The sequence below is a fragment of the Alexandromys fortis genome, unplaced genomic scaffold, assembly GCF_014885135.2.
Source record: "Alexandromys fortis isolate MF-2015 unplaced genomic scaffold, M_Fortis_MF-2015_v1.1 scaffold_83, whole genome shotgun sequence".
Classification (NCBI taxonomy): domain Eukaryota; kingdom Metazoa; phylum Chordata; class Mammalia; order Rodentia; family Cricetidae; genus Alexandromys; species Alexandromys fortis.
This window is the reverse complement of record NW_026068001.1, coordinates 1758485-1828570: the sequence shown is the minus strand read 5'-3', so window position 1 is coordinate 1828570 and position 70086 is coordinate 1758485. Positions and strand designations below refer to the sequence as shown.

Sequence of the window (70086 nt, the reverse complement as noted above, 5' to 3'; positions counted from 1 at the left end):
GGACCATAAAATTTTCTACTATATTGACAGCCTGTCCTACTCTGTGGATGCCTTTGACTATGACCTGCATACAGGACAAATCTGTAAGAACATCTTTATTATTTTTTGTAATACCACTCATATCATTTTTATATCTTAATGATCAGTAAGGGATCTCTCCCACAGTCCATGTGAAAAAGTATTTATTTGTCAACGACAGAACTTTGCAATGAAAGAAGACTCAGACTTGACTGAGCTGCCAGTCAAATTGTGGTCCCCAGCACAGCTGAACTCTGCTATTTGGGACTAGGACTATAGCTGGCCTACTGAAACTAGGCCTGAACTTTTGCTTTCCATCTCCTCCATGGAGAATGAATCTTAACCTATCAGATAGCACCTAGAGGCACATAATATACAACAGAGTGCGAGAAAAGAGGGAGGGAAAACTCTGAACATTTGGGTGCCCGATTCTTAGTTGATCTTTAGTTAACCATAGGCAAATGAACAATCTTTGAAACAGAAAAATAACAGAAAAGTGCTTCCAGGTTGGTTCAGTTCCATCAATGTTCTGTAAAAAGAGCCATCACTGGGAACTTCTAGGGAAAAATTATTTAGAAGAATTTAAAACGGAGACCTTGAAACTGTTTGATGAAAAGTGCCAGACAGGAAGAGCAAAACCAATCATAAAAATGACTTGAAAAAAGTCACAAGGCTTTATGTAGATTTAATCAAGGGCAAACTCTTCCAGTGCTTTTCTTTGAAGTGTGTAGTGTTCTTTTTTATGACTATTCTTATCCAATTTCCTTACACATGGTTTTAACATTTTTCCCCATTATACCTCAATGTGATTGCTGGAATGACCTGAATTTTGTAGCTGGCTATTCTTCTGCATTGTTTTTTTGAGGTGATGGAGACCAAACTCATTTCTTTGTGTGTGTGCTAAGGTACAATTCCAGCCCTCCTCTACCTTTCACTGTCCATTGTTTATTTACTCTGGATCTCCTTTAAGCAGCCTGAGGATTTTAGAATGCCCTTTTTAATAAGTAAGCTCTTTAAATATTGTTTCTTGATTTTGTAGCAAGTAAGAAAAATAATGAGTGGCTCCCCAGGTTTTGTACATGCATTGTTCATACGGTACCATTAAGCTGCCATATAGATCTTCAGCTTAGTAAAAGCAGGAGTGTTGGTAACTAAGATAGTGATCTAAGCACAGACTGAAGAATAGACTTGCAAAGCTTAGTTTTGGTCAGCCTCAGAGAGCTACCTATTGATACTGTACTAAGAATTCTTAGCAGACACGATGACTGCTCCTTCAAGACTAATCCTAGTGCTCACAAGTCTGAGGCAGGAAGATTATTTTAAGACTCTAAAGACAGATTGGGCTACACAATGAATTCTGGGTCAGCCTTGGATATAAAATGAGAACTTGTATCTAAATAAATAGATAATGCAGCTTTATTGAGCTTAGTGGTAGAGCATTTGTCTACCATACACGAGGCTCTGAGTTCTATCTCCAGAAGTGAAAAAAAAAGAAAACAAACTTTTCTTTTCCTCTGAAGTCTTAGAAATCTTAGGCATATATATCTATAAAGACAAAAAGGAGTGAATCTATCCCAATCATGTAGTAAAAATCCTCTGTTCACATGCCAGCCACTAGACAAGCGTAAGTGACCAATGTTTATAAGCAGCTTGAGAGGGCACTGTCTACTCGTCAGCATTGGGTGACCCATTGTTTTGTCGTGTTTTGGTTTTGGTTTTCAACTGCAGCCAACCGCAGAATTGTTTACAAGATGGAGAAAGATGAACAAATCCCAGATGGAATGTGCATTGATGCTGAGGGAAAGCTTTGGGTAGCCTGTTACAATGGAGGAAGAGTAATTCGTCTAGATCCTGAGACAGGTAGGCTGGAGACAAAATGGAACACCCTACCCAGTCCAGAAAACTAGAGATCATTACTAAATGAAGGCAAAATACACAGCGCCAAATTTATAGTCAAGAATTTCTATGGAAGTAAGTCTCTCTGCCAAAAGTTAATTGTCAGTGAAGGTAAGTTAAATACATGGATGGGAGCCAGGTAATATGGTAGCTTATATATAAACCTAGAGATCAGGAGATTAAACCAAGGGGATGGTGAGTTTGAGTCAGTCAAGCCATGTGGGAGTTTGTAGTCAGAGATGGCTCGTTCATTCCCAGCTGCCCAGACCCGAAGTAATCACACATAAACTATATTATTTGCAATACTGTTTAGCCAATAGCTTAAGCATATTATTAACTAGCTCTTATGTTTTAAATTAGCCCATTTCTATTAATCTGTGTATTGCCAATTAGTAAGGTTCCATCCAGCATCTGTCTTCTGCGGCGGCACCATAGCTTCTCACTGTCTCTGCCTTCTTTCTCCCAGCATTCGCTTTAGTTTCCCACCTAGCTAACTCTACCCTATCATAGGCCAAAGCAGCTTCTTTATTCATTAACTAATAAAAGCAATACATATACAGAAGGACTTCCCACATCATTTCCTCTTTTCTGTCTAAATAAAAAGGAAGGTTTAGTTAAAAATTACATGTAACAAAACAGGTGTCAAGCAAGAATTACAGTTACAACATTTATATCTACTTTATATTTTATCATAACTAAGGGAAACTATAATTATAATTATCTGTTGTTTAACTCCATCAAAGACTTCAGAAGTATATAATATTGCCTAAGTAAACAGGAAGTGCATTTTAAGGAACTTCCAAAACTCTAAAATTGACAGAGACATCTCACTGCCTAGAGAGTCACCCAAAGTTGTTCTGTAATATTGGGATACCAATCTTCACCCTACAGGCCCATAGTATCCAGCAGACTTTTCCAAGAAATGTTCTACTTTGTCTCTTTTGATTGATTTTAGTTTGAAGTCTATTTTGTTGGATATTAGGATAGAAGCTGCCATTTCTTATGCTGAGTCAGTAAGCCTTCTCTTAAAGGAGTTGCCGAGCTCCTGCTCACTGCCAGAATGCACAGCCCATTGTGGGGGAGGGATGCTGGCTACCAAGAAGCCATGCTTTCTTTTGTGTCTAGAATTCCTTTCCAAGCTTCCTCAGGTTTTAAGTTGATGTAGTCAGCACATGTTGGTACGCCATTCTGTTGTGCATTAGCCCCTTCCAAGGGATGAATTCTGAGCCCCACAGTCTCTTAGACCATCCCTATCCCTCATAAAAGCTCCAGAAGCATTGTGTATGTTGCAAAATTTTAAACCTAAATTTCAAATAAAGTATTTGTTGACCTAGGAAAAAGACTCCAAACTGTAAAGTTGCCTGTTGATAAAACAACATCATGCTGCTTTGGAGGAAAGGATTACTCTGAAATGTATGTGACCTGTGCCAGGGATGGGATGGATGCTGAAGGCCTTCTGAGGCAGCCTGATGCTGGTGGCATTTTCAAGGTGATGTGGCCTTTTGGAGGGTGTGGAGGGTATTCTGTTAAATAATTGATCAGTGCTTCTGCATACTTCCCAAAAAACATGTGATTGGCATGTTAATCTAGACTATAAGTTATGTAAAGTTCAGTATTTTGAAATATTTGCATGCTTCAATAGTGTTTGTAAGATCATCTGATTGTTCTGATGTCATAAAAAGATGTGCAGATTTTTAATAATTTTTTGTGACAGAGCAAACACTGATTTAAAAAAATCTTACATGAGTCAGGCAGTGGTGGCGCACGCCTTTAATCCCAGCACTCGGGAGGCAGAAGCAGGCAGATCTCTGTGAGTTTGAGGCCAGTCTGGTCTACAGAGAGAGAGTTCCAGGACAGCCTGGGCTACACAGAGAAACCCTGTCTTGAAAAACCGAAACAAACAAACAAATAAAAACCTACCTTTCTTGACGGGTGAGAAAATGATAGAACTAAATTGCTCTATATCAGTGTGCATGCTCGCTCATTGAACTAGAATGTATGTGAATGACTGGTTGAACCATGTAATACCTAACTTTTTCATGATAAAAAATAAAATGGGGTTATTAAAAGTAGCTACACATGTTATTATTTTTATTTATTTATTATATATAGTGTTCTGCCTACATGTATGCCTGCGGGCCAGAAGAGGGCACCAGACATATATATGTACATATGTATGTATGTATGTATGTATGTATGTATGTATGTATGTATATATCAACCATGTGGTTGCTGGAAATTGAACTCAGGTCTTCTAGAAGAGCAGTCAGTGCTCTTAACCACTGAGCCATCTCTCCAGCCTCTAGACATATTATCTCAATTTGCTTGGTGTTTGTTTGTTTGTGACAAGATCTCACTCCATAGCCCAGGCTGGCTATGTAGACTTCCTGCCTCAACCGCCCAAGTACTGAGGTTCCAAGTATGAGCCACCATGCCTGGATCTGTAACAATGGTTTGAAGACTATAATTTACCAGTTTCATTCTTTTTTTCCCAACAGATAACTGGTCTTGGGGTCAAAGGAATCGCCCCATATTCCTATGCAGGGTAAACTGCAGCTCTTCCTTGCTGACAGAAGAAAATGCTTTGAAGACAACTGGAGAACTAAGGGACTTAAATCAATGAAATTTCAATCTATTTTTTTAATGAGACAATGATATAGCAGGGCTAGGCTTTAATTTATAGTTTTGACTGGGTGCTGGGGAATAAACCCACTGTGTGACAAATTAATTAAGAACATAAACTAACAGTGAACTACATTCCTAGTTTTTCTAAAAGTAGAGCATTTTCACAGAGAATAAATGGCCTTCTATTAAAAACAATCCTATAGAAATGCAAAAAGTTGTTCAACTATCAATCAGCCTGAAGACTGCAAATTGCTCTTGGGTTGAAATGGGACTATGTCCATTTTTTTCCTGCATTCCATACTTGCTGGATCCAAAGCTTCAAAAAATTAATGCATAGAAACTTGGTGATTTATAATGATTTTGGGATACTTCCTGTGTGTTATTTTTACAAACTAAGATACTGTCACAGGATATGATACAAACACCGTGTCACAATCTGTGGTTCTAACTGCCGCCTACTGGATATAAAAAAATACATCACATGGCAAAGAATTTACGTTACTTTTTTATATTTATTCATCCGTGTGTGTGTGTGTGTATGTGTGTGTGTGTGTGCGCGCGCGCGTGCATGTACAAATCCTATTTCAAGGACTGGATCTCAGATGGTACCTTTATTGACTGAGTGTCGCTGCTGCTTCCTCTTCCTCCTCTTCCTTTGTAAATATTTATTTATGTATTTTATGGATGTGACTGCGCTATTTGCATGTATGCCTGCATAACAGAAAAGGGCATCAGACAGAAGAGACCATTAGATATCATTTGAGAGCTAATGTCATTGCTGGGAATTGAACCTGGGTCCTCTGAAAGAACATCCAGTGCTCTTAACTGCTGAGTAATTTCTCCAGCCCTCTTCCACTTTCTTTTTTGAAATGTGGTCTCTTTCATGTAGTTCATGATGATTTTGAGCTTTCTGTGTAGGTGAGGATGGCCTTGAACTCCTCAGCCTCCTGCCTCCATTTCCCAGATGCTAGGATTAGAGATGTGTGTGCCACCATGCCGAGTTTGGAAAGAATTTTTTGTGGCAGGTGGGGGGTGGGGGTGAAGAAAGACGCTTAAAAGAAATCCCACACTAGCTCAGAATTGAGAAATAGATGGTTATTTATTTAGGGGTAGACTCACAAATCAGAATCCTCTGCTGGAGCGGAGATCAGAAACCAGATCCCGCAGCTGGAAAAGAGGCCGGATACATGCTCTACATCGGCATATATAGTATAAGAGGCCACGCCCAAGTGGGCGGGTAACTAGTGGCTATAGGACTTCCTACGGAGGTTGGGGGGTTCGAGACAGGGTGTCTCTGTAGCTTCGGAGCCTGTCCTGGAACTTGCTCTTGTAGACCAGGCTGGCATCAAACTCAGAGATCTGCCTGTCTCTGCCTTCCGAGTGCTGGGTTTAAAGGAGTGAGCCACCTGGAAGAAAGAATTTTTTAAAAGTAATATTGTTGAGCTATAATTAGCTTGATCATATTTAAAGTGTATAAAATTATCATATATTCATATATATGTCATATATATTCATATCAACCACATAAAAAGCAATGAATCTGTTCACTACCCCCAAAAGTTTACTTGTGTCCCACTGTCATCTTTTCTTTCTGCCCTTCAGCATGCTTTTACCCCATCCTCAGATCACTGATCTTCTTTCTGTTCCTTTAAATTGACCTTAAAATTTGGTAGTGCCAGCCTGGGGTTATAGCTCAGCAGTTAAAGGCTTGTTCACCATGTATAAGGCTCTGGGTTCAGTCCCTAGTAACACACACACATACCACACATACACACACACTTAGATATACATGCACACATATACACACACTACTAGATAGTGTGATCTCTCCAAATTTATTCTATTTTGTTTAAGTTTGCTTTGTTTTGTTTCTGTGTTTAGACAAAAATATCGCTGTCACTCAAACAGGCCTTGAACTCATGACAGTCCTTCTGTCTCAGCCTCAAAAGCAATGGGATTACAGATATGAGCCACCACTACCAGCTCTCAACTTCAAAATTGTGTTATTTTTATTTTTTTAAAGATTTATCTGTTTATAATTATGTATACAGTGTTTTACCTACATGTATGCTGCAGGCCAGAAGAGGGCACCAGATCTCATTGCAGATAATTATGAGCCACCGTGGGGTTGCTGGGAATTGAACTCAGGACCTCCGGAAGAGCGATCAGTGCTCTTAACCTCTGAGCCATCTCTCCAGCCCCTCAAAATTGTTTTAGTTGTGTTAGTTTGACCTTCAATAATATTTAATTGTACTCATATACTGGGTCCTGGGGATTAAATTTAGACACATGTTAAACACCAGCCCATTTACAAATTCTTAAATCACCTTGAATAAATGTGCTCCAATGTGAACTGGAATTTCTTTAAAAGTTGTTGAATAAGTTGAGAGAATTGGCTCCTGCGCTAGGAACTTTTTGTTGCTGTGACAAAATACCTTACAAGAAACAACTTAGCATGGGCTGGAGAGATGGCTCAGTGGTTAAGAGCATTGCCTGCTCTTCCAGAGGTCCTGAGTTCAATTCCCAGCAACCACATGGTGGTTCACAACCATCTGTAATGAGGTCTGGTGCCCTCTTCTGGCCTGCAGACATACACACAGACAGAATATTGTATGCATAATAAATAAATAAATATTTAAAAAAGAAAAAGAAACAACTTAGCATTTCCTTCAGCTCAGAGTTTGCAAGTACAGTTCCTCATGGAGGGGAAAGCATGGTGGGAGGGAAACTCACTGGGGAAGCATCTTTCTAGAACCTGAAGATGAAGAATTCTGGTGCTTTCCTCTATTTCTCCTTTGTGTTCAGTCCAGGACCCCAGACCATGGAATGGTTTCCCCTACATTCATGGTGGGTTTTCTGCCCTTAATGAAAAACGCCTTCATACCCACTCCCAGAGGCATATTTCTTCGGTTATTTTAAGTTCTGTCAAGTTGACAATAAAGACTTAACATCCCAGCATCTTTATGCTTTTCAGTGCTCAGAGTTTTGGTTTTTATCATTGATTTCAGAATATAGCATGGCTCACTATTCAATGTCTTTCACTAGATCTTGCATATATCTTGAAAAGTTTGCATACAATTTTTGTTGCTTAATTTTAAATTAAATATTTGACAAAGTTAACCAGTGAAACCATTTGAACCCAGAGTTGTCTTGAGATAGGGTCTAGCCACTTCCTAAATATAACTGCAGCAGCACAGACCCTGAGAGAAACAATTAATAAATGGGACCTCCTGAAACTGAAAAGCTTCTGTAAAGCAAAGGACACAGTCAGTAACCCTAGAACTTGGTAGGCTGAGGTGGAAGATCATGAATTTGAGGCCAACCTGGGCTACACTGTGTCAAAAGAAAAAATAGTATATTTGAAAATGAGATAATAATATACACATTCTCCTATAAAATCAATGTTAAGGCTAGGCTAGGGAATAATATTAGGGTTATAGTTATATTTAGGATCAAGATCAGAGAAAAAGTTAATTCCTCATCAGTATGAGACCAGAGTCAGGTTCTTGGTCAGTAGAAGTGAATTACAATTTCAGAGTGAAGGTAAGAATGAGTGGTTTATTGTCAAAGATAAAATTCGGGCTATCCTTAGTGTAGCATCAGGGTCTAGGTTAGAGTTAAGTATCAGGTCTAGTTCAGAGTCTGTGCCAGTGTTCTTACTTGCGTTAGAGCAGGGTCATGGTTAAAGATCAAATTTGGCATCATTTAGGTCAGGGGTTAGAGTCAGCCAGTGTCATGATGAGGTGGTGTTTGGAATGCAGTACATTGTTAGGTTCAGGCTGAGAGTTTAGAGTCAGATTTAGAGTAGGTTTCAAGGCTATGGTTAGTGAGCAGGGCAGGTCAGGCTCATGGTCAAGACCAGGATCATGTATTGATTGAGGTCAGCATTCAAATATTGATTTTAGAGTCCGGGTCAGAGTTAGGTATGGATAAGACAACAGTTGGAAAGATCTACTTGACATTAATTTATTAGCTGGCAGTTGCGGTTGATATTAGGGAAGTGTGTCTTAGGGACTTCAGACATCTTATTTATATGAAAGACCTCTTACAAAAGACTTGTGAGCACTCTGCATTGGGCCCTGTGAACTTCTCAGAGGTGTTCTCTCTTCCTGCCCCTGCAGTGAGCTGGGGCAAAGCCAGTCAGTACTGTTAGCTACTTGCAGATGGGAGGCATAGGCTAGGCTTTGGACGGCCTTGTGGACTCTAATCCTTCCTGAAAGGTTTTTGTCTAGCCTCTTGGATATATCTAGTCGTTTTTCTTATTGATTTGTTACTCTTTGACAATTTTATACATGTATATAATAGATTTTGGCCATTTGTCAGTCCCATTGCCACCTCTCATCTCTCTCCTCCTCCCAATGTAGCCTTTTCCCAACAGGTCTCCCTCCCATTTTCTTTACTTTAAAAATTATTTCCTTTACTTTTGTGATTATAATATAATTACATCATTTCTCCCTTCCAAACCTCCTTCTAAATGCTCCCATGCACTCCTCCTTGCTCTCTTTCAAATTCATGGCCTCTTTTTTCATTAATTATTGTTATATGCATATATATTCCTAAATATAACCTGTTCAGTCTGTATAATGCAATTTTGTATGTGTTTTGGGGCTGACCTTTTGGTATTGAACAACCAATTGACACTCCTTAGTTGCCTATAGTTCTTTGCATAGGGTTGAGGCCTCCTGAGCCTTCCCCTGTCCATTTTGGCACACCTATTGTGGTTCTTGTTCAACTCCTGCTTAGGTGGTCATGGTGATGAAACATTATGACTGTAGTTTCTGACATTCTAGGAAGCTACATTGTCACAGCAAACTCCTTGTTTCTCTGGTTCTTACAGTCTTCTGAAATGTTCCCTGTGCCTCAGATGCAGGAGTTGTTATGTAGATGTATCAGTTAGGATGCCTCCACAACTCTCCATTTGGGGAGGAGGGGTTTTGAGAAGTTGGTTCTAACACCAGTGAGTAAATGCCTCAGCAGCAGAGTAGATGATAATAAGTGAAACTATTCCCTTTTTCACCCCTTGATTCCTGGACCTGTGCTTCCTGGCCATGGGAGAACACGGTCCCACTCCTCCAGGCTGCTGCCACCTAATTGGTACTTTAAACTATGTCTTCAAAAAGCCATTCCATCTTTCTATCAGGCTATTTCTTTCAGGATGGTGGAGAACATAGTGAAAACCAGTGGATTCCATGATCATGGGCCCACTGTCACACTTCTCTGGCTGTAAAGTGAGTTCCTTGGTCAGAAACAGTACTATGTGGAATACCGTGCTGGTGGATAAGGCATTCTGTAAGTGCACGGATGGTGGTTTTGGCAGAAGCATATTGCAGGAAATGCAAATGCATATCTGAATCAGTATCTACTCCAGTAAGAACAAAATGTTGTCTTTTCTACTGAGGAAGCAGTCCAGTGTAGTCAACCTGCCACAAGGTCACTGAATGGTCACCCCAGGGAATGGTGTCATATCAGGTTGGTCCCTGCTATTGGCAGATCTGTCACTCAGCAGTAGCTGTAGTCAGGCCAGCCTTGGTGACTGGAAGCCCATAATGTTGAGCCCATGCATAATCCCCGTCTCTGTTTGAAATGAATGGCAGGAATGGCTGGGGACAGAGGCTGACTGTCCACAGAATGGGTCATCCTGTCTACTTGATTATTGAACTCCTCCTCAGCTGAAGTCACCTTTGGATGAACATTTACATGGGACACAAGTTTCTTTGCCCATTTGAGATCTATCCACACACTTTTTCCCTGGATATCTTTCTCACCAATTTTCCAACCATGCTCTTTCTAAGTCCCTGACCATGCAGCCAATCCATTGGCTACAGCCCATGAATCAGTGAACAATTATACATCTGGCCATCTTCCCTTCCAAACAAACTGTATGACTCTGTATACTGCCTGAAGTTAGGCCCCCTGTGAAGATTTCCCTTTGCCAGTTTCTTTCAGGGTTGTCCAAGAAGGGGGTGGAAATGTTGCAGCCGTTCACTTCTGGAGAGTGACTGCATATCATGTAGGGTCATCAGTAAAACTAGGCCCTACTTTTTTCCTCAGTCAACGAATCAAAGGGCACACCCTATGAGGCACACCCCTATAGGTGCATGTTTGGCAGCAGATGGCATTGAACAGGAGTAGGGATCATAGGCACTTGGGCAACTTTTCCATGTAGCTTGCTAGTGCCTTCAGGACCTGCTCAGGCCTGATCTCGTATCCACCACTTCCATTTGATAATGGATGGCTGCTGTGTACATCCAACTTTGTGACTTGGTGAGTCTGACCACACCCAACTCATGATGGGCAGTTCAGGTTGCATGGTAACTTGGTGGCCCATTATTGAACATTCAGTTTCCAGTAAGGCCCAATAGAAGGCCAAGATCTGTCTCTCAAAGGGAGAATAGTTGTCTGCAGATGATGGCGGGGCCTTGGTCCAAAATTCCAAAGGACTCTTCTGTGATTTCACTTATAGGGGCCCTGCTAAAGGCTCCAAACAGCGTCGTTATCTGCCACTGACACCTTAAGTCCCATCAGGTCTGCTGATCATATGGTTCAAATGGTAGAGCAGCCTGCACAGCAGCCTGGACCTGTTGAAGATCCTTCTCCCATCCCAGGCCCCACACAAAGCTAACTTTCTGTGTCTCTTCACAGCAATAAAACCTTAACTAAAATACTCTCTTTTGGCTACCATTATTCACATGCCCAATCAAAACAAACCAGCTCATCCTAACATGGGGTTTCTCCTTTTCCCTTTATAAACTGCAATTTATCTATGGGTCACATCTGTCTCCTCTCTATCCCGCTGGGAAAATATCCCTTGCGCCCCCCCACCCCACCCCGTCTCTCCCTTGCTCCTTTTCCCTTCTTCCACAACTGCTTCCTTTCCTGTCTTTGTCTCTTATTCCTTGTCCTTTGTCCCTCTGGGGCAAATAAATATCCTTTGTGCTGAGAACTTCGTCTTTGGAAGTCTTGTTGAGTCTCCATCCTTTTGATATGAACTCCCAGAGACTGCAGCAGCACACACTAGACCTACACAGGCTGGAACCAAACAAAATTCTAGCCCTGGAGAAAGGATTGACCACAAAGACCATCAGTTAACCAAGAGTCTGTTTGTAACTGATACCTGCGAGGAGGAGAAGAGTTGGGTTTTTGCCCATTGGAATGTCACTGGGTATAACCAAAGCACTCCAGAGCAGGACCCGGGCCCAAGAAGAGTTAGCCAAAACAGATTCCATGTGGGTTGTGTGTGCGTGTGCGTGCACTTTTCATTTTGTTTTGATATTTTTGTCTTATTGGTTCTCTTGTTTTAGTTTGTGTTTTGGTTTTCATTTTTTACTTTGTTTACTTTTTTTAGAGAGAGAAAGAATGCAAAGTTGGGTAGGTAGGGAAATGGAGAGGATCTGAAAGGAGTTGGGGAGGTGAAAGAATATTATCAAAATACATTATATGAAAAAATTAGTAATTTTAAAAGAGGATAAATATGACCATGCAGAGTTTCCTGGTTATCCCTATTGTATATGTGACAAAGCCAGTGTGTTTCTCCTTTATTAGCTTAAGATAGCAATATCAGATCTCAGAGGTAGGTTCTTCTGTTTTTGACTAAAGAAATAGTTTCACCCAAGCCTAGTTTCATGAACAAGTGAGTTTACTGGAGATACTTTCAAGAGTACGAATAAGCCAGGTGAGGAGACGCATGCCTTTAATCCCAGCACTCAGGAGGCTGAGGCAGATGGATCTCTGTGAGCTGGAGACCAGCCTGGTCTATAGAGCTAGTTCCAGGACAGGCTCCAAAGCTACACAGAAACCCTGTCTTGGAAAAAAAAAAACAACAAGAGTATGAATGAAGCATACAGGAGCATGGGTGATTCAAAGACAGTTGCAGCACCAAAATACCTGAAAGATGTATTACTGGAGCTCTCTGTAGGACTCAGACAGCTGGGCCAGTTAGACTCTCCTCATCTCAACAATTGTTACTGCTTCTGTAACCCTGTGGGAGGAAGAGTGAACTTTGTAAATTCCAGGAACTCCTTGAGATTTGCGAGATTTTTACTTCCTGCCCCTTTCAAGTTTCACTAGCTTCTTCAGTTTTAAGGAGCTACCCCCACCAGGAGGGGATGCTTCAATTTGGAAGGAATAGCCACACAACAGGCACCTATTTCATCTACAGTACCTATCATGAGTGTCCCATGTCAAACATAGGCAAATATGATTTCATCTTTCCACAATGTCACAATTCATTGAATAAGAAAGATTTCACAGGGTGTGGTGTTCCAATTAGCCAAATATTTATTGTGATTTTATTGTTTTAGGTTTATTTTATTTTATATGTATAACTATTTTACCTTCATCTACGTATGTGCATCGTTTGTGTGCCTGACGCCCTAAGAGATCAGAAGAGGGCATCAGACCGCATGGAAGTGGAGTTAGGAATGTTTGTAAACTGTCGTATAGGTCTCAGAGCTTCTGCAACAGCAACAAGTTCTCTTTTTTATTTTATTACTTACAATAATTTTTAAATTTAAATATATTTTGATCATATTCTTTGTAAATGTTACAGCTCTGAATAGAAAGGCTTCCCCAATGGAAGACTTGTAGTTCTGGGGGAAAGGTATCCTGGCAGTCAGGAGCCAAGGAATACCACAATATCACACCGTACAACAAAACTCACACAAGAGATTTATTGGGAGGTACACAAGAGGGTGGCTGCCTCTGCTAGGGCGAGAAGTAGTGAGAAGCAGAACTGAACAGTAGACAGGCTTAAATAGGGCTTCTTGGGGGAGGAGTTTTCCAGGGTAAGGATTGGTAGAATTTCAAGTTCTGAGTTTGGGGCGATCCCAGGGATTTTGAGTTCAAGGAGATGGGCTGCTTTCTTTCTCTTTTGGTTTTCAGAGACAGGGTTTCTCTGTGTACTCCTGGCTGTCCTGAACTCACTCTGTAGACCAGGCTGGCCTCAAATTCGGAGATCCTCCTGCCTCTGCTTCCCAAGTGCTGGGATTAAAGGTGTGCATGACCACTGCCCTGCAGGGAGACGGGTTTTTTCAAATCTGGAATCAAGCTCAGCCTTTTACTCTACTTTCTTTTCCTCTCCCAAGTCCTCCCAGATCCTTTCCCCATCCCAACAAACCCATTTTTTTTCCTCAAAATAACAAAAATTCAATACAACAACAAAGCTCCCATTAAGAAAACAAAATAAAATAACACCTAAACAGAACAAAATCAAAGCAAAGAAAACCACCAAACTATAACAGATAAAAGCACACACACACACAAAAAAAAAAACAAACCTGTAGAATTATAGGTTGGACTCCTCCTGAATGTGAGGCTGATGATATACCCAGCGTCATGCCATTGAAGAAACTGACTTTCCCTCTCCCAGCAGGTGTAAGGAACAGTTCAGTTGTCAACCTTTACCCTAGTGGCTAGGTTTACATTCATTCATATTTTAAAAGACTACAACAAAACAAACAGAAAGAAAAGAGCCCTCCCCCCCCCAAAAAAAAAACACAAAATCTGAGAACCACTCTAGCACATTCAGGAATCCCATAAAACACTAAACTGGAAGGTATAATATATATGCCTAGGACCTGGTGCAGACCCATGCAGGCCCTGTACATACTGCTTCAGTCTCTGAGTTCATGTGAGCTTTGCTCATGAGAATTCAGAGGCCTTGTTTTCCTGGTGTCCTCCATCCCCTCTGACTCTTCGATTCTTTCTGCTCCTCCTCCACGAGGTTCCCTGAGCTCCCATTTAGGTCTGAGCAGTCTAAGGTTGTCGCTCTCAGTGTAATATCTGGTTGTGAGTACCTCTATATGTTGCCATCTTCTGCTGGAGGAAGTTTTCCTGATGATGGCTGAACAAGGTTCTGGTCTATGAGAAGAGTAGAATGTCGTATCATTAGGAGTCATTTTATTACTACATTTTTTTTTGGTTTTGTTTATTTTGTGGGGGTTTTGCTTTGTTTTGTTTTTGAGCAGTATTATTTGGTTTTAACCTAGGTCCCTGGGCTATCTAGTCTCAGGTTTTTGAACATCCAAGCAGTGTTATGCCGTGCCAGCACAGCTTGGATGCTGAGACGGGCGGGGAGTACCAGGATTGAGACACAGAGGCTTCTTTTCAGGTGGAAGAACAGCAGCTTGGGAAACGAGCTCCACCGGGAGCAGAAGCCAGGAGCTAATCCAGTCCTAGGAGCCAACCCAGTCCTGGGACACTGGCAGACCACGATTGAGCCAACAACCTGACTCTGAGTCTGTGATCTCCACCAGAGTGGGACTGAACCAGTTACCTAGGACACAGAGAGAACAGGCTCCACTAGGAGCAGAAGCCAGGAGCAAATCCAGTCCTGGGACATGGGCGGATCAGGATTCAGCCAGCGACCAGATCCAGAGTCAGCGATCTCCACCTGAACAGGTACAGGGGAGTGACCACTGAGCGAGTGAGCCAGAGCCAGAGACTGCTGAGGGTCCAGACGTGAATCCGGGACCTTCAAGGGAGTAGACCTAAGCCAACACCCTGGTGGGTCTGGGTGAGAGTCTAGGACCTCCCAGGAACTAGGCCAGAGCCAGGACCCAGAAAATTTATTTAACAAAATCATAGAAGAAAACTTTCCCTACCTAGAGAAAGATATGCCTATGAAGATACAAGAAGCTTCCAGAACAGCAAATAGGATGTAGGAGTAGAGGCACCAGCTCAACATCTCAACATCTCCATGTTCAAGGAATTGTGTAGGTGTTGTCTTCAGTCATGGGACCTTGCTGTCAGTTTGTGGGGAGCAGCCTATAGTCTTGGCAACAGCCTAGGTTGTTTGGGGATCCAATCCCTGTGGTACCCGTTTGGCCAGTAATTCAACTAGATGTAACCCAAACCAAAGCTTCATTGATGACAAGAGATGGTCAGCTGGGACTCTGTCTCCCTCATTATTTGGCAACTTCATTTAGATCACCTTAATATATGTGTATATATGGAGGTTTCTACTGTATTTGGTTTCCATACTACCCTCAATTTTAGTTATCTCTCCCCGTATTCTCTCCCATAACTCCCTCTTGCTCCCACCTGACCCTCCCATTCAGCCCCTCCTCCCAGTTAATCAATAATTTTTTTTTTTGGTTTTTGGGACAGGATTTCTCTATAGCTTTGAAGTCTGTCCTGGAACTCACTCTGCAGCCTAGGCTGGCTTCAAACTCACAGAGATCTTCCTGTCTCTGTCTCCCAAGTGCTGAGATTAACTACCTGGCCAGTTAATCGATAATTTATCTATTTCCCTTCCCTAACAAGGTCTGTCTGTTCCCTCTATACTCCATACCTGCCCTCTGTGGTTCTGTAGATTGTAGCTTTGTCCTCATTGACTTAACAGCTAATATCCACATATTCAAGCAAATATATGTTGTTTGTTTTTCTGGGTCTGGGATACATTACTCAGATAGTATTTTTCCTAGTTCTATCCTTTTGCCTGCAAATGATGTCTTTTTTTAAGTGCTCAGTAATACTCTATTGTGTAAATGTACCACATTTTCTTTATCCTTTCTTTTTTGAGAGAGTTTATCTGTGTAGGACTTACTGTCCTGGAACTTGCTCTGTAGACAAAGTTGGCCTCAATCTCACAGAGATCTGCCTGCGTCTGCTTCCCAAATGCTGGGTTTAAGGTGTGTACCACCACTGCCAGGTTTATCCTTTCTTATTTTAAGATTTATTTATTTATTATGTATACAGCGTTCTGCCTGCACACCAGAAGAGGGCACCAGATCTCATTACAGATGGTTGTGAGCCACCATGTGGTTGCTGGGAATTGAACTCAGGACCTCTGGAAAAGCAGTCAGTGCTCTTAACCTCTGAGCCATCTCTCCAGCCCCTTATCCTTTAGAATCACAATTAATAAAAACTCAGAGACAGAAATTGGGGTTCAACCTGAAGGCCAGAAAAGAAAACAGCCAGCCACTGGTTCTTATATTTACCTCAGTCTGAAATGGCAATTCTGCCTCCAGGAATCTCAGAATGAGACTGTATGCTTTTGTTGCTACTGGGATTAAAGTTGTGTGTCATTCTGGCTACTGGAATTAAAGGGGTGTGTCATTGCTGCTTGGCCTGTAAGGCTGGCCAGTGTGGCTGTTTTACCTTTTTGAACTTCAGGCAAGATTTATTAAAATACAAATGAAATGCCACTACATCCTTTATTTTAAATTTTTTTTAATTTTATTTTTTATGTCTGTTGGTGTTTTGTCTGCATGGATGTTTTGTGATAATGTAGGATCCTTTGGAACTGGAGTTACAGACAGTTGTGAGCTACCATCTGAGTACTGGAAATTGAACCAGGTCCTTTGGAAGAGCAGCCAGTGAGTACTCTTCACCACTGAGTACTCTCCAGCCCCTTCTTTATCCATTCTTCTGTTATTTCCAATTTCTGGCTGAGTTTCTGCAGAGTTCTGGAGAAGGCATCAGATACCCTGTAACTGGAGTTACAGGCAACTGTATGTTAGGAATCAAACTTAAGTCTTTTACAAGGGGAGACCTCAATCACAACTGCTGAGTCATCTCTCCAACCATAATATTCTTTAATTCCAATATTATTACTAATATTAACTCTCAGATATATATTACACATCATACAGTAAATATATATGCATATACATATATGTGTGCATATGGATACACATATGTATATAAAGTTTATAGAATAGTTGTAAAGAGTTCAGAGGCTATAGGTGAGTTCAAGAGTTTTTGAGAAATGAAAAGCACAGAAGCTGATGAAAGTTCAAATGGAGTCTGTATTGATAAGGGATCAATTGAACAAAGCTGAGAACTGGCTGCTAGATAGCGGCCTTAGGTTTGAACCACAGGATCAAAGATGAGTTGTAGAGCTGAGTCTAGCAACAGACATGAAAGGGTAGAACAAGCTCCAGAAGAATGAACAGGCAGATGGATGAACAGATAGCAGGTCTGGATAGGTAAGCAGGAGGATGAGCAAGCAGTAATTCAAGTAAGCCACATCAACCGTAGGGAGCAAGAGGAGCTTAAGTTCCTTGAACAGTGAAAAGTTCTCTGCTCAGCAGTCATTGGTGCACACACCAAATAGCCAAATAACAAGTCACTATCTCAGTGCCAGGCGTCTGTTTTAGTCAGTGTCCTATTGTTGTAAAGAGACAGCCTTCCGTTCCCTGACCCCCATAGGCTTGTAGCCATACCACACTGCAAAAATGCATTCAGTCCGACTTCAAAGTCCCCATAGCCTACCACAGTCTTAAAACTGCTTCAAAGTCCAAAGTTGCTTCTGGGACTCTTAACTGTAATCCCCCATAAAATCAAAATAAAAAAGCAGATCACATACTTGTAACACACAATGGTGTAGCATATACATTACCATTCCAAAAGGGAGAAAAAGGAACATAGTGAGGAAACACTGGACCAAAGAAAGACTGAAAAGCAGCTGGGCAAACTGCAAACTCTGCATCTCTGTATCTGATGTCCAAGCCCTCTTCAGATCTCCAGCTCCTTCAGCTTTGTTGACTGCAACACACTTGTCATGACTCTGGCATCTCCAACATCCTGGGGTCTCCAATGAGACTTCTCTTTCACAGCATCACACAATGGCCTTTCTGAGCCTCCACTCAGGGACATCCCTGACACATGCCTGGCCTCAGTAGCTTCCCTTAGTCAAGGATGAAGATTTTACAACCCCCTTCTTCTATCCTTGACTGTAAAAGCCAGAACCACATGGCCAAAGCTGCCAATTTCTGCTGTTTTCTGGGGCTGGAACATGGCCCCCTCTTTCAATTGCATCTGCATCAGTTTTCTGTTGTTGATTGTTCCTTCACTGCCAAACTGAGTTGGGTCTTTCCTGAAGTCACCAGTACCAATTATTCTATTTAGCACCAGATTCTTCTTTAAACTTCTTCTCTCCTTGAACCTGAGCTTAGCTCCACTATACTTCTGGTGCTTCTTCTCTCCAAAACTATACATTTTGTATTTTCCTTTCTCGGCTTGCTTCTTTTCATTATAGATCTGCATAAGAGTGAGTACTAATATCCACAGGACACAGTCAATACTAGGCTGCCTTGGAATCTCCTCTGCCAATGACATGAGTACAAAATCTTCAGTTTAGTCTCAGACCCGGTTTTGAGACAAGAGCAGAAAGCAGCCATATTCATTGCCAAACCGTCATAAGAACAGCCACTAGGTGCAGCGTGAACATGGGGAAGCAAAAGAAAACAAGAAGATATGCGACCATGAAGCGAATGCTTAGTCTCAGAGATGAGAGACTTAAAGAAAAGGATAGATTAAAGCCTAAAAAGAAAGAGAAGAAAGATCCCAGTGCGCTGAAGGAAAGAGAAATCCCCCAACATCCTTCCTGCCTATTCTTCCAGTACAATACACAGCTGGCTCCACCGTACCACATCCTTGTTGATACCAACTTCATCAACTTTTCCATCAAAGCCAAACTCGACTTAGTGCAGTCGATGATGGACTGTCTGTACGCCAAGTGTATCCCTTGTATAACTGATTGTGTGATGGCTGAAATTGAGAAATTGGGCCAGAAGTACCAAGTGGCACTGAGAATCGCCAAGGATCCACGATTTGACACACAAAGGAACCTATGCTGATGACTGCTTGGTACAGAGAGTCACTCAGCACACGTGCTATATTGTGGCTACAGTTGATCGGGACCTCAGACGAAGAATCCGGAAGATCCCTGGAGTTCCTATCATGTACATTTCTAACCATAGGTACAACATTGAACGGATGCCAGACGATTATGGAGCTCCTCTGTTCTAATTCTTCCCTGACCACATTCACCTGCGTTTCTTTACCAGATTTCTCTGTCAGTTAATTAAACACACTTTTTGTTGTTTTTTTTTATCAAAAAAAAAAAAAAAGAACATCCACTAGGCTACTTGCTAATGTTCTTTCTCTCTGGTTTTTTTTTTTTTTTTTTTTTTTTTTTTTGGTTTTTCGAGACAGGGTTTCTCTGTAGCTATGGAGCCTGTCCTGGAACTAACTCTTGTAGACCAGGCTGGCCTTGAACTCACAGAGATACATTAGCCTCTGCCTCCTGAGTGCTGAGATTAAAGGCCTGTGCCACCACTGCTTGTCTAAGGAAAGGATTTAATTAGGGCTTGCTTACAGTTTCAGAGGTTTAGTCCATTGTCATCATGACAGGAAGCATGGCAGTGTGCAGGCAGACATGGTGCTGGAAAAGTAACTGAGAATTCTACATCCAAATCTCTAGGCAGCAGATGAGAGCCACTGGGCCTGGCTTGAGCTTCTGAAACCTCAAAGCCCAGCCCCAGTGCCACGCTTCCTCCAACAAGATCACACTTAGCCCAACAAGGCCACACTTCCTAATCCTTCTAATTAGTGTCACTCCCTGGTGACCAAACATTCAAATATATGAGCCTATGGAGGCCATTCTTATTCAAACCACCACAATGTCCATCTCTTCATGGGATCTGGGTGAAGTAGTTACACTTTTTCCTTGGTCTGATATGTCCACTAAGTTCTTGGGGCCTGGCTCTCTGATATAATTTTAACATGCTCATGTGCCCCTACAGTCCCAGTTCACTCAAAAAGTTCATGGAGTTGCATCTTGTCCACGCCAAGAATAAGCTGTTTATGGTTGTGCTATGTGGGTAGTACCAGAGATATGGCACCATTCATCTTTCCACTTGGGTGCAGAGTTATCCTGCCTCTCAAAATGGACTCCAAAAGCAGCTTAGACTCTCTCTGGCTAGTAAGGTAGCCTACCAGGTAAAAGTGTTTGACATACAAGCTTGATAACATGGATTCTACCCCAGGATCCCGTGGTAGAAGGAAAGAACCAGATCTTCACACTGTGGCATGTATGCTCCTACACTCACACACACACACACACACCATACATACAATTAAAATTTGTAGTGAGGTTTTTCAGAGCAATTTACAGTCTGAAAAGACTTTCACACAATATGGAGTAACTTGGAGCAGGGAACAGCCTGCTCCAAGTTACTCCATATTGTGATATACTTCCTCCAACAAGGCCACACCGACTCCAACAAGGCTACACTTCCAAATGGTGCCATTCCCTTTGAGGGCAATTTTCTTCCAAACCACCACAGTAAGTAAGATTGGTCACATCCAATTAGGGCAGGGGTTCTCAACCTTCCTAATGCTGTGACTCTTTAATACAGTTCCTCATGTTGTAGTGACCCCGGCCACAAAATTATTTTCATTGCTAATTCATAACTGTAATTTTGCTACTGTTATGAATCATAATGTAAATATCTGTGTTTTCCAAAGGTGTTAGGTGACCCCTGTGAAAGGGCCATTCAGACATTACTGTCATTACAGTTTGAGAAAACTGCTTTAAGGTGTCCTGGTTAATCAGGAGAAATAAAACCTTTCATAACATTGCCACCTACTGGACAAACAAGTTCAGTGCACCCATATCCAGTAATCTAAGCTGTAACTCCATCTGCTTTGGATGTGCCAAGAATTTGTGGGGGAATGTGACCCTCATTATCGCAACAATCTATCTCTATATAAGATACTAAACAAAGAAGACACTAAACAAGCTGGGTGGTGGTGGCACACACCTTTGATCCCAGCACTCGGGAGGCAGAGGCAAGTTCTGTGTTCAAGGCCAGCCTGGTCTCCAGACCAAGTTCCAGGACAGTCAGAGTTGTTAGACAGAAATATCTTATTTCGAAAATAAAAAAAACCTTTACAACAGGATCTTATGGAGGCATTTTCTCAATTGAGTTTCCCTCCTTTCAGATAGCTCTAGTCTGTGTCAAGTTGACATAAGACCAGCCAGCACAGAGCTCTTGTCCCTTTGAAGTAGCAAGGGCTCTTGGAGCTGAGTCTGTTGCAGTAATTTAAAAATTTTACACTTCATTTATTTATGAGGTCATAAAGCAACCTGTGGGACTCAGTTCTCTCCTTTCACTGCAAGCCCCATGGCTCAAACTCAACCTGTCAGGCTTAGAGGCAGCTCCCTTTACCTGCTGAGTGATCTTGCCCTCCCCGTTGCAGTATTTGATGAGGGTTTTGTGCCAGGGACTCAGTGTTATTGATATTCTTCACTTCTCTACTGGAGTCAAGTATCTAACATGTCTGAATATTGCCATCTTAATATGTGCTGGGTAGTTTTTGGTCACTTTGACACAAGCTGCAATTGTCTGGAAAAAGAAAGTTCAGTTGAGAAAATGACTACATCAGGTTGCCTATAGCCAAGTCTGTGGAGGTGGTGGCGGGGAAGAGACAGAAATCTTTAATAAATAAATAAATAATAATTTTTTTTAAAAAAAAAGAAAGAAGCAAACAGCACTGAGATCTAGACAGGAGGACCAGTCTCAGTGCTTGCAAATTCTGTTTAGCTTTTAACACCCTCTGGAAGGGAGGAGGCTGAAAACTTGAAGAAACTTTCACCCTGTCTCAGAGTTTTTAGTCCCTCTAGTAGTGAACTGCATGGCAAAAAAGGTGGCTCTAAAGGCTAGGCAGTCTGCTGAGCTTACTCTCAGGATTTTAAATCTTTGCAGTTGTCCCCAGGTAATGGAATCTGATCCCTGACACTGAAAGTGGGGCTACATTCATGCCCTTAACTTCCTTGAGCCTCCTACCACCTGATCTGAGAACCTCCTGCCTTCTCACTAAAGGCTGGCCAAAGCTGAAACTTTTTTTTTTAATTATTTTACTATGTGTATGGGTGTTTTGCCTGCATGTATGTACCACAGACATACCTGGTGGCCACAGAGTCCAAAAGAGAGCATGAAATCTTCTATAACTGGAGTTATAGATGGTTGTGAGCAACCACATAGGTGCTAAGACTAGAATCCAGGACCTTTGGAAGGGCAGCTATTGCTCTTAACCACTGCCCCAGAAGCCAAATCTTTCAGTTCTTCACTCTCAAACCATTCTGATAGCTTTTTTTTTTTTTTTTAACAACAGTCTCCTTGAGATCCTCAAACCCAGTCTCAGAGTCCTGAATGACCTAGAGATATAGGTGCAGGAGGTGTACCCTGCCCTAGGCTGTGGACAACAGCACTTTGTGGCTTCAGGAAGCAGCCCCAAGCCCTTCAGCAGCTATCCTTGACCTGCTGGAACACTTTTCCCGTAGTTTCAGGCTCCAGGGCACAAGCAACGTGACCTTGTGAAGTAGCCAGACCACACTAGCTTCCTGCTCCTCTCTCAGTTAAGCCCTTGGTGGAATCAAACCATACTGGCCAAGGAGCACTCGGAGAACCAGGGGGAAATCTCAGGCCAGGCCACCTTCTCCACCATACACACATGGCAGCCTCAAGCTGAGCAGGCCCACGAATGGAGCCCCCTTCTCTGGTCATTTCCTCTCAACACCCCAGGCTGCCTTAGGGAAAAGCTTAGGTCCAAACCCTGGCTAGGGGCTTTGAGGGAAGGAAGACAGCTGCAGCCAGGAACCTCAGCGCTTCTGTTAGGAAGAGCAGGGGGAGGGGCTAGCTCGTCTCCATAGGAGATCCCTGTAAGTGAGCAGTCTCAGGCTTTAAACTTCATAGAGGAAGAAGCTGCAGTTGCTAGTCTTTGCACACTGATCAATCATCCCTAAACACTCAGATTTCCGGGAAAGCTTTGCTAACTCTCTTGAGTAAAGCCCATATGGGTAATGGCTTTGCCAATTTACCATGGGGCCAGTTGGTCTCAGAGTACTGGACGGGTGGACATGCCTATGTCAAAATACACATTTGCCCAGAGCTTCCTCCTCTCCCTCCACCTGATCTTTGTAAAATTCTTTTGAAGTTTCAGAACTCTGTACAGCTTCCCTGGAGCTTTGTGAAGGCCATAATATCATAAAAGAGCCCAAGTCTCAATTCTTTTTTCCTGTCACCTACACTGAAAATGAAGCAATTTGATATCAATTACAAAGCAAAACCAAGGACCTTCTTTTGGATCACGAAAAAAAAGAATGCCCATAGAAGCCCAGGGAGGTCATTTAGTGGTAGAGCACTTGCCTAGCATATAAGAGACCGAGACCGTGAGTTCCATTTCCAACACAGAATTACGTTTTCTTTTTCTTTTCTTTTCTTCTTTTTTTCGTGGTATTTTTAGACAAGGTTTCTCTGTGTAGCTTTGGAGCCTGTCCTGGAACTAACTCTGTAGACCAGGCTGGCCTCAAACTCAGAGAGATCTGCCTGCCCCTGCCTCCTGAGTGCTGGGATTAAAGGCGTGCGCCACCACTGCCTGGCTACAGAATTATTCTTAACAGACACACATAAAAACTAACCCAAGGGCTGGAGAGATGGCTCAGAGGTTAAGAGCACTGATTGCTCTTTCAGAGGTCCTAAATTCAAGTCCCAGGCACCACAAGGTGGCTTACAACCATCTATGAGATCTGGTGCCCTCTTCTGGCCTGCAGGTGTACATGCAGGCAGAACACTATAGGAACTTCAAAATTGATGTAGTTCTAGTGCTCGCTTCGGCAGCACATATACTGAAATTGGAACGATACAGAGAAGATTAGCATGGCCCCTGCGCAAGGATAACACACAAATTCATGAAGTGTTCCATAATTTTGTTCTTTCGGGCCCTGGATCATATCAAACTCCCAGAACTTCAGCTTCAACATTAGCTGACAGTCATTGATGCTTTTGTGTTAACTTCATTCTGTAATCATGTCTTTTCTATGTGTCCCTGTATGGTTTATTTCCATGATGTCTCAAAGTAAAAGCTTTAAGAAAAAAATCGACAGAGTCTATAGTTTAGAAGTTAGGAGAGTGTGCCTGCAAGGTGTCTTAGCAAGCAAAAGTGCTTGTCATACAAGCCTGATGATCTGAGTTCAATCCCTGGAACCTATAATAAAAAGAGAGAACAAATTCCACAAAGTTGTCCTCTTGAAAATTCTAGCTGTCCTCAAATTTGCTCTGTAGTCCAAGCTGGCCTCGAACTCAGAGATTCGCCTGCCTCTGTCTCCCAAGTGCTCAGGATTAAAGGTGTGCGCTGCCACAACCTGACCTCATATTGTTTCTTGAGCTAATCACATCGCTGTGGTTAATTTGTAGGCATTTTCCTCTCTGTGCATTCAATTTTATAAATAATTCTACTGAGCCAGAAGACCATGGATAGATAGTGTCATCTACACAAGAGGTAACATACCAATTTTTTAAATCCCCCAAAGGAATTAATTCCTAGGGGTTTCATAATACCAGATTCATGCATGGAATGGACAGAACCAGCTATTCCATCTCCTTGTTTAAAAAAATTCATTTAGAGGGCTGGAGAAATGGCTCAGCGGTTAAAAGCACTGACTGCTTTTCCAGAGGACCCGGGTTCAGTTCCCAGCACCCACATGGCAGCTCACAATTGTCTGAAAATCCAGTTCCAGGTGATCTGACACCTTCATACCAATGCACATAAAATAAAGATAAATAAATCATAAAAAATTTAAAAAATTCATTTAGAGATGTCCCCAGCTTGTTTCTTGGGCAGCTGAGGAGGGGGAGGCTGAACTGGCCCTATCCTATAGCCATACTGATGAATATCTTGCATATCACCATAGAACCTTCATCTGGCGATGGATGGAGATACAGAGACCCACACTGGAGCACTGGACTGAGCTCCCAAGGTCCATATGAAGAGCAGAAGGAGAGCGAACATGAGCAAGGAAGTCAGGACCGCGAGGGGTGCGTCCACCCACTGAGATGGCGGGACTGATCTAATGGGAGATCACCAAGGGCAGCTGGATTGGATCTGATGGAGCATGTGATCAAACCGGACTATCTGGATGTGGCTGATGGTGGAGGCTGACTGAGAAGCCAAGGACAATGGTGCTGGGTTTTGATTCTACTGCATGGACTGGCTTTGTGGGAGCCTAGTCTGTTTGGATGCTCACCTTCCTGGACCTGAGGGGAGCAGGGAGGACCTTGGACTTCCCATAGGGTAGGGAACCCTGACTGCTCCTTGGACTGGAGAGGGAGGGGAAGGGGGAGTGGGGTGAGGGGAGTGAAGTGGAGGAGGTGGAAATTTTCAATAAAAATTAAATAAATTAAAAAAATAGAAAAATTCATTTAGTACATTTTCCTTAGATAAAAGACATGTCAGATAGTAAACTGGTTAAGAATAGATACAAAACTTCATATTAGCTAAAAGGCTGAGACATGATAATGGACCAAATGCTCATCGAGCACACACTATGGTGAGCACTGCTTTGAGCAGAATACACCTGACACCAGTCCCTGTGGAATGCTCCTCTCCAGGCTTGGAATTGCCATTGCTGTCTTAAAATGAAAACAGTTGAACCCCTCACCTACAATCCTGTAAGTAAGCCCCAATTAAACCTATACGTTTACCAAGCTAGATTTGGGTGAAAATGTTTCTCCAGTACGTCACATGGCTCCAAGGATGGACCTGACTGGGGCAGCAATGGAGTGAAGAAAACACAAACACAGACACACAGAAAAGCTGGAATCTGGTAGATTGGGCTCTCTGATGGAGGAACCATACATGGTATTCTAAGAAGCATGGCTTGCTTATTATATGAGAGAAGGTATTATTGCATCCAGATAAATAAGGAGCCAGGATTTATGGAATATAGCTGAATGAAGAAGACAGAATTAGCTAATATCAGTAGGAGCAGTCTCTGTAGGGGTAGGAGTCTTCCGAATGTAAATATGGAACTGTGGAGAAAGCTTCCTCAGCTCCCCACAGTTTGTCCTTGGCGAATAGATAATATACTTGTTTTTGTCTCCCCAGGAAAAGTTAATGCAACACTTGGCACCCAGAGACATGACAATGATGAATTTGGGGAGGAACAGTTACATTACCTCTGCTGTAGGTGAAGAGACATACAACTAACTGAAGCTAAGCCACCCCAGGGTGCAGGCAGCATCCATGGGAGCAATCCTAACATGGCTTGTTCCAGGAGTAGGCAATTACACTTACCTAGAGTTAACTGCACGTTTCTCTCCTGTCTGTAAGAAAGTATACTGGGAGAGGCAGGCAGATCTTTGTGAGTTTGAGGCCAGCCTGGTCTACAGAGCTAGTTCCAGGACAGCCGGGGCTACATAGTGAGACCATCTAAACAACAAGAAAATAAACAAAAAATGAGGCTAGGAGGGTGGTGTATGTATTTAACTCGAGCATTCAGAAGGCAGAGGCAGAGGCAGGTGGATTTCTGTGAGTTCAAGGCCAGCCTGTTTTACAGAGTGAGTTCTAGGCCACCCACATAGTGAGACCTTGTCTCAAGAAACAAAAACTGGCTGCTCTTTCAGAGGACCTGGCTTCAATTTCCAGCAGCCACGTGATGACTCATAACTAACTGTTTAACTCCAGTTCCAGGAAAGACCCTCTTCTGGCCTGCATGGGCACTGCACACATTGTGCATAGACATACATATAGACAAAACCCTCACACACATAAAATAAATATATAATTTTTAAAAGTATGCTGGATACTGGAGAAATGGCTCAGTGGCTAAGAGATCAAATCACTCTTGAAGAGAGTCCCCAAGTACAATTTCCAGCACCCAATTGGATGACTCACCTCTAACACTAGCTCCAAGGAGATCTGATACCTCTGGCGTCCATGAGTACCGACTGGCACACACATACACATAATTAAGAACAATAAAATAAGTTAAAGTATGCCAAGTAGAGATTATTTATCTAGCTTGGGGCCCTTTCAGCAGCCAAATATGGTCAATGGCGAGGCAGAAGCCTGCTGTAGCATTGGCCTAAAGGCTGTCAAGTATGTGGAGCCTTATAGACAGAAGATGAGAGTGTAGCCCTAACATCCCCCTGGCTTCAAGCTGTTCAAAGCAGTAAGAGTCAGCTCCACTTAGTTCTTCAGAGGTGGGAGACATATGGAGTCCCATGGCATATTCTAGAATGAGGCGAAAACGCTCATGGAGAATGACTGTACATAGTGCCTCCCATCAAGCCATTAACTTACCTCTGATCTTTTGAGAAAATGATACAAGCAATGGAATCTTTTCATTCTGTATTGGACCTTCATAAAATTTTTCTTAACTATCCCCTTAGCAGCTGATTCCTGAGATCATTGGCACTTGCGTAGAATGGTAAGTATTGGGCCTTTAATAATCCTGACTACCCTTTGTAAAATGGTGTAGGGAAAGTGATATATAACTCAGTGGATAAAGGCTCTACATGGCAGAAAGAGGAAATCAATTTTTGCAAGTTGTCTTCTGAAGCATGCACACACATACACAAAAATGTAATTTCATTACATAGATTATATATAATACTAACCTCTGAGTGTTTTACAGATTTAGAAACACATATGAAAAGCATGGGAGCAACAGCCAAAGAAGCAAGTATGGGAAATCATATGGAGTTATAAGGGCCAGAACACCTATAAAAATTTTAGAAGCTTTACAATGCAGATGATACCTACCATGATGAATGATAAAAATCCTACAAAAGCCTATGCCTGCAAATTTTAGTCAAAATAATGCTTAGAGTTTGAGTGAGCCAGACATGTTACAGACTTATAATCCTAGTGTTTAGGGGGTCGAAGGATTGGGAGATCAAGGTCATTCTTGGCTATTATATGAGTTTGATCTCAGCCTGGGCTATATGAGATCCTATCTCAAAAAAAGCAAACAAGAGTTTGAATGAAGGTACAATGTATGGGTGAAAAAGATGTTTCCATAATCTGTAAGTTGCTAAACAAAAATCTCGGTGCCAGGGATGGTTATTTCCTTACATGCTATTAGCCAGAGAGAGGGAGGAAGAGGACAGGGGCGAGAGGGAGAAGAAGAGAAGCAAAGTAGAAACATGCAATTTTTTTTGAGTATTTGGTGCTGGGATGGAACCTACAGCATACTCAGCAAGTATTTTAACCTTGACCTACAACCCTAGTCTACATGTCTGTCAAGTTGAAGACCATCCATAATTAGATTAGAAGGGAAAAGAGAAGCATTCAGCCAACACACAAGATGAAAGCAGAGAAGCCACAAACCCCAGAGAGAAGCAGAGAAAGCAGGGGGAGCCAAATACCCACACTCAGCAATGGAAAACCTCTGCTGTGGCCCACCAGTTATTTCAGCACATATTCAAATGTAGAAAGATTATAGTGTGCTAGTTTTTTTGTATAAATAGTTACTGCCAATTTTTTCCTAAGTGCTGGATCTCCATCTAGAACCTTCAACTACCCTCTAAGATAGTTCTAAACCTGTGGATCACAACCCCCTTGACAAACATCTATCTCCAAAAATATTTACATTACGATTTGTAACAGTAGCAAAATTACAGTTATGAAGTAGCAACAAAAGTAATCTTATGGTTGGGGGGGTCACCACAATGAGGAACTGTATTAAAAGGTTGGCAGAATATGGAAGATTGAGAACCACTGCTATAGGCAGCCCAGGTTACTACGCTGAAGACTGAAGTGCCAGACATGTTTGTTTTTTCAGAAACATTGGCTGTACAGACCAGATGTGCTTCAGATGACTCTAGCCCTAGCTACTACCTAACAGCAGCCACCTGGGATCCAAGAGGAGCCAAATCCCCTAACTGTGCAACCCACAGAGCCATGGAATAGAGTGCTAAGCCACCAAACTTTAGTGTTGCATAGCTCTAGACAAACAAGAGAGGCAGCAGTGGCCCTAGTAAGGCTTGTCACACACTTTCATAAATTTCCTCCATAACAAAAGCAACAATAACCAATCATTCTTTCAATCCCTTTAATAAGGTCCTCTGAGGAACCAGAAGAATAACAGGCAGGGAAGACAAAGTAGCGCTTTTTAAGCCCACTCGGTAATTCATCAGTCTTCTTCTGGTAACTGGATCTTGCTGGGATCAAAACAGTTGGATTCCATAATGGGGAGGCCGTTGGCTTCTCGGTATTTTACAAGTCTCTCAGCTTCCCGGCGGGCCCACTCTTGCATCCTAGAAGCAGCAACAGGCGTGGTCTATGTGAGAGAGCCTCACTAGACACCAGTTCCCCTCCTCAGCACCTCATACCCCACCAATCAACGCAGGGCAAGCATTCTGGCCAGAGACTCCTTCAACCTTTACCCTTGCTCCGGCTTCTACTCACTCTGCTCTCTTGGAAAACCCCATACCTGTTGTCAGGCAGATATGCCACAAAAGTGGTGCCAAAGACCAGGACAATGGAAAAACCAATGAAGAAGACAGCTCGCATGTTCCAGACGTCCACCACAGGGTCCTCGTCATAGCCGTGATAGTCTGGGTTCTGAGGAGAGGGAAAGATCAATAAGAGCTTCCTCCCGCATAATAAAAATATATGCTGGCCCTGCATGGTCTGGTCTCTAATCTGCCCTCAAACCAACCTCTTATTCCTCACTAAAATCTTTCCTATTCTTAGCTTGAGAAGTTCCTTCCCAACAAAGGGCTTTGGTATTTGCCCCCCCCCCCCACCTAGAAAGTGCTTCCTCTAAATCTAATCAGAGCTGAATCCATGCCCCCTCCCCTCATCCAAGGTTTTAACTTTATTTCCAAAGGAGTAATTGGCCTCACCTACTTGTTTGGGAAACATTACCTAATCACCCTGTCTGTTAAGTTGTACCCTTGGGAAGTGCTATTTATAAAGGTTTAAAAATGGCTGAATGTTGGTAATTTCCTATGGATCCACTTACCCTATAGCACTCAACCAGAGGTTAGTGTTGATGAAATACTTACACACCAGGCCTTTTCAAATACACAAACCTCACATATCCTAGTCAGGTGCAAATGGCAATAATAAACATCTTCTAATTCTGAGTACTTCTGAAGTGGCCGGAGCTGTTGAACCGTTCTGACTCATTTAATCAGATGAAGCTGTCCTATTACTTTTTTCCCTCTACAAAGAAACTAAGGCAGCAAGAGACTATAAACTACCTGCCCAAGGTCATACAAGTGAATAAATTTCAACCCAGGGTGTCTGACTCCAGGGTCTCTGTTATTCATAAAGCACGGGAATTCAAATAGTCCTAAATTCAAATATCAGCTCCACTTCCTACTTAAGTTATGTGATCTTGAGCAAGCAACTTAACTGTTTCAGTATCCTCATCTGCATAATGGTAACCGTAGTAGCGTCTACCTCAAAATCACGCTGTTTTTGAACATAGATACAAAGTGTTTACACAGGAACCGAGCACACGCCATCCCAGAATTTAGGATTATCCTGATTTCTAACGCGCTTTGGGCACTGCCCACTTTAAGTGTGATTTCTGTCTACAAGCAAAGCAAATCCTCCTTTGAGTCCTAGACCGAAGATAATAAAACAAAAAAGGGGAAAAACAAGTCAAAACTATGAATCTTTAAAGATCTTGTCTCCAGCGCAAGCATCGAGCCGGAGAACGATCTCTCCGACACCTTCTGCTTGGTCCAGGATTGGCCCCTGCGGCAACCCGTTCCCCCGCCCCCCACTCCCTCTCACCTTCGCGTAGAGATTTTCGTCCTCGGGTTCTGGGTCCTCCTGCCACTGTGTGGTCGGTTCTTGTGGCCGTTTTCTCTCCACAGCAGACGGGGAGATTACAGCCCTGGAGGATTCCCAGCGAACACGGGCAGCCGGCAGCTCTCGTATAGCCGCTGCTGCCAAAAGGCGGCGAGCGTATAAACTTAACAGCCTGGCCGCCATGACAGCTTGTGAGGCTGAGTCGGGGATGGGGGCGGGGGCACGGAAATGCGAAGTGCGCAGCTGCGCGGTTGATCCCAGCGCGATTTTTGTCGCTCCGCCCTCAGCTCGCTAAATAGATCCTTGTTCTAAGTTTGTTTTCGAGAGTGGCGAGGTGAGGACTCTGTTTTACTTCCCACGTCGTGTCGTCATCAAATCAACTTTATCCTTTCTGTCAGGCTGGGAGAAATTTGGTCTTGAGAGGTCTGTTTATTTTCTTCATAAGAAGAAAGTAGTGACATTTAGACGGCCTTGTGGGGAAAGAGGTGGGGCTTTTGCTTGTCTTTCAACTTCACTGCAAAGCAAGCCCTAAAAAGCGGGCCTCATAGTGGTAGCCAATAGCTACTCTTTTTCTGGACTCCTGGGGCGTTCTCACGGAATGGGGAGGTAGCATATGCTTGCCAATCAGAGAAGGCCAGGACCAGCCCATGGCGGACAGCAACCAATCGTCAAGGCCAGCCAGAGCGCGCTCCCTCAGTAGGTGGATGGTGGTCGGAGCGCCGGCTCCCGTCTCCTCGTCGCCATTTTGTGTCGGTGACTGCAGCCGGCTGGAAGAAGGCGGCACTGAGTTTCCTTGGGAGGGCAGCGCGTCGGGCGCGTCTCCCCTCCCCCCTTCCCCTCTTTTGCCACTAGCCTTGGACTTAGTTGTTGCACGCAATCGGCTCCCGTTGAACTAGCAGTTCTGGAGGAGGTGGCGGCTGGAGGAGGTGATGCCTGGGAGCCCTCCCTTGACAGCCCGGACCGAGAAGGTGAGCGCTGTTTCGGGTGGTGGGGGCCGAGGTAAGGGAGTGGGGCGTGCGCCAGGGGGTGGTGGTGCGGTATACATAGAAGAGGCGCAGGGACGGACTGCACACTTCGGGGTTCACAGAGCTGAGGGATGCACCTGAGAGAGGGTGTCCCCCCACTTTTTCTTATGAAAGCAAAAGCGCGTGCGCGATTGGAACACGGGATGGGTGCACGAGGGTGGGGGAAGGGACAGATGGGAGTGGGGTACTGTGACTTACTGTGTTTGCTCCATCGAAGTTTTATCTTTTGGAAGTGCGTGTCTGCGACTTTGCGGGGGTATTCTAAGAGCAGGGGTGTGCTGGCTGTGTCCTGTGTTACTTATTATCCACGCGGAAATACTTTTGTTGCAGCCTCTATTCATTTATGTGACGGGGATGGGGGGTGGCAAGCGCGGAGAGAGAAAGTGACTACGGTTTTTATCCTTGGAGTGTGTATCTGACCTCCAGTCCTTATCGGTCAGGAAACTGTCGTGTTACTGGCCGACCCCAACCTATTTATTGAATGCTGGGAAGGGTGAGGTGGATAGAGAAATATAGATGCGACTTTTATTCTTCTGACAGTTGTATCTGACACTGACATTCAAATATTAAAAGGGGAATTGTTTAATTATGTCTCTTGTGGGTTACCTTCTGTGATCGTGGCCCTTGGTTATTTGGGGGCTCGCCTGTAACTTTGATTCTTATCTGTGCTGTGTATATGACAATGTTTGACTCACCCTTTTGCCATTGAGGGGTTTGCATCAGGTTCTCAGCCATTAGGGTTCTTGGTTAACTGTTTTCCCCCATCTGGGAGCAGTTAGCTGGTTTCCTGTGGTTTGAGGTGGAAGAGAAAATAGGAACTTGAAGGAAAGGTGTGGTGGCAGCCTAGTGTTAGGCCGGTACTCTAACGGCCTTGCTTTCCTTGGTTCCTGTACAGTGGGTGGCAGCTGAAGATTCAGGGATAATTCCCATCCCTGGTTGGGTCACATCACTCTCAGGACTTGTACTTCTTGGGGCAGCCCCAAAAGTAGGATGAAGTGACTGCTCCTTTCAACTCTGTAGAACAAGATGTTTTGGAACCGCTTCAGAAAGAGGCCTCTTTTGCCTCTTGAAAACTTAGCCTATGATCCCTGGGGAGAGGGATCCACCTGGGGACCTGGCTGCACATCACATCATGGCTGAGCCACTTGCCTTATGAGGACCAGAGCTCTGTTGGCCAGGAGCCCAGGGAGGTGGCAGCTGTCTTGTTGCCAAGTTAGCCCCTACACACATTCCCTCCCTCCCTCCAAAAGCCTTTCAAAGTTTCTAACTGCCTTGTTAGGGTATAGCTAACATCTTGTTGGGAGGATGCAATGATACCTTGACCCATGGGGAGGTGCTTGGGATTCCATTGGTGAAGTCTTTTATTACTCTTTTGTCTTTTGGTGTTTTGCTGTTTGTTTTTGTGATGCTGGGGATGTGACCCAAGGGCCTTGAACATGGCTGTGCTGGTCATGTGTTCTGTCTCACAACTATATCCCCATCCAATTATTGTGGTCTTATTTCTGTGACTTATGCCTAATCCTAGGCAGATCGTTCAGCAGTTGATCTAAGAATAAGAATGCAAAGCCTTGCTCACATAGCCGGTGGTACCACCAAATCTCTGTAAGATGCTCCTTGTTTGATAAGGGCTTTACTGTTTTCTGGGGCAGTAGAATCTTGCCTTATGCTTGTGGGGAAAGGAAGGAGAGAGCCAAATGGGGGCTGTCTTCCTGCACTGATTGACAGGAGCAAAAGGAAGTAGAAAACAATGTCCCTGGGCTACAGGACTGTAGAGAGTCTTGACAATGACATTCTCTCAAGGAGGTCTTCTCTGCACCAACTGCCTTGACCCTTTTCTTCCTTCCATTCTTTGCAGAGTCTCTGCAGGAGGTATCACCCAGGCTGGCAGATCATGGTGGCAGCAGTGGGGGTGGCTGGGAAGTGAAAAGGAGCCAGCAACTGAGGAGGGGCCCCAACAGCTCCCGAAGATCCTATCAGGACATGGAGTATGAAAGGCGGTGAGTTCTCCATTCCCTCTGCGCCCAGGCACTATAAGCGTGCCCCCATGTGAACACCAATCCAGGAATGATGCTGTGGAACACATAACTTCTAGGCAGAAGAAACAACACAGCAAAGGAGTGGTTTCTATGCTCCGAGAATGCAGAGATGAACAAGACAAAATGATTGTAGGTCTCCTTGTGAGAGACTGTCTTGCTGTGTATGGTCTTACAAGGCAGACCACATAGTTTACAGGTGATTGCCAAACAGCCTGATGAGTACCATGGCTGGATGTGAGGATAGGTTTCTTGTTAGTATGGGTGAGGAGGCCAGAGAGTGATGCCAGGTATCTCTACCTCAATTGCTCTCCCTGTTATTTTTTGAGGCTGAATTTTTCATTAAACCCAGAGCTCCCAGATTTAGCTATACTGGTTGGCCAACAAGCCTGGGGGAGTCCTCTTTACCTCCTCAGCATTGGGATTACAGGCATGTGTCACACCTGGTGTATTTATATGGGTGATGGGGAATTGAGCTCAGGCCCTCATACTTAAACCACAAGCAGTTTACTAACAGAGCCACCTTCCAGGCCTGTGAAGGGTAGGTTTTGTTTTGTCTTGAGACACAGTTTCCCTTCATAGTCCATACTGACTAACTTCAGCTTCTTAAGAGAACTGGAGTGACAGCTTATCCAGTTCATACAGGGTGCTTTGTTTTGGGTTTAAGATGGGTCTTGCTCTGTTGGATAAGCTTGTCTCAAAATCCTAGGTGCAAGTGATACTCAAATTCATCTTCCCGAGTAACTAGAAATGTGACATCTCACTGGACTTATATGCTTTTATTTTGCTTTTCAACTCTGATACCAAACAAACATTTAGGATACTTGGTAAAATTTAAAGATTTGGGGGTATAAGTACAAGATCCTGGTAGATTATTTCCCCAGGTGATTCTGAAGCAAATGACCTATCCACCATATTTTAAAAGAGCCCAGAATGCAAACCGAATTTAAGATTGAGAAATTCTGTTCTTAATAAATTTGCTGAGTATGTGATGTGTACCTGTAATTCTAGCACTTGGGAGGTGGAGGCAGGGGGATCAGGAATTTAAAACCAACTTGTGCTACATGAGACATTGTCTTGAAAAACTAGTTAACAAATTTATGAAACACTGGAGAGAAAGCAGTTTTTGAAATGTCTTTTTGTGGGATGGATTACTGGGGAGTGGGGATTGAACCTAGGTTGCACAGCTCAGCATGTTTTGTACCATTGAGCTATTTTATATTCTCAGCCCTTTACATTTTATTCTGAGATAGACTGTAAATTGCCCAGTTTGGGCTTGTTTGTACTCAATCTGTAGCCCAGACCTTGCAACTGTCCTACCTCAGTCTCTGAGTTTACAGGCCTATACTACCAGACCCAGCTTATAAATACCATTTTATTTAGTTAGTTTATGTGCATGAATGTTTTGCTTGCATGTGTCTTTGCACCACGTGTGTTCCTGGTGCCGCCAGAAGAGGGCACTGGGCCCTCTGGAACTGGAATTACAGACAGTTGTGAGTGAGCCACCATGTAAGTGCTAGAAATCAAGCCTGGGTCCTCTGGAAGAGCAATCAAGTGCTCTTAACTTCTGAGCCATCTCTCCAACCCATAGTTATTTATTTTTGAAATAGGGTTTCACCATGTAGTTTCTATCTACCTGGAACTCATTGCAAAGACCAGCACCAGCAAGCCTCCTGGATATTGGAACTAGCATGTGCTACCATGCCTGGCACTGGCCTCCTTTTAAAACTGTCTTTTGAAAGGCATCTAGTGGCTAGAAATATACTCAGTGGTAGAACTCTTACTTAGCATGTGTGAAGTGTTAAGTTCAATACAGTACTTGCTTAGGAGATTAATTTGATTGTCAACCATAATCACTACAACTACTATGTGACTGAGCTTCAGGTAGCTATACTTCCTTGGACTTTGTTGCCAAGTAAAACTACTGGTTTTCTTTTGGTTTTTAGAGGATCCGAAATGTAGAGGTTTGAGTTAATCACATTTTCCATTTCTAAATAGATTTTATCAAAGACCAGTCATCACAAGGCCTCCTTTTACTGTGTTTGGTTTGTTTTTTTATTTCTTCAATTTATTCCCAATTCCCACCTCTGTAGGCATCAGCTCTGTTGTACTTAATATGTATCCTTCTAAAATAGTGTTATCTCAAGTGTCTGTTTTTAATTCTTATAAAGAACATAGTGCTACAGTATTCCTTTTGTCTCCTGAACTCCATATTACTCAGCAATGTATATTTTAGCTGTCCCTATTGTCATTAATATACAAAATGTTTTGTCGCTAATTGGTGCCAAGGGCACCATGAGGTGTCCATGTTACGTTTTACTTAATGTGTGTGTGCATGCCAAGAATAGATACTGTTGTTTTTGTGGTTGTTGTTGAGACAGGATCTCATACTATAATCCATGCTGTCCCGGAAGCCACCATATAGCTCAGACTGACTGACCTGAGACTTGTGGTAATCTTCCCTCAGTCTCCTGATGATCTGTTCTTAATAAATCCTTACTTTCGTGCTTCCTCTTTTTTAGAACAAGGTCTCACTACGAAGCTCTTACTGTCCTGGAATTTGTTATATAGACCCAGCTGGTCTCGAACTCATAAAAATATACCTCCCAAGTGCTAAGATTAGAGGCATGTACTTCCATGACCAGATCTTGCCATATTTGTGATTTCAGAATCTTTTCTTTTCCTATCCCAGATAGTCTTAACCTTTTGCATTCACATCTTTAGCTCATTTAGAATCCAGTTTTGAATATGGTATAAGATAGGTTTTAGTTTGTTTTCATTCTTGCAGCGGGCAGTTTGCTGAGTACCATCTCCTAAATAGTTCATTTTTGCTCGGGTTCCCTCCATCTTGAATGATCTAGGTTGTTCCATTTATCTCTTTGCTTATTCCTACACCATAATCTTACCATTTTTATTACTGTGGATTTATACAGTTTCTTAATAGTTCTCTTTTTGCTCTTATTTTTCAAACTTGATTTAACCATTTGTGGCGTTTTATTCCACGTAAAAACTAATCAAAGGCTGAGTGGTAGAGCCTGTGCTTAGTATGTATGAGACCTTGGGTTCCATCCCCCAAGATTTAAAGAAATCATCTCAAACGCAGGACTTTTAATTGAGATTGCATCAAATTTCTGTATTGGGAGTTGAACTTGGGTCCTCTGGAAGAACCGTAAATGCTCTTAACTGCTGAGCCATCTTTCCAGCTCCAAGGAAGCATACTTTTTTTTTGTCTTTGGTTTTTTTTTTTTTTTTAATTAAAATTTTCCACCTCATCCCCTCCTCCCATTTCCCTCCCACTCCTCCTACTTTTTTTTTTTGTTTGTTTTTTTGAGACAGGGTTTCTCTGTATCTTTGGAGCCTGTCCTGGAACTAGCTCTTGTAGACCAGGCTGGTCTCGAACTCACAGAGATCCGCCTGCCTTTGCCTCCCGAGTGCTGGGATTAAAGGCGTGCGCCACCACCGCCCGGCTCCTCCTACCTTTAAATGGCATAAAAATCTACCTGTTTGCTTAAGTAATAACTTACTCTGTTAAAGTGCAATCACTAGGAAAGTGAAGAGGTGGCTTAGCTTTTAAGAGCACTTGCCATTCTTTGAGAGGTAAGAGTTCAGTTCCCAGCATCCATATCCAATAAGTGCTCTTTACCTCTGAGCCATCTCTTCAATCCCATTTTATTTTATTTTATTTATATGTGTATGTGTGTGTTAGTGTATATTTATGTGCCCGTGTCAATGTGTGTATACATGTGTAGAGCTGTGCACGTGCATGTATGTGGACATACTGTGTAGGTCAGAAGGAAGCTGTGAGTACCACACTTGAGTTCCTTCCACCTTTTGTTTGAGGTAGGACTGTCATTGTTCTGGAACTTCACCAAGTAGGCTAGGCTACCTAGCCATTGAGCTCCAGGGATCCACCTGTCTCCTCCCAGCTTTGACATCACTGGATTACAAGCACATGCTACTATACTTGACTTTTTTTTATTTGAGTTCTGGGGATTTGAACTCAGGTCCTTATGCTTTAGAAACAAGAGTTCTACTGACAGAGCCATCTCTCCAACCAAACACACATGGAATTTTTTTTGAGACAGGGTTTCTCTGTGTAATAGCCTTAGTTCTCTTGAAATTTATTTTGTAGACCAGGCTGGCCTCAAACTCACAGAAATCTGTTTGTCTTTGCTTCTTGAGTGCTGGGATTAAAGGCATGTGTCACCACGCCTGGCTCACATAGGAGATTTTTATAATTAAGAATATTGAACCCAGGGGCTGGAGAGGTGGCTCAGTGGTTAAGAATACTGGCTCATCTTCCAGAGGACCCAGGTTCAATTCCCAGCAACCACATGACAACTCACAACTGTCTGTAACTCAATTTCTAGTGGATCTTACTCCCTCAAAAACCATGCAGGTCAAACACCAATGCATATTAAAATTAAAAAAGAATATTTAGCACAGTGGTAATGGCATATACTTTTACTCCCAGAATTTGGGAGGTAGAAGCAGGCAGATCTCTGAATTTGAGGCCAGCCTGGTCTACAGAGTGAATGCCAAGACAGCCAGAGCTACACAGAGAATCCCTGTCTCAAAAAAACAAACAAAAAAGTGTGTGTGTGTGTTTATTTGTTTGCTTATTACTCACTCATTTATTTATTCATTCAGGGTCAACTTAGGTGTGATAGCACACGGCCTGTAATACTAGCCCTCAGGAGATGGAAGCAGGATGATTAGGAGTTCAGGTTAATATTGAGGGCTGACTGCGGGTCTAACTCAGGTAGAACATATGCTTAGCATGTGTGACACCTTGGGTTCCATCACCAGTGCAAAGTGTAGGGCTAGAAGTGGGGAAGAACAGGGAAGAGAGATGAGTACTAGGTGTCAGGTGCAGTAGATCACTATCCCTAGTCTTAAAGGAACATGTCCAAAATGTTTCTCTCTCTCTCTTTTTTATTTGGGTGTTTTGTTTTTGAGACAGGGTTTCTCTGTGCAGCCCTGACTGGAACTAGCTCTGTAAACCAGGCTGGCCTCTGCCTCCCAAGTGCTAGGATTAAAGGCGTGCATCACCACCACTTAGCTCATTTGGGTTTTTTTGAGACAGGGTCTTACTATTGTAGCCCTTGGCTGGCCTGGAACACATAGAGATTGGCTTGCCTATGTTTCTCAAGTGCTGGGATTAAAGACAGGTGTTTGGAGCACCGGAAGAGTTGAGAGTTCAACCGCAAGCCTGAGAGATGCCGCCGAAGGGGAAAAGTGGTTCTGGAAAAGGGGGGAAAGGAGGTGCCGCTTCTGGGAGCGACAGTGCTGACAAGAAGGCTCAGGGCCCTAAAGGTGGTGGCAGTGCAGTAAAGGTCAGACACATTTTATGTGAAAAACATGGCAAAATCATGGAAGCCATGGAAAAGTTAAAGTCTGGAATGAGATTCAATGAAGTGGCCACACAGTACAGTGAAGATAAAGCCAGGCAAGGAAGTGACCTGGGTTGGATGACCAGAGGGTCCATGGTAGGACCGTTTCAAGAAGCAGCATTTGCCTTGCCTGTAAGTGGGATGGATAAGCCTATGTTTACAGACCCACCGGTTAAGACAAAATTTGGATATCATATTATTATGGTTGAAAGAAGAAAATAAAAGCACATGAAAGACTGAAAAAAAAAGACAGGTGTCTGGTGCCCAGTCAAAATTTCTCTAATAAAGTAAGGTGTGTGTGTGTGTGTGTGTGTTGGAATTTTTTACATATAACTTTTAATAAGCCAGGAAAATTCTCTGAGCTTGATGTGGTGATGAATTTTTTTTTATCCTACTCTCTGGAAACTGAGGCAAGAGGATCCTGAGTTTGAGACTAGTTTGGGCCATATCATGAGACCTGTCCCAAGAAAACCAAGTAAGCGGGATCGTGCAGTACAATGAGCTAATATATCTTCATAATATATTTCAGTCGTACTCACTTCTCTCTTGTCTCCCTCCTATTCCTATGAGTCCCTGCCTTTTCCCAACTATTTTCTCTTCTATTTTCACATATATTTAAAAAAATAGTATATTTATTTATTTGAGGGAGGGGCGTGTGTGTGTGTGTGTGTGTGTGTGTGTGTGTGTGTCACAGGACAACTTGCGAGACTCAGTTCTTTCCTTGGCAGTAAGTGCCTTTACCCACTGATTCTTGTGTATTCCTCTCCAGTGCTTTTCATCAGTGCTATTATTCACAGTAACATTACCACTGGGAAAAAAATGTTTTTCACTCCATCAACTGTCTATAAACCTTCATGGGGGTATGGGGACCTATGAGTATCTTGTACTTCTGTGACAGAGTGTGATGGACCCAATCATAAGATCCTGTTTAGGAGACCACAGCTGCAGTGAATTCAAAATTGCAAGTGCCATGTCATACCCAGCCCCGCCCTACCTTCCTCTATATGTTTTTGGTTTTGTGTTTTTGTTTGTTTTCAGGCAGGGTCAATCTCTGTCTCAGTCTCTCTGTCTCTCTCGCTCTGTGTGTGTGTATGTGTGTGTGTGTGTGTGTGTCTGTCTGTCTGTCTGTCTGTCTCTCTCTCTAACTCTTAACTCTGGCTGTCCTGAAACTCAAAGAGATCTACCCATCCCCTGCCTCCCAAGTGATGGGATTAAAGGCATGCACTACCATATCTAGATGGGTTTGAGTTGGTTTTTTTTTTTTTTCAAGACAGGGTTTCTCTGTAGCTTTGGAGCCTGTCCTGGCACTAGCTCTTGTAGACCAGTCTGGTCTCGAACTCACAGAGATCCACTTGCCTCTGCCTCCCGAGTGCTGGGATTAAAGGCGTGCGCCACCACCGCCCGGCTTGAGTATGTTTTTAAAGTTGCTAGGTTTGGGTGCCAACAAGATAGTTGGTTCAGCAAGTGAAGCACTTGCTACACAAACCTAGAGACCTGCGTTCAATTCCCCTAGAAATCATATAAAGCTTGAAGAAGAGAACAGGTTCACCAAAGTTGTCCTCTGACTTCTATATGCATGCTCTGGTCCATCTGCCCACTCACATACATTATGTACACATATAGTAATAATAAATCTTTTAATTTAAAAGCTCTGCTAGGTTTTTTATTCTTTAGAAAATTATTGTGAGTATTCACATGGTACTGTCACATAAGGGTGTTTAATACAGTCATGTCTTTCATGTTAGTCTGTTTTAGTTCCTTAGACAGTTTTGCTTCTACTTTCATGTTAAATACATGCATGCTTTTATGTGTATGTATAAAATATAGGGACCACAGAGAAAACATTATGTCTGTCATTCTGAGATTGGCTTAGTTCACTTAATGTCTATATCCAGTTGCATCCATCTCTTGAAAAAGGCCTAACTTCCTTCTTTGTGGCTGGAAAAGAATGTTATTATTTGTATATAGCACAATTTCCTTACCCGTTCCTTTGTTGTTGGACACCTATGTTGGTTACATATTGTTGCAAATTGTCTGCAATAACATTAGTGTGTAAATGTCTCTGATTTGTTGACTTGAAGTCCTTCAGATAAATACACAGCAATGGTAAAGCTGGGTCTTCTGAGAGATCTATTTTTAGTTTCTGAGGTGCCTCCCTACAGAATTCCTAGTAAATGGACTAGTTTACATTCGTCAAGGCTCCTGTTGTCCACTTCCTGTTGTCCAGCTTTGTTATTTTAAAGCTACTTAGTTAGCTATTGGATTAGTTTGCTTATTTGTATCTGTGTTGTATTTATCTGGCATTGGAATTAGGGTAACCTCATAGTATAAATTATGTAACCTTTGCTGTTTTGGAAGAAACTTATGTTACAGTTACTATTGTAATAGCACACACCTTTAATCCCAGCACTTCTAAGGCAGAAGCAGGCAAATCTGTGAGTTCCAGGACAGGCTCCAAAGCTACACAGAAAAACCCTGGGGTGTGGGCGCTATTCTTGCCTTGAAACTTAGTGAAACTTAGTGGAACTTACCTTTAAAGGCATCTGGGCCTTGTTTGTTTTAGCAGTTCTGGGGAGAGAACCCAAGGCCATGTGTGTGTTAGGCAAGCACTCTACCACTTGCTGTGTATGCCCCAGCCTTTGTGTGTGTGTGTGTGTGTGTGTGTGTGTGTGTGTGTGTGTACATGTCCAGTCATTGTATGTGCAGGTGCATCTTGTGTATATGTGTAAGCTAGCGGTCAACCTTGAGTATTGTTCCTCGGGAACCACCTACCTTGTTTTTTGTTCTCTGTGTGTGTTTCCGTGTTTCCACATGTGCCATGGCACACAGGTAGCAGTCCAGAGGACACTTGCAGGAGTTTATTGAGAAATACCATATAGGGTCTGGAGATCAAACTCAAGTCATCAGGATTGGTGTCTATCTGGCCCTACATTGTTTTTTGTTTTTTTGAGACAAGGCCTCAATACATAGCCCTGGTGTCTTGAAACTTACTATGTAGACCAGGCTGGCTTCAACCTCTACAACCATGCCTAACAGGTGGCACTTAGATCCAGGGATCTTCCTGTATCTGCCTTGCCTGTGCTACTTGGCTTGTTACATGGGTGTTAGGTATCAAACACAGGTCCTTAATGCTTATTCAGCAAGCATTTTACTGCCTGAGCTGTTTCCTCACCCCATAGACAGGCATCGTGCCCAGCTGGTAACTCTTTTTTCTAATATTTTATTACACAATTTCAAGCATATGGCAAATTGAAAGAATTTTACAATGAATACCTATCTGCAAACTAGATTCTGCCATTTTGCTACACTTACTCATTTCACGCTTATTTCTAGGTTCATTTTTTTTACATGTTAACTGTTTTTTTGACAATTTTTTCTCATTTTATATATTTTTATATACCAGTCCCAGTTCCTGTTCCCTCCCCATGTTAGCTGTTTTTAACTTTCACAAAGTCATATAGATCCATAGGGTTTATTGTTGTACTGTTTTGTTTTTATTTTACAACTTCTGGGTTTGGTCCCTTTTTGAAAAGCAATTAAGGTTTATGAATGAGTGTTTTACCTGTATACATATCTGTGTACCATGTGTGTGCCTGGTACCTGCAGAGTCTAGAAATGGGTATCAGATTCCCTGAAACTGAAGTTAAGATGGTTGTGAGCCTCCATAATATACTGAGAATAAACTCGAGGTCCTCTGCAAGGGCAGCAAGGATTTTCTTAGCCACTAAGCCCTCAAGGATTTGGTCTTTTTGCGGAGGGAGATTTGATTTTGTTGCTTGTTTGATACAGAATCTTTCTATGTAGCCCTGGCCGTCCTGCTGCTCTAGCTGTTCTCGTCTCTATATAGAGCAGACTGGACTCAGACTTACAAGAGATCTACCTGCCTCTGTTTCCCAAGTGCTGGGGTTAAAGGTGTGAGGCACACATTCAGCTTCCTTTTTTTTGACAGATCTTGCTGGCATACCTCTCATTCTAGGATTTTGCAGACTGAGGCAAGGGATCAAAAGTTCAAGTCTATCCTGGCTATGTGAGACCCTGCCTCAGAAATCTTAAGAAAGTGAACAAAAATACTATGTTTGACCCACTGATTGTAACTTGTTGATTCCTAGACCAGATAACTATTATTATTTATCAACTAGATACTGTTTATTAATAGATACTATTATTTATTGACTAGTGAATTGCCTTGTTAATTTGAAACATAATTTTTTATACTAAATCTCTCCCTCTCCCTGAGTGTGTGTGCACATGTGTGGTTTTATCAAACATTGGACTTTTTAAAATCTTGTGTAATAAAAATGATCTGGGTTGGGTCTAGCTGATGGCAGTTGATGGCTTCTTGGGAAGGGAGGGCCAATTTTCTATTGGGAAGGGTGGCCTCTGGTAGTAGAGGGCCGCACACCTATAAGTATATAGCCAGTACAAATTGAAATCAGTGGACTATTGAAAAAAAGAGAGAAGACATGACGTTGGGAGGGGTTGGGCGGATCTGGGAGGAGTTAGGGAGAAGTGGAGGATGAGTGTGATCAAAGTACCTTCTGTGTATTATGAAATTATCAAAGAAACAAATTTATATTGAGAAAAGACTGTCACAGATCTAAACATTCTAAGGCTAGGCATGATGGCATAAGCCTTTAATTCGGCACTCAGGAGGTAGAGGCATGTGGATCTCTGACTTTGAGGCCAGCCTGGTCTGCATAGTGAATTCCAAGTCAGTCTGGACTGCATAGTAAGAACTTGTCTCAAAAAGAGGAAAGGGAGGGAGGGAGTGAAGAGACATTCCAAATAAGATAGATTCTAAGTAAGATAGGTGCATAGATATTTCTTCTCGCACAAAAACAGCTTAATTCCTCTTTTGAGTGTGGACTGGTCTTAATGACTTTCATCTAAATTAAACCATAGAGTACAGAAAAAGGAAAAATAGGAATATTTTTTGAGATATAGCCAAGGACTATCTTCAACTTCTGGTCCTCTGTCTCCCAAGTGTTAAATTTATAGGCATGTACTACCATGCCTGGTTTCTATGCAGGGATCAAACAGACGTTTTCATATATGCTACACAAGTACTCTACCAACCTGAGCTACATTCCTTAGCCCCCCACGTTTTTTTTTTAGGTTGAGCAAAACGATAAATACCACTTTAATGACCAAGGCCAACATCACCAGAGACGTCATGCTGCTGCTGCTTGGTAGTATATAATCAAAAGGGCCTCTCACTTTTGTTGTTTCTCAACAAAACAAAATCCCATAACCTCAAGTTTAATTTAGAAATCACTTCAAACAAAATCATTACTATCCTTAAAAAGAAAAAAAATGCAGGCAGTGGTGATGCATGTCTTTAATCTCAGAACTCTGGAGGCAGAGGCAGGTTGATCTCTGAGTTTGAGGCCAGACTGTCTGGTCTACAGATCGAGTTCCAGGACAGCCACGGCTACACAGAGAAACCTTATCTCAAAACCAAACCAAAGAAAAAGTAAATAACTATACAAGTGGGCTGGAGGGATGGCTCAGTGGTTAACAACACTGATTGCTCTTCCATAGGTTCTGAGTTCAATTCCCAGCAACCATATGATGACTCACCACCCCATGTAATGAGATCTGGTGTCCTCTTCTGGCTTGCAGGCATGCATGCAGACAGAACGCAGTATACATAATAAATAAATAATTTAAAAAATAACTATACAAGTAAATCTTCATGTATGTGAAGAATAGTCATAAGATCTTACACATACATGGATAATCATTTATTTGTTTACAAGATTTATTATTTTCATTTATGTATATGTGTTTGCATGTATGTTTGTGCACATGCATTCAGATCCCAAAGAGCTTAAGTTACAGGCTTGTGAACTATCGTGTAGGTGTTGGGAATCAAACCAGGGTGTTTTGTATTGTGCATATTAATTTTACAGCCAGAATCGCTACAAAGTTTATTATTTATGTGAATCTGTGAGTGTATGTTTACATGTGCTCAGGAGGCAGAAGTAGGTATCAGATTCCCTGGAGCTAGAGTTACTTGTGGGTGTGAGCTGCCCAACATGGGTGCAGGGAACCAAACTTCCTTAAATCTCTGAGCCATTTCTCTGGCCCCTGATTTTCATTGTCATCATTATCACTGTTATTATTTTAGGGATACTGAAATTAGTGTCATGAATATGTTGTCCTTGAACTGTACCTACAGCTCCTGATTTATTATTTGTGATCTTTCTTTTGATTGATTTAGGCTTTACAGGGTTATTCTAAAATTAGATACAAATAATGATGATTCTTTCACCTTTACAGTTCTTTTTTTTAAATGATTTATTTTTATCTTATGTGCATAGGTGTCAGGTCCCCTAGAACTGGAGTCACAGACAGTTGTGAGTTGCCATGTGGGTGCTGGAAATTGAATCCAGGTCCTCTGGAAGAGCAGTCAGTGCTCTTAACCACTGAGCCATCCCTCCAGGCCCCCCTCTATAGTTCTTTTCTTCCTTCTCTTATTTAATTGCTTTAGCTAGTGTCATTAAAATAATGTAGTTTGAGTGGTGTCAATAATGGACATTCTCCTGTTATTACTGCTCATAAGTAGAATCTTGTTGCATTCTTCTGTGAAGTTTGATTCGTCTTGCTTGACAATGTTCTTTTTTACATTTTTATTTTTTTTTCTTCAATGCTGGATACTAAACACGGGGTCTGGCACTGAGATAAACACCCATAGCAGTATTTTTTCTTTTTAAATGAACATGTATTGGTTCTTTTTAAAATAATATTTTTTAAAGATAGGATCTCGTGTAACCTTAAACTCATTTTGAACCTTGACTAACCTTGAGATCCTGATCTTCCTGCCTCCACCTCTCAAGTGCTGGGATTATTGGTATGCCTGCCATAAGATACTTGATTGTTATTACTTACTGAGTCCTATACACTATATTAAGCTTTGAGGGATGAAGACTCAGCAGGCATGGTCCATCATTTCCTAGAACTCACCATTAAGTAATTTAACTTTTTGTGATATGGGAAATAGAACACAGGGCCTTCTGCATGCTGGGCCTGTGTACTACGGGTGAACTATATCTACAACACCAATATTTTTAGATGTGGGGGTTGCTATGTTGCCCAGGCTCACCCTGACCTTCTGGTGCTCAAGCCTTCTGCCTCAGGATCTTGGGCAGCTGGGGTTGATTAACTTTATCTGAGAGAGTACTTATATTTGGGGTTCTAGGTACAGAGACAGAACTGGGAGAAGCCTGGATAGAGGTGAGGAATCTATTCAGGAAGCTTGTGATACATGTGGACCAGAAGTGAGGAAGGGATGGAGATAAGTGGGTTGACTTTAAGAGCATAGTGGAGTGAGATTTTTCAGAGTCTTTTTTTTTTTTAGGGAGTGGGATTGAGGTCCTTGAGAGAGGGTTGTAGGGTAGACTATAACCCTCTTGAGCCTTTTGGGAAAAATGGTCTTTTAATCCCCATCCTTCTTCTCCTAGAGGTGGTCGTGGTGACAGGACTGGCCGCTATGGAGCCACTGATCGCACACAGGATGATGGTGGAGAGAACCGCAGCCGGGACCATGATTATAGAGACATGGACTACCGCTCCTACCCCCGAGAGTATGGCAGTCAGGAGGGCAAACATGAGTATGATGACTCATCTGAAGAGCAAAGTGCAGAGGTGAGGGCAGAGCCAGGTCTTGGGGGAAATGCTCCTGAATGGCCTGTGTGTCTACCTGCAACACCAGGTGTAGGCCATGTTCTGCTCCTGTGCCTTTGGATTGCTCAGTTGCTTTGTGTCACCTAGGGGAGGGTCTGTCCCTGCTCCTTCTCTGAGGACTCTTCTAAGTTGGGTTTCCCTGGCTTCCTCCACACTGCTTTACTGTGTATTTCTCAAGGTTCCTAGCCATTACTTTTTTCCCTTCTTCCCTGTTGTTCAGTTTTGGTCTTTGGTTCACTGCAAGCACTATACTGCCTGCCCTACCAATTTAGGGTACTCAAAAGGATCTCTTCCATGGGACCCAGCATCTAGGGTTGGGAGGACAACCTGAGAACAGAATTATCATCCAAGCCAAACAACTCTGGGAAGCTAACACTGAGTGTTCCTGATCTTGACAAAAACCTTTAGACAGAAGGGAAGGAAAGGACCTCTGGGGAAGCCAGTTCTCTGTGGTAGTTACCTCTACCCTAAAGGATGAGGCATGATGCTCACCGTGAGAGAGCCCACATCTGAGGGCTAGAAACACCCTTGCCCCAGAGAACTCCAGTCTGAGGGGACAGTCAAAGACCTAGTGTAAGCAGGCAGGCAGGAGGCAGGCAGCTCTTTGTCTAGTAGGATGGAAAGGTTACACTTGCAAGCTGAGCCTTGAGGAATTGTATTTGAGCTATCCTCTACTCTTTAGGCAGAGGGGCTATTCCCTTGATATACTTTGTTTGCTTAGCCAGGGCCTATAGGCATCCAGGCTTCTCAATTGCCTGCTCTTGAGCAGTGTCTCTTAATGGGTACAATGGACCTTGGAAAGAGACCATTGACAAGTATAGAATACAGCATCCAATTGTCTGGGCCTGTCCTGCAGGTGGGAGGATGTAGGCTTAGGCCAGATCTGCTTAGTGTTGAAATTAGTAGATTGGACAACAGCTAAGAATTAGCAGCTACACTCTCTTGTCAAAGAACTAATAATGAATGAAGACTTTGTCAGGGCTGAGGAACAAGGACCAAGGAGGAGCATAGTAGCCCACCAACTCCTGCTGGCTGCCTTTGACTCATCTGAAACTGTTTCTAAAACTGCTGGTTTGGTTCTAGGGTCCAATCTTAAGCAGGGAACTATATAAGACAGGTCTTTTTCAGTGGCACAGTAAATAATTGTACTCATACTAGCTAAGCTGGCAAAGGAAGAAAAGGGAAGAAATTGAAGGCAAAGTCTAAAACCCAGGCTAGTTTATCCCAAGGAGGTTTAAGCTGTGTTTTTTTGTCTACCTGCCTTTGGGAGTTCCTCCTCCACACCAATACTGCCATTCTTTGACGGCAGCTCCCAAAAGTATTCTGTGGAACATTTGCAGCCTTAAAAAGGCTACAATCCAAGGCCTACCCACTCTGCCTGCCTGAGCCTTTAACTGGAGCCCGCCCGCCCACCCCTGGCTTTCAGAGCCGGCCTGTCTCAGAGAGCCATCGGCCAGCCACTAGGCCCACCCAGGCTGACTGCCCGTCTGGTGTCTCTCGTCTTATTCTGTCGGCCAGGATTCCCCGGGCTCCGAGACTCAGCGTAGGCGGCGGAGGCGGCACAGGCACAGTCCCACTGGCCCGCCAGGCTTCCCCAGAGACGGCGACTGTCGGGACCAGGACTATCGGACCGAGCAAGGGGAGGAGGAGGAGGAGGAGGAGGAGGAGGAGGATGAGGAGGAGGATGAGGAGGAGGAGGAGAAGGCCAGTAACATCGTCATGCTGAGGATGCTGCCACAGGCAGCCACTGAGGATGACGTACGTGCCCCCCCCAATGGCCCTGGGCAGGTGGCAGAGCAGGAGGCCAGGCTGGGTTTTCTCCAGGGCCCTCAGCTATTCTACACCCATCCTTTGCGACCAACCACAGCACCTTCCCTCTCTTCTCCCCCACCAGCTCCTGTCCCCCAGCACTATCCATCCTCCAGGATGGGCCCCATCAGTTCCTGGTCTGGAAGGGAGAAGGCAGCAGACAGGCTGGCTTAGCCCAAGGGCAGTAGCGTGGGTGTCCAGTGCTGGTGGGTATGAGAGAAGAACATCCCTCCTGCACATTCCATTGGCTTTCATCCTTTTCGTATATGTGAATGGAGGGCCAGACCCAGTGTTGGATATTCTTGGTGGCAGAGACCCATGAGAGTAAGATGTTAGGGCCCACGAGGCTTTTCCCAAATTCCATATTCCTCTGTTTTTGTCAGTAGTGACAGCCTGGCCACAGCTACCCATAGGTGGCTCTTGATAGCTTCTTGACCCTGTTTGCCTTTATGACATTCTCTGCCTTCCATCTTCCTCTCTTCACCCATTTCCTTCTCATATAGATGTCTTAAGGCAAGCCACATTTGAAATCCAAAAGTATTACTAAAGTAGAGTTTTGATTAGTCTCCCTGATCCTTGTATCTCTCACTTCCTTCAGCCCCAGTTGGTTCTCTGAGCAGTGCTTCCCTGAAAGCCTGCCAACTGCCCTTTTTGTGACAGTAGTAATCCCCACTAAGAAGTCCTTCTAGGATCAGGCTGATTGCTGACATTTTTACCTGAGGTTTTATTGTAGGGTGGGCTATGTGCCAGGCTGATTGAATCCTCACAGAGGCTCTTTCTGGAAGGTACAAATTATAGTCAGTCCCACATAGCCCCAGTCAACAAAGTGACTTCTTTATGTTCCAACAAGTGGCAGCGTAGAGTTGGGGTCTAAACCTGGACTGCTGGACCCCAGAGCCCATGTTCTTGTTATTTCCCAAGCCTTCCTTGATTGGAGTCTTGATTGCTTTTCATCTTCCTGCATACTGGTATTCATAAGACTTAATTTCTTGTCTGTTACCCTGATGGGGAGCAGATGCCCCAAAGCACAGATTGTTCTCCCTAAAATGTATCTGGCATAAATTCCCCATCCACCAAAAGAGGTATTGCCAGCTTAGAGACTGTCTCACCTGGGGTCCTCAGTTGCCTCTGTAGTCTCTCAGGATCGTTTCACTCAGAAAGCTTCCCATATCAACCACCATGTCTTTTTGTCTTTAAGTTTCTCCTCCTCACAGGGCTGAGATGACTCAGGCTCCTATCCTTCTCTGTGTCATAGACAGGAGAGGGAGTAATTCCTTTGTGATGGATAAGAATTGGGCATTCCAGCTTCTATGCTTCTTGGCTACTACTAAGCCTCTTCTCAGATCACCCTGCCCACCATTCCTGACTTGCTGCCTCACTTGCTCTCCTGTTGTCTTTGTGCCCCTGGGGATCATCTTGCTGCCATCCTTTACCCTGTACTGTGTTTCTGTCTGTGTTTGACTCACTTTCTGTAAGTCCAAGGCTGGAAGCAAGACTGAGTACTAGTGTGGGTTGCAGTTGTTGTTATTGGGGAAAGCTTTGAAAGAGGCAGAGGAGGGGTGCGTGTGTGTGTGTGTGTGTGTGTGTGTGTGTTAGTGTGTGTTCATGTCATATACTTAGCTGCTTTCTTTACTAAATCCACCCCACTTCTTTATTTCCTGAACAGATCCGTGGCCAGCTGCAGTCCCATGGTGTCCAAGCACGGGAGGTTCGGCTGATGCGGAACAAATCCTCAGGTGAATTTTCGTTCCCAGTGCCCTCCCCTTCTGCTGACCAACCTCAGCCTCCAAAACTCCCTTCTGCCTCTGCCTTTCCCTCCCTCTTCCCCTCCCTATGCCTCTTCCTGCCACAGCTGGGAATGGGCAGCCTGGGGAGGGTGCCCTCTCTTTTTCTCTCCCACCCCCACTCTCACAGCTCCAGCCAACAGCCTCTACAGGAGGGCTTGTCCTGAAGGGGGTACAGCTCTGGGTTGAGCTGACTATTCCCAGGGGCAAGGCCAGGGCCAGGCTCTGGAAAACCTCTTTGGGACTCTGAGTATCTGAAGTGGTGACCCTTCCTAATACATAGACTTCCTTTTCCTTCCTCTGCCCCTTGGTCTCCTTCACATAACTTTGACAACAGCCTCTAAACAAAAGTAGTCTCACATGGACCCACCAGTATGTCCCAAGAGGGGAGGCAGGGGATGACTCGTGTATCCTAAGGAGCAGCCAGAACTTTCTGGCCTCGCCTGTTCCCTCCCTCCCTCCCTTCCTCTTTCCCTCTTTCAGGCTGCTTGGAGCTGGCCTGAGGTTTTAGCAGGGTGGGTGGAGTTGTCTCTGCAGGACCATTGCCCAGGCTCCCCAAGGCAGGCACAGTGGGGCCTCACTCTGCCTGGGCTTCTCTTTCCATCTCAGTCTCTCTCCTTATACCTCCTCCCTCTCTCCATCCTCCCTTGCGTACCCCCTATACAATTCTACCCACCCATGCATCCTGATGGTGATTCTTTTGGATGAAGCATGCCCTCCAGACCCACCACATTCAAGCCTCCTTCCGTTGCTACCTCTAAAGGAGTTACTTTCCCAGAATCGTAAGCCCCAAGGCCCTGGCCAGGCCTGGCGTCTCTCTCAGTGACATGTAGGTCTTGCTCTGCTTTACTCTAGCTATACCGATCACTGACAGAATCTGTTTCTTTCCCCAAGGAGGCATTCCAGGTATGGCCTCTCAGTGGCTTTGGACATTTCTCCTAGGCGCTTGTTCTTACCTGTAACGTCCTCTTGGCCAGCCCCAGCCACCATCTGCCTATTTAGGAGAATCTTGACTGTCAGTGGTTACACTCTCCCCACTGTGGCCCTGAAGTGGCTCCCTAGCGATTATCCTCTCCTTTGCCTACACCAAGGTTAAGCTGAGATTGTGTCCCTAACAACCCTCTGGTTTCCTATGTGCTGGCCGAAACACTACCCTCACCCCCAATAGCCTCACAGACCAACTTAGCCTGGCTTCTCTTGCTCTTTTGATTAAACATCTGTTCCAGTAATCCTCCTGGCCTTGCTCTAGGCTTGCCCATGAGTTGTTTGCTTTGGCCTATATGGAGTCAAAGCAGCCTCCTCTTCTAGAGACACATCTCTCCTTGTATCCCTTCCCTCTCAGTTCTCCATCTGTCACCCCAGGCTGGCTAGGCAAGTCTGCCTGAGCTCCCCACCCCCCAATCTCACTGCACAGTTGGGATATACGTCTCCTATCCTGATCTGACTCTCCTATTCTTACTTTCTTTCCTTCCCTTTTCCCTCTTTCCTGCCCTTCCCAACCATCTACCTTGACTCCTCTCTTCCCTGTTCTCTCTCTCTCTCTCTGATCACGTTTTCTCTTCCTTTCTCCTATTCCCCTTTCCCTCTCTGCCCCTGGTCCTCTCCCCTCGGGTTCTGCCCCTGGGAACGCCGTGTGTCCAAAGCTGTTGACTAACCCACTGCGTCTGTATCTGAATGCTGTCTCCAGGTCAGAGCCGGGGCTTCGCCTTCGTCGAGTTTAGTCACTTGCAGGACGCTACACGATGGATGGAAGCCAATCAGGTTGCTTTGCCGCACTTGAACCCCCCCCCAACAAATACTACTTTATAATCGAGCGCTCCCCATCGCCTGAATCTTATGGACACAGTTCCCTGCCCTGTGGCCCTGTGTCCTATACCCCTACCCCCTTTCTCTCCCCTCCTGACCACCACTATTTCCTCTTCCCATCTCTCACTACCCACTGGGCTTCCCATCTGGGGCCCACTCTCAACACTGTCCCTTGGCCCCTTCCTACTGCCAGGTTCTAGCTCTCCCTCACCTCTCCTGGCTGAGCTCTCAAAGGAAGAGCTGCCAGGGTAAGTTCCTTCCCCTAGCTTCCCACACCCCAGCAGGAACCTTCTGCTCCTGAGTCAGCAGAGCCAGAACTTGGTTGTGCTCTCAGGACCACTGAAATCCTGCCACTGGGGAGCATAGATGTTGTCACACAAACTAGCAAGACTTGTTTTGCTAGCTCTCTCCTGCATGTGAATTTGGCCCTCTGAGTTCCGTGCAGAGGGACAACACTGCTTTTTGGTTGAAAGTTCCAGTCAAGTGTGATAGTTTTATTGACGCCCTGGGCTCAATTCATTGGTCCCTCCCATTCACAGCACCCTCCTCACTCACAGGAGGCCCCCACCTCTACCTTCTCGATAAGGAACTGTGCTCTGTCAGCAACGGAGGGGGCTGGCTCCCCTAGCCTGGCACTAGATCCCAACTCAACTGCGTTGGGACCTTCCAAGACTCAAGGGTCTAACCTGGCTACCCAGCCCTATCCTATCACTGGTGTAGAGAGCACTAGAGAGAAGTGTCAGGGGAGGAACGGGCAGCTGTGGTGAAGTGGAGGGTCCTGGCAGAGGCAACCCTGTGGCCGGCTCTGTGGGCCGGGTCAATAGGCTAGTGCGGTGGGCCCAGGACCCGGCCAACCTTGAGAAAGTGGCCTCATGGCGGGAAACCTCCGTCTGTTAAATTGGCTTTCTTTTTCCCCTTCTCCAGCACTAGCGCTCGTGCGCTCTTTCTCTTTTTCTCTCCCCTCCTCTCTCTTCCCTGCCCATCTCCCCTCATTCCCAGAATAGCCTGTATAGTACTGGCCCTGGGTGTGGCCTGGCACTCTCAGGACCAAGCTGGGGGAGCACTCCCAACTCGGCAGTCGTTGGTCAACTGAGCACTATGTGCCTGATGGTGTGTGTGTGTGGGTGTGTGTGGGTGTATGTGGGCGTAAACAGTAAGCAGCTGTACCCTGAGAGCTGTGGTGCTTTCCTTCCCTCCCTCCCTCCGTTCCTTCTTCCCTCCATCAGTTCTCCAAACTCCCTTCATTCCCTGTCCCTCATCCATCCAGCTGAAGGGCTCGCTCACTCTCTTCTCCTTTGCTGAAACGGTGTGTGGGGCACTGCTACCTAGGCCTCACTGTACTCTGCTTTTTCCCACAGCATTCCCTCAACATCCTGGGCCAGAAAGTATCCATGCATTACAGCGACCCCAAGCCCAAGATCAATGAGGACTGGCTGTGTAATAAGGTACAGGGATGGGTGGCCAGCTGGTGCTGTGGGGAAAACTGCCCCAGCAGGAGCAGCAGCAGCTCACTCACTCAGAGCCTGTGAGAGGAAATGTGATCTTGGGAACAGGCTGTCCAGCCCCAGTCAGCAAGGCTCTACTCTCATCAAACATAGGCTGGCCTAGAGGCCCAGTAGACTTAAAAGAAATAATAGCATAAGTGACTAATCAGTGACAACAGAAGCCTACTACAGTGTGTAAAACAAGCTGCTTACAGACTGTCTCCGGTCTGCCTTGATATAGTAGTCAAGGTGGTTGGTTATTCTATCCATCACTTTTCTTCAGCTTTAAGAGATGAGAACGAGCACTAATTAAGTTGTTGAGAGAATGAAAGTGTTAATGGAGAGTAACATAGAAAAAGACTTCTGGCCTACATTCAACTCTTAAGTAGCTATTGTTACCTTTGAAAAGAAGCACAGAGTGTTCTGAGGGTGACTCAACCTTAAAGGTCCACCCTGTAAGTTGTGTGAGTATCATCATATTCCCTAAGAGGAAGCTGAGGCTCAGAAAGGTGCAACCATGCATGAGCCTTTAGCTTATAGGGCCACCTCCTGTTCTCTATGTGGCTTTAGGTCTGCCCTGAGGCCAGCTTTGTGATTCTACAGCCTCATCTGCCAGGGCTGTCTTGTAGTCCTGAAATCGAATAGGAAGCAGTCTGGTTAGTGGGAGAGTGGTACCTGTCATCTTTATATAGGGGAGATGCTCAACCTCTCTAGAAAGAGAGGAACAAAGTGATGAGTGGTACTTATCTTTTTTTCCTATTTTCCTTGAAACCAGTGTTTTCTTTGTCTTCTTACTCTCCTTTGTGTCCAACATGCCTTTTGGTTACCAGACCCTCTCATTTTCATCTTAGAATAGCCACCTTCCCTTCTTTGTCATTCTCATATTCATGCCGATTCCTATGCTCTGACCATGCTCTCCCTTCGCTGCTAAAACTCTAATAACATCTAGTTTTAGCATGAGGCCCTCCTTTAACTGTCATCATCTTCCCTTGCCAGCCTTGGCTTTTGTGTCTTTGCATGTTCCCTTTCACTAACTGTACAAAGTCTCTTAGTCCCTCCACTAAAGATCCCTTCCCAGCAAAATCTCTGGGCTTCCCAGATGTCACCTTCTTGCTTCTGTGTAGCCCAGCCCAGTGAACTGTGTCCCTCTCAGCCCATTCTCTGACCGTAACTTGAGTTAGCACAGTCTAAGCAGCCTGTTCTGATCATGTGGTATAAGGCTTGACACAGGTGTGCTGCTTAATACCTGACTGGAATAGGGGTAGAATGTGATGGAAGCTGGACAAGGTCTTTGGTAGCTGGACTATCCAAGGGGAAAAAAAAAATCAAAACTAGCTTTATTCAACCTAGTTCTAGCAAGAAGGAATGGGAAGGATCTGACCAAAGGCGTCCAGGAAATAATGAAAATTTCTGTTAGATAAGCAAGTCTCAGGAAAAGGGATCATGGGATACAATCCTGAGAGCTGATAGTCTCTCAGCAAGATGGGGAGAGAAGCAACTGCTGTAACAGCGAGAGTTGCTGATTGCTGAAGTAAGAGGGCTGGAACCAGTTGTCAGAGAAGATTTCCAAGATTGAAGTTCCAGAAGATTCCTGCCACCCCTGACCCCAAAAGCTCCCTTCCTGGGGATTATTATGTTGTTCTGTGGGTCCATATTTGGAGAATATCATGGAAAGCCCTGACCACCTGGCCTGTGCCTCACAGTGTGGTGTCCAGAACTTCAAACGCCGTGAGAAGTGCTTCAAATGTGGTGTGCCCAAATCAGGTGAGCCGTACTAACTGGGACTGGAAAGAGGTGAAAGGCCAGTGTGGAGAGGTGGGGAGTATGACCATCCATGGAGCTTCCACCTTTGTCACCAGCATATCTCCCACCATCCCTGACAGAGGCAGAGCAGAAGCTGCCCCTTGGCACCCGGTTGGATCAGCAGGCACTGCCGCTGGGTGGGCGGGAGCTAAGCCAGGGCCTACTCCCACTGCCGCAGCCCTACCAGGCCCAGGGAGTACTGACTTCCCAAGCCCTGTCCCAGGGCTCCGAGCCAAGCTCCGAGAACGCCAATGACAGTGAGTCAGTTGTTCTTTCCTCTTCCTCTATGCCCTAGGGCATCTGGTTTGGGACCTCTGAAGCCAGAGATATGGTAATGAACAAAACTTGGTCCTTATGAGGGGGGAGGGTGTTTCTACCTGGTATGGGGAAAAACACATGATATAGAGAGAGCAAGGGAGGGGCTGTCCACAAACTAATTTGGGGGTGTATATGAGAGGGCTCCTGGTGGATGAGAGACAGAGCAGGCACTCGGACTGACAAGCAGAGTTTATTTTAAGAGGAAGAGGAAGCAGAGGTACTGACCATAGAAGCAACTTGGGTCCCTGAGCAGACCATGAGAGGTGCGTCCTAACACTGGGCCCTTTCCCACAGCCATTATTTTGCGCAACCTGAACCCACACAGCACCATGGACTCCATCCTGGGTGCCCTAGCACCGTATGCAGTGCTGTCATCCTCCAATGTGCGTGTTATAAAGGACAAGCAGACGCAGCTGAACCGAGGCTTCGCCTTCATCCAGCTCTCCACCATCGTGGTGAGGGCGGCACAGGGGGGGGCCGGGCAGCTACGGTCCCGGCCCCCAGGGTAGGGAGGAGGGTCCTTTACCCCACCCACAACGCGGTCCCAATCTAGAAATGGGGCAATGGAGCCGGGGGGCCTCCCCGGGCCTGACCCTTCGGTCCACCCATAGGAGGCAGCCCAGCTTCTGCAGATCCTGCAGGCCCTGCACCCTCCGCTCACCATCGATGGCAAAACCATCAACGTGGAGTTTGCCAAGGGTTCTAAGAGGTCAGAGCCCCACCTAAGCCCCCTTACAGCTTTGCCGCCCACCACCACCTTGGGGATCCCCAGTTCATTTCCAGTTTCTACTATCCTCTCCCCAGGGATATGGCCTCCAATGAAGGCAGTCGCATCAATGCTGCCTCTGTGGCCAGTACTGCCATTGCTGCTGCCCAGTGGGCAATCTCACAGGTACTTAGCCTCCTCTGTCCCATCTCCCTGGCACCTGACTTTCATAACTCTTCTGTCTTCTTTCTGCAATAAGCAAAATTGGCCTTTTATCTAAATGTTCTGCCCTTTCATAACAGGTTTTGTAGGCCTTCAACTTTGCTCCTGCTTCTGTAGACAGTAATCCTTTCCCACTCCATCCTCCATCCTTCCCAGTCACTTTTGGGCTTTTTTTCTTTTTAAGGTGTTAATGTTATTTTTATGTGTATAAGTGTTTTGCCTGTACCTATGTATGTGTACCATGTGTGCCCAGTACCTGCAGAGGTGTCTTGATCCCCTGGACCTAGAATTTTGAATGACTATGAACCACTATATGGGTGCTGGGAACTGAACCTGGGTCATGAGCAACAAGTGCTCTTATCTGCTGAACGTTCCCTCCATCTCTACCTCCTGTACTTTTCTTGACAACACTCTTTGGATTGGTGCTCTATGCTGTTGGGTAGAACTTTTTTAATTGTCCTGAATTGATATAATGTGTTGTGTATTTTGTGTGTGTGTGTGTGTGTAAGAGAGAGAGAGAGAGAGATTGTTTATGTACATATATATGACATGAATAAAAAGAAAATTAATATCAAAAAAATTGGAGGTGGAGGCAAGAGGATCAGATGTTGAAGGCCATTCTTTGACTATATAGTGAGTTTGGGACCCTGTCTCAGAACCACAAAAACAAAAAGGAAAGAAAGGGAAGTGAAAAACTTGGTAGAAGAGAATAAAGACTTGGAGCATAGCAAGATACGATACATACCTGTAATCCTAGCACTGATATGGGGAGTGAAGGCAAAGGCAAGAGGATTGCTACACGTTCCAGGCCAGGTTGTTGTAAGGGGAAGGGCAGGAAGAGGAAGGGGAAAAAAAGATGTCTTACTTGGTCTGAGGCCTAACACATCAGTGTCAGCTCAGGGTGGGAAGGTAGCATTTGGGCATTTATCCTTTTTCTAGTCTTTTTCCTCTGCTGTTATCTTGTGGTCAGGACCCCTTACTTTTTACTTACCTTAAGACTGCATGCTTTTCTGTCAAGTAGAAATGCTAGCTCCACATGGTGGACAGATGCTTCTAGCAGATTCCTTATGTCCCCTCCTGTTCTAATGCTCTCCCTCAGGCTTCCCAAGGTGGAGAAAGTGCCTGGGCTGCCCCCGAGGAGCCACCAGTTGACTACAGCTACTATCAACAGGATGAGGGCTATGGCAGCAGCCAGGGTACAGATTCCCTCTATGCCCATGGCTACCTTAAGAACACCAAGGGCCAAGGCATGACTGGGACCAAAGGGGACCCAGCTGGAGCAGGTGAGCCTCAACCTCTCTTGCTGAGCCTTATTGTGGGGCCTAAACGCCTATTGTCTTATGGTCTGACATTCATGGACATTCTCCTTGGTTTTCCTTTCAGGTCCTGAGGCCTCCCTTGAGACTGGGGCAGACTCTGTCTCACTGCAGGCTTTCTCCCGAGCCCAGCCTGGTGCTGCCCCTGGGCTCTATCAGCAGTCAGCTGAGGGAAGCAGTGGCCAGGTCACAACTTCCAACAGCCAGGTGAGGATGACATTGCTACTCTGGGGAGGCTGGTGGGTTGGCAGGGTGCATCCTGAGTGGGTAGGGGCATATTAACAGACACTAAGTCCAGTTCCCTTGTGTAACCCATGAGCAGTCATATACCATCATGTCACCTGCTGTGCTCAAGTCTGAGCTCCAGAGCCCTACTCATCCAAGCTCTGCCTTACCACCAGCCACCAGTCCCACTGCCCCAGAATCCTACAGCCAGTACCGTGAGTAGCCATAGCCTGTGAGTAAGGGTGTGGACTTCTTCTTTAAGCAGGCAGGAATTCAACAACCTTGCCTTTCCTCACTACAGCTGTTCCTGATGTCTCTACTTACCAATATGATGAGACATCTGGCTACTACTATGACCCCCAGACTGGACTCTACTATGACCCCAACTCTCAGGTAGGTGACAAGCGGGTGGCCTAGGGAAAACGACTGTGGTTGTGTGGCAGCTAGCCCTAGAGGTCCTTCCTCATGTCCCCTCTCCCCATTCTTTTCCTCAGTATTACTACAATGCTCAGAGCCAACAGTACCTATACTGGGATGGGGAGCGGCGAACCTACATACCTGCCTTGGAGCAGTCTGCTGATGGACATAAGGAGACGGGGGCATCATCAAAGGAGGGAAAAGAGAAGAAAGAGAAGCATAAGACGAAGACAGCGCAACAGGTGAACTAGCAGCCAGGCTGTTTGGAGTCTTATGTTCGTTCTGTCACCTCCTGCCCTCTCCTGCCTTGGGAAAGTAGAATAGTGGATAGTAGATGGTCACGGACAAAGGTAGTAACTGCTTCAGACAGACAGGATTCTTGAGCCAGATCTCTGTACTGTAGCAGGACCACCTACCACCATGAAGTGAGTTGTGCCATCTGGGTGAGCTCTGGCAGTTTTTCTTTGTCCCAGGAAGGGAACCTTCATGCTGCTGGTGGATGTCTATTGACCCCAGATAAATTCTCATAGGCCCATAAAAAGTTGATTAAGAAAAGAAATATTGCAGGGTTTTCTAGTAGAGAGCAGTTAGAGGGAGCCTCGGTATATCTGTAGAGACATGGAAGCACCGCACTTAGAAGCAAACAATAAATTTTCCTTCAGCAACCTAAGGAATTACAAAAATGCCTCATGCCCTAAGAAAAACAGAACATTAAATGTGACACCATGTCTTAGGTTTCTGTTGCGATGATAAACACTGACCAAAAGAAATGTGGACGTGAAAGGGTTTTTTTATCATGAAGGGAAGTCAAAGAATGAACCTGGAGGCAGAAGCTGATGTGGAGATCATCGAGGAGCGCTGCTTACTGGCTTGTTCTCCATGGCTTGCTCAGTCTGCTTTCTTTTTTTTTTTAAATAATTATTTATTCATTATGTATACAGTGTCTGCATGTGCACCTGCAGAGCAGAAGAGGGCACCAGATCTCATTATATGGATGGTTGTGAGCCACCATGTGGTTGCTGGGAATTGAACTCAGGACCTCTGGAAGAACAGCCAGTGATCTTAACCTCTGAGCCATCTCTCCAGCCCTCAGTCTGCTTTCTTATACAACTCAGGACCACCTGCTTGGGGGTGGTACTACCCACAGTGAGCTGAGTCCTACCATGTTGATCAGTAATTAAGAAAATGGCCCACAGACTTACCAATAGGCCAATCTGTTAAAAACAGTTTCTTAATTGAGAATCCCTCTTCCCAGATATGTCTAGGTTTGTATCATGCTGACAAAAACCAACCAGCACATCACACATAAATTAAAATTATATACAAGGCTAGAGTTGTGGCTCAGTGGAAGAGTGCTTGTCTAGTATGTAGCAAGGCCTACTACCACATCTCCCCATACACAAGTATGTATGTAGCTCTCTGCTTTAGAAAGTAAAACTGAAAAATAGGAATACAAATGCCAAACAGAAGTTGGGGTTATAGCCAGGCAGTGGTGGCCTTTAATCCCAGCACTTGGGAGACAGGCCTATAGATCTCCAAGACCAGCCTGGTCTACAGAGTGAGTTCCAGGACAGCCAGAGCTATTCAGAGGAAAAAAAAAAAACCTGTCTCAAAAAAGAAAGAAGTAGCCGGGCGGTGGTGGCGCACGCCTTTAATCCCAGCACTTGGGAGGCAGAGGCAGGTGGATCTCTGTGAGTTCGAGACCAGCCTGGTCTACAAGAGCTAGTTCCAGTACAGGCTCCAAAGCTACAGAGAAACCCTGTCTCAAAAAAACCAAAAAAAAAAAAAAAAGAAAGAAAAAAGAAAAAAAGAAAGAAGTAGTTGGGGTTGTAACCAGAAAGGGGCTTGAAAAGAATCCCTAGCCAATACAGAAAGTAGAATCTTATACTACCACCACCACTGCCCCACTGCCCTCCTAACTTTCTGCTTGCTCTCCCTCCCAGTTGTATCTCACTTCCTTGCCCACACTACTTCTGCTGCCTCCTTTGCCTTTGTAAACCACATGGAGTGGGTTGGAGGCAGGGGAATATTTGGAAATGGGGCCAGTAGAGGGGAGGGTTCCTTGGCATGAGTTTATTTTAAGATGATTTGGAGGAGGTGGAGGTATTTGGGCGTGGTTTATTATTTGTAAAGGAATGTTCTATAAGGATAAGGCCCAAGAGCTATAGCCCAGAAACCAGGTATACACAGCCTTTTACAGTGGTTCAGATCAGAAAGGTACCAGATTTATGGCTACGGGGCCGGAAGGGCTACTGTTACAAGGGTCATGGGTGAGAAAATAAAACCTCAAGTTTGAGGAATCCTGGGAACTTTAACCTCCACCCTCACCCAACCCCCAGATTGCCAAGGACATGGAGCGGTGGGCCCGCAGTCTCAACAAGCAAAAAGAAAACTTCAAAAACAGCTTCCAGCCTATTAGTGCCCTACGAGATGATGAAAGGCGGGAATCAGCCACTGCAGATGCAGGCTATGCCATCCTTGAGAAGAAGGTGTGTTGTAACTGTCCATCTGTACCCCACCAACAATCTCATTACTCCTTAGGGTCCTCTGTGGAGCCCTGAATTTCTCTGTTCTCTACCTCAGGGAGCGCTAGCTGAAAGACAGCACACCAGCATGGATCTCCCAAAGTTGGCCAGTGATGACCGCCCAGTGAGTTGTTGGAGCAAAAACGGGCAGGGGTCTCTGATCTCAGCAGGGCTAATTGTCTGCCCTTACCCTCTACAGAGCCCACCTCGAGGACTGGTGGCAGCCTACAGCGGGGAGAGTGACAGTGAGGAGGAGCAGGAGCGAGGAGGTCCTGAGCGGGAAGAAAAGCTCACAGATTGGCAGAAACTAGCTTGTCTGCTCTGCCGCCGCCAGTTTCCCAGCAAGGAGGCACTCATCCGGCACCAGCAGCTCTCTGGGCTCCACAAGGTAATTGATCAGAGAGTTGGCAGGGTATCCTGTGTCTAGCTCATTCCAGCCCAGTTGCTTTACTCTCTCCTGTCCCCCTTTACAGCAAAACCTTGAGATTCACCGGAGAGCCCACTTGTCAGAAAATGAATTGGAAGCACTAGAAAAGAATGACATGGAGGTGAGGTGTGACCCACTCCTCGGCTCCATTCCATCTGTCCCTTCCAAGTCCCTGTCATTCCAGGCAGTGGGACTTAAAAGTTCCTTGGCCAGGTACAGCCTGACAGCCATGTGTTGTCCTATTGCAGTGAGACTTCTTCCCAATTCCCATCCCATCATGTCCTGACCTTCAAGATCTATGACCAGGCCATACAGAGAGGCCTGTAATCTTCCTCCCTCTCAGCCCCATCCATGCCTATGTTTGCTGAAAATAACAGCCAATTCCAACATCCTCACATGTGCTAATTTCTAGCAAATGAAGTACCGAGACCGTGCAGCTGAGCGCAGAGAGAAGTATGGTATCCCCGAGCCACCAGAACCCAAAAGGAGGAAATATGGTGGCATATCTACAGCCTCTGTGTGAGTGTAGGGTCAGGTACCAGGTGAGAGGGTCTGGCGCTGGCACACCACTCACACTGTACACTGTCACCTGCAGAGACTTTGAACAGCCCACTCGGGATGGATTAGGCAGTGACAACATTGGCAGTCGTATGCTCCAGGCCATGGGCTGGAAAGAAGGCAGCGGTCTAGGTCGCAAGAAACAGGGCATTGTGACACCCATTGAGGTGAGTGCATGAGACGTTCTTATTCTCAACATTTCCAGTGTACCTCTACGAGCCTGACAAACCTGCCTTTCTTACACAGGCCCAAACACGGGTTCGAGGTTCTGGCCTGGGTGCCCGGGGCAGTTCCTATGGGGTCACCTCAACAGAATCCTACAAGGAGACACTGCACAAGACAATGGTGACCCGCTTCAATGAGGCCCAGTGAACAACTTTGAAAGCAGTTTCTACAGACATGGGGTGTCTGTAGAAAAGATGAGATGTGGAGTGGTCTTAGGGAGGTTCTTCTGCTCCCCAACCAGAGAAGCTCTCACCAAATTAGACTTGGAGTGGGTGACTTTTTGCTGGGAAATTGGGTTCAAATCATGTTCCTTTTGTAATAAAATCTAAAAAGCCTGCATCTTCCATCTCTACTTTCTCATGCCCTAGCATGTTTTGTGAATGCATAAATAGCTACTAGGCTAAGCTGGATGGCATTGATGACTATAAATACGTGGGTTTCTAGCCACCGTCCCAACCAGTAAAATTCTTGTCAGAGACTGAAGTTTGTTCTCAGGCATCTATATGTAGAACACAACAGGTGCTTAAAACCCTGTTTGTCAACATGTTGATGACCCCAAAGGGATACAAGAAGCTTGGCCTGTAAGACTCCAGCCCAAGGATGTCATGATGATCATCAGTCAAGTTCACCCTTATCCACATGTGTAAATACAGTACCTCGCTCTCTATGGTCTACAGCCATGACTCCCAGGTTATGCTTATGGTATTGGCAAAGGTTCACAGTGGAGTGGCGCTTAAAACTGGGTTTGCCTTTTAAATCCTAGTCAGCTGAGCTGCAAAACGAGACTAGGAATGCAGGCCTAACTTGACACGGGTGTTTCCTTCCTACCATAGAGCACCAATTCCAGAATCCCCAGGGAACCCACACACCTTGGCGACTGTAGAGTAAAATGGTCTGGCAAACTGGCTTCATATGAAGTTAAACATGCATGTGCCCTGTCACCTAGCAGTTCCATGCCCAGGTATCTAGCCAACATAAATGAAAAGGCTTGTATGCATATTTGTTCCAGCTGTATTTGTAATAGCCCCAAACTGAGAATAGTCCAAAAGTCTAACAAAACAAATAAGCTTGATGTATTTGTAGAATGAAATAGAGCAAAAAGGAAGAAAATGCTAATAGAAGTATCAACAAATGAACCTCACAAACACAAGTAGGTGAAAAGTCACACAAAGGTACATATTAAATGATTCCATTAATATGGAACTTGGAAATCGAAGCAATTTGGTGATGGTAGTAGGCAGAACAGGATTGAGGCAGGGATGGCATTCGTCATATATAGATTATACAAGAAGTTAGGAAAAAAACACCAAAACAAAAGGAAGAAGGTGGAAGTACAATGTCACCTGCAGGAAATTGGTTCAGGGATAACTATTGCTCCTTACCATATCTATACCACCACCTGAGCCAAAACACCAGGATTTCTATCTGAAGTTTGATTATGTTTTGAGACAGGTCTCAAAACCAGGCTGGCTTCAAATTGGATATGTAAACAAGTTGGGTTTGAACTGATCCTCCTCCTACCTCCCAAAGTGCTGAGATTATGGACATGTGGCATCATGCCTAGCTCAAGTTCCTTACACAAAAATGGTAGAATATTTGTATAGAACCTGTATACACTTAAATCATCTATGGATGATGTGTAGTATATGGTACAATACACACACACATATATATATATTATATACTATATATATTGTATGCAATATTATGAAAAGTGTAGAAAAAAATAATTTCTCCTCTAACTTTTTGTTTATTGGTGCTGGGGACAACCCAGGGCTCTCCTTGATACTCTCAGCTGTCCCCTGAATATTTTCTGTCATGGTTGAATCTGCATGAACTCATGAATATGGGTCACTAAATGCAGTGAGCCTCCAACCAAGTCTCAGTTCTCTTCCCGGGTAGCCAGTGCTCTTAACTACAGAGCTATCTCTTCAGCCCCCATAAATGTACTTAATACTGAGGAAAAAAAATAGTAACTTTACGGTAGAGAAACCTGACAGGTACCATCTCTATTAGAATAAGGTGTATTAAAATTCTGTTTCCCAAGCTGGAGAGATGGCTCAGCAGTTAAGAGCACAGACTGCTCTTCCAGAGGGTCTAAGTTCAATTCCCCGCAACTACATAGTGGCTCTCTGCCATCTATAATGAGATCTGGTGCCCTCTTCTGGCCTGCAAGTATACATGCAGACAGAACACCATATACAATAAATCTTTTTTTTTTTAAAGTTCTGTTTCCAAAAAGACGGGATGAGAAAGGCACAGAATCACCTGGTTGACTCACTACCCAAGACAGAGCCTCAGTCTGTGTCAGGTGACATTAGATAAACCCAAATGGGTGAGGCACAAAAAGGCCTGTAATCTTCAAACGCATCAAGATCAGGAACACCAAAGGAAGACTGAAAGAGACATGCCATCTGAGCATTCTAGCACCACCACCATAGTGAGGTCTGCCCTGGCTACCCCATGGAAAATTTTCAACCCTCCCTTACCATGTTCCCTGTATGCCCTTGTGCTACACAATACATGGAAAAATTTTATTTTTCCATATTGGTTCTATTACTTGTTGCCTGAATTGGAACAAAAACCATGACAGAAGGGACTTTTGTCTGCCCTGCTTCTCACTGTGTCACCATTGCCTAGAACAGGGTTTGACACATATCAGACCTTGGAGGCAGAAGTAAATGCACACACCACAACTTTCTGAACCCCTCTCATTCCCAGGAATCTGTTGTTTTGTGTCCATGTTTGAGATTGAACCCAGGACCTCACATATAGTAGCCAAGTGTTCTTACCACTGAGATACACTGTTACCCTTAGTACTCCATTTTGGACAAAGTTTTAGTCAAGCGTATAGGCTACTTGGGCAAAGGATAGAAAGTTGGGATGAAGCGAAGAATTAGTTGAACCCAAAAGTCTGAGGCTAACCTGAGCAACATAGGAAGACAACGACTACATTAGAAGGAGGGGAGGGAAAGAAGAAAAAGACAGGAAAATGTGGGTGAATATACAAAAGATTCTTAGGGTTCCAGAAAAAAAAAATTCTTGGTGAGGCTATGAAGGAACAGATACACATTTCTAGAGGAGATAGAAATGATACAATAATCTTACTTCCTACCCTTTTGCTTACTTTCCCAGTTCCACAGTTTTTCTTGAGTTGTCCCTTCTAACTGTAACACCCTTCGGTCCCTCCTTCCTTTTTTAAAGTCCAAATAATGCTTCAATTACTGTATATGCAGTATGGCTGTATATCAACATACATTATATCCTTAATGTATCCCACTGGTAAAAGTGAAGACACTTAGAAACTCAGTCACATTCATAGTTTCAGTTGCCATGTGTTCTGGTCTTCAAATTCACATCTCCGGTGTAGACTTCACCCTGAATTTCATACTTAGTCTTCAAATCTTCTCGTTTTTCTTTTTTCTTTTTTTTTTTTTAAAAAATAGTTTCTTTTTGTTTTTTCCAGTCAGGGTTTCTCTGTAACAGTCCTGGCTATCCTGGAATTCACTTTGTAAAATACCAGACTGGCCTCGAACTCACCTCTACCTCCTGAGTGCTGGGGTTAAAGGTGTGTGCCATCACCTCCTAGCTTTTCTGTATTTTTGAAACTGGATTTCATGTAACTCAGGATAGCCTATAACTCTGTATCACCAAGAACGGCCTTGAATTCCTGATTCTCCTGTGTGCATTCACCTGGCTGGTTTTGAGTCTCACAGTAGCTCAGACTGGAACTCGGTGGTATGGCTGACCTCAGACTCCCCAGCAATCCTCCCATCACAGCCTCCAGAGTCTTGGTAATACAGGTGCGAACCACCATGCCTGGTCTCAACTCTTCTCTAGAGCAACATCTTGAGTGTCTTAAGGCATCTTAAATGTATTACAGGCAAAACCAAACTCTTCGTCTTGCCCCATCCATGCCCAGTCCTAGGAGAGTATTTCCTACAAGTCCATCCTTCCAGTTACACAGGCCACAAACTTAATGGGTCGGCAATGGCTCTAGTTTTCATACCTCAAATCTGTTTGATCTCTCAGCAAATCTAACATGTAGAAGTTTAAAATCAGTCCAGAATAGGACCCTTCCTCTCTGCTTCTACATTACTGGCTGGCTGCTCTAACATTACATCTTGAATTCTTTTTTGTTGTTATTGTTTTGTTTTGTTTTGTTTTCCGAGACAGGGTTTCTCTGTAACTTTGGAGTGTATCCCAGAACTAGCTCTTGGAGTCGAGGCTGGTCTCAAACTCACAGAGATCCACCTGCCTCTGCCTCCCAAGTGCTGGGATTAAAGGCGTGCTCCACCACCGCCCGACTTACTTCTTGAATTCTTGACAGTTAACTTACAGTGGTTTTTCTTCCCCACTTCCCACTATAAATGTTCTTTCCACATACCCAGACTGTTTCTGCAATTGGGCTGGGGTGTGACTCAGTTGGTAGAGTGCTTGCCTAGAATGTATAAGGCCTTGAGTTTTCTCCCCAACACTGCAATAAAATAAAATGTGTTTATTATGATTCCTGTGTTTAAAATCCTGTTACAACTGGGTATTGTGGCTCATGCCTATAATCCCAACATTTGGGGGTGTGGGGTGTGGGAGGATTACTGAAAATTCTAGGTTGGCCCCAGTATCTAAATGTGTTCCCAGGCCTGCCTGACCTACAGTAAGATGCTGTTCCAAAAAATAAAATCCTAGCCAGGTGTGGTAACACATGCCTTTATAATCCCAGCACAAGGGAGGCAGAGGCAGGTGGGTCTCCATGAGTTCTAGGCCAGCCTGGTCTACAAATCAAGTTCCAGGACAGCCAAGGCAGTTACACAGAGAAACCCTATCTTGAAAAACAAACAAACAAATAAATAAAAATATAAAAAAGAAGTCAGGTGGTGGTGGTGCACGCCTTTAGTCCCAGCACTTGGTAGGCAAAGGCAGGCGGGTCTCTGTGAGAGCGAGTTCTAGGACCTCCAAGGCTACACTGAGAAACTCAGTTTGTCAGGTTTGCACAGCAAGTGCCTTTACCTGCTGAGCCGCCTCACATGTTATCTATCTATCTATCTATCTATCTATCTATCTATCTATCTATCTATCTATCTATCTATCTCCTGAGTGTTCATTTAGTATCTCTCATAAGGCTGACCATTTGGGATTGGATAACCTGTCAAGAGGCATGTCTCAGATGAAAACTGATTCTTCCTCTCTTGGTGGTCACTGATTGTAGCTCTTCATCTAGGGGTGAGGACTTGTGAAATTCCCTGCCCCTATTCAACTTGTATTATCATTATGCAGGTCTTATTTAGGCAACCATTTGGGATTTCATGGATGCAGCTTCCCCATCATGTCTAGAAGATACTATCTAGCAGCAGGTATCCTGGTCTTCTGGCATTATAATCTTTCCACCCCCATCCCTGATTTTCCCTTAGATGTGGGGGTTGTGTTATAAATGTACTAATTGGGGCTTGATATCCAATGATCACTTATTCTCTGAATTTTGACCAGTTGTGGATCTCTGTAATGTCTTAATAGTCTCTGTCTGGGGCTGGAGAGATGGCTGAGTGCTGTGGAACAATAGTCTTTTATCCTGTCACTTGTATTATTTTTAATAAAATGCTGATTGGCCAGTAGCCGGGCAGGAAATATAGGTGGGATGACCAAGCAGGAAGTAGAGGCTGGGCAATGAGAATGCTGGGAAGAGGGGAGTGCAGTCTGCAGTCGTGATCCAGCCACAGAGCAAGCAAGATGTGACTGCTTCGCCAAAAAAAGGTACCGAGCAAAGTGGCTAACATAGACAAGAATAACGGGCTAATATAACTTATAAGAGTTAATAAGAAGCCTGAGCTAATGGGCCAATATGTTTATAACTAATGTAGACCTCTGTGTGATTTCTTTGGGACTTAATGACTGTGGGAACCAGGCAGGACAGAAACCTCAGTCAATAGAGTGAAAACTCCCTGACAATAGCTCAGTGGTTAAGAGCACTGGCTGCTCTTCCAGAGGTCCTGAGTTCAATTCCCAGCAACCACATGGGGGCTCACAACCATCTATCATGGTGCCAACTTCTGACCTGCAGGGGCACATGCAGACAGAACACTGTATACATAATAAACAAATAAATCTTTAAAAAGTCTCTGTTTTTTGCAAAAATAAAGCTTTAGTTAGGGGGATAACTACACTTATCTGAATATAAGGATAAATATATAGAATACAGTTAGAAACTATTGAGACTCTCCAGTTCCCTTCTACAGTCTGTGACATTTCTGGCCACAGGTAGCTGGCTAGGTTTACAGTACCAGGCATGTATTCTCTCCCATGTACTGGGCCTTAAGCCCAATTAATTAGACAGCTATTAGTTTAGTTACTCCCAATATAAAAGTGCCACTATTGTAGCACTTCTTGCTAGGTTGGTCATTATGGTTCCTAGGTTTTTTAGCTGGTAGGACTATTCATTATTTTTCTTTCTTATTAATTTGCACAGCACCTTCATACACTGTGGGAGCTAGTCCTCAGGGAAAAAATGTCTAGGTCAGTGTTTTTCAACTTACGGGAGGGGTTGTGACTCCTCTGGGGGTCAAATGACCCTTTCACAGGGGTCTGATATCAGATAATTTGCCTATTTACATTACTATTAATAACAGTAGCAAAATTACAGTTACAAAGTAACAACGAAAATAATTTTATGGTTGGGGTCACCACTACATGAGGAACTGTATTAAAGGGTCACAGCATTAGGAAGGTTGAGAACCACTGCTCTAGGTCACTTTCAACTCAGTTCCTCCAAGTCCTGTGTCCAAAGTATCTTTAGCAATAGGGTCTTACTTGCAAGTTCCTGAAGGGCATTGGCAATAACCCTCATTTTGGGGATTCTCTTGGACCTCCCCCAATGAAAACCTAGAAGGAAAGTCTCTCTTGCATGGCACTTGGGGGGCTTTGTTAGTCTGTGGCTCTTAGGGAAGGGGTCATCATCATTCCCTGTTGCCTACCTCCATTACAATATGTAAAAGTATGTATGTATATGTACACATCACACACACACACATATATGTATAAAGTAAGCTTATAAAAATAGTATGTTTCCATATGGCTTTTTCAAACACCCTTAGTATTATTTATCTCTCCTTTCCCACATACACTTTACCTTTTAGAGGAATTACCTCTTACTAAACCTGCAACTCACCTATTAGCCAGTGACCTTCAGGTATCCTGTTTCTACCTCCCAATACTGTAATTACAGGCCTAAGCCACCATGTCCAGTTTTTAATATGCATGTTCAAGTCCTGATCAGACTCAGATCCTCAAGACTGTGCACTTAGCACTTTACTCACTAAGCTATCTCCTCAGCCCCTTCTCATGAATCTTAAATGCTAAACATATTAATCTAGTTTACAAGACCGTTGCTGATCTGTCCCCAAGCCTCATCTTCTAATGTGCCTACTTCCTCCTCTCCAACTCTACAAACCATT

General features: G+C 44.2%; 4 protein-coding genes, 1 non-coding gene and 1 pseudogene across 11 annotated transcripts in view; 5 read left to right on the top strand and 1 right to left on the bottom strand.

Annotated features, from left to right (window-relative positions):
- The window catches only part of Rgn (regucalcin), a 12914-nt gene extending 7883 nt beyond the window's left edge, over positions 1 to 5031 (top strand). For 2 of the 3 annotated variants that reach the window (XM_050160943.1, XM_050160942.1), the window contains exons 4-7: positions 1 to 83; positions 1747 to 1878; positions 3249 to 3403; positions 4413 to 5031. The exon at positions 1 to 83 is cut by the window's left edge and continues 133 nt beyond it. In XM_050160943.1, the coding sequence (XP_050016900.1) occupies positions 1 to 83; positions 1747 to 1878; positions 3249 to 3403; positions 4413 to 4463 (421 nt within the window). In that variant the 3' untranslated portion in view covers positions 4464 to 5031. The remainder of the gene's footprint in view (positions 84 to 1746; positions 1879 to 3248; positions 3404 to 4412) is intronic. The other variant, XM_050160944.1, reaches the window with a different exon arrangement.
- Positions 5032 to 18671: 13640 nt separating this feature from the next.
- LOC126512889 (rRNA-processing protein FCF1 homolog) lies at positions 18672 to 19369 on the top strand (annotated as a pseudogene).
- Positions 19370 to 23932: 4563 nt separating this feature from the next.
- LOC126512928 (U6 spliceosomal RNA) lies at positions 23933 to 24039 on the top strand. The gene has a single exon (XR_007595197.1). It is a non-coding gene; the product is annotated as a U6 spliceosomal RNA (small nuclear RNA).
- A 5111-nt stretch (positions 24040 to 29150) lies between these two features.
- On the bottom strand, positions 29151 to 31246 carry Ndufb11 (NADH:ubiquinone oxidoreductase subunit B11). Its single transcript, XM_050160961.1, has 3 exons — positions 30862 to 31246; positions 29546 to 29676; positions 29151 to 29369 (listed from the first exon to the last, which is right to left on the bottom strand). Exons 1-3 carry the CDS (start codon positions 31060 to 31062, stop codon positions 29246 to 29248), a joined length of 456 nt encoding a protein of 151 aa, XP_050016918.1. The 5' UTR covers positions 31063 to 31246; the 3' UTR covers positions 29151 to 29245.
- Positions 31247 to 31449: 203 nt separating this feature from the next.
- On the top strand, positions 31450 to 62980 carry Rbm10 (RNA binding motif protein 10). Of its 5 annotated transcripts, XM_050160900.1 has the most exons (24): positions 31809 to 31878; positions 33760 to 33901; positions 46794 to 46977; positions 48535 to 48774; positions 50492 to 50561; positions 52297 to 52370; positions 53774 to 53860; positions 55603 to 55663; positions 55783 to 55959; positions 56315 to 56475; positions 56632 to 56729; positions 56825 to 56912; positions 58048 to 58231; positions 58332 to 58471; positions 58587 to 58704; positions 58791 to 58882; positions 58984 to 59148; positions 61246 to 61395; positions 61490 to 61555; positions 61631 to 61819; positions 61905 to 61979; positions 62271 to 62377; positions 62454 to 62583; positions 62663 to 62980. In XM_050160900.1, the coding sequence occupies exons 1-24, from the start codon at positions 31809 to 31811 to the stop codon at positions 62786 to 62788; spliced, it is 2994 nt and encodes a 997-aa protein (XP_050016857.1). In that variant the 3' UTR covers positions 62789 to 62980. The 5 variants fall into 5 exon arrangements, with proteins under 5 accessions (XP_050016855.1, XP_050016854.1, XP_050016857.1 ...); XM_050160898.1 differs by lacking the exon at positions 48535 to 48774 and having other exon boundaries at positions 31450 to 31847; positions 56315 to 56472; XM_050160897.1 differs by lacking the exon at positions 48535 to 48774 and having other exon boundaries at positions 31450 to 31847.
- Positions 39109 to 39572, top strand: LOC126512896 (peptidyl-prolyl cis-trans isomerase NIMA-interacting 4-like). The gene has a single exon (XM_050160963.1). It carries the CDS (start codon positions 39157 to 39159, stop codon positions 39550 to 39552), a length of 396 nt encoding a protein of 131 aa, XP_050016920.1. The 5' UTR covers positions 39109 to 39156; the 3' UTR covers positions 39553 to 39572.
- Positions 62981 to 70086: the final 7106 nt, after the last annotated feature.

Excerpts from the sequence above, each read along its gene's own strand:
- Ndufb11 (XM_050160961.1), bottom strand. The coding sequence starts at position 31,062 with ATGGCGGCCAGGCTGTTAAGTTTATACGCTCGCCGCCTTTTGGCAGCA. Across the intron at positions 29,677-30,861 it reads ACGAAAATCTCTACGCGAAG|AACCCAGACTATCACGGCTA; the intron begins GTGAGAGGGAGT and ends CCCTCTCCTCAG. Across the intron at positions 29,370-29,545 it reads GCATATCTGCCTGACAACAG|GATGCAAGAGTGGGCCCGCC; the intron begins GTATGGGGTTTT and ends TGCTGCTTCTAG.
- LOC126512896 (XM_050160963.1), top strand. The coding sequence starts at position 39,157 with ATGCCGCCGAAGGGGAAAAGTGGTTCTGGAAAAGGGGGGAAAGGAGGT.
- Rbm10 (XM_050160900.1), top strand. The coding sequence starts at position 31,809 with ATGCCTGGGAGCCCTCCCTTGACAGCCCGGACCGAGAAGGTGAGCGCT. Across the intron at positions 62,378-62,453 it reads GGCATATCTACAGCCTCTGT|AGACTTTGAACAGCCCACTC; the intron begins GTGAGTGTAGGG and ends TGTCACCTGCAG. Across the intron at positions 62,584-62,662 it reads GCATTGTGACACCCATTGAG|GCCCAAACACGGGTTCGAGG; the intron begins GTGAGTGCATGA and ends TTTCTTACACAG.